Genomic DNA, 72,089 nt, shown 5'->3' with positions numbered 1-72,089 from the left:
GAGGAGGAATCTCCTATTCTGCCATCTTGCTGGCATGACCTAGCCATGAGCATTTTCCTAACTGTATAATTCGAACAAGTCTCTAAGGTTATTCCTTAATATAGCAAACAATAGTCCATTCTATTCTGTATTGAGCAAACTATACCCTCAGCATCATGTTCATATTCTAAATGCTACAATAAAGAATTATTTAAAAACAGAATTCTTTGCATATCAGAATTTCTTGGAGCAAAGAAAGCTAGAACGCTATTTTATCTCAGATGAAAAATACAGGTGAAGCTATGTGACACTATCATGAAGAAAATAAGCGTTAGTGATTAAAGCTTGAAACTTATCTATAATGAGGTTATATTTTAAAATGCATTTATAGAAAAGCTGCCAAACACTTAGATGTATTTTATTCAAGCAATTTTTGTGATATTGGTGGTTTGAATAAAGATTAATTTTTAAGTACATGGTGGCAGTTGTAGTTGCTGTGTAGGGAAAAATGGGTTGAAAAAACAGCTCTGTTGAGATTTGTCAGGACAGACAATTTTGTTTTCTCTTTTGAAGGACTAAATTATTACTACAATATAAATCCAGTTATTTCTCTGGACTTTAACAAATGAGAAATATATATGACCCAGAAATGAGCAGCAATATGAAACTAATTACAAAAATTGAGATTTTTAGATCTTTCTCCTGTGACTTGGTATTAATATCATGTAATATACTTATATTACTATAAAACATTTAAGTAGAGACATATTGGCAGTAAGAGTATAATAGTGTATGTGTGTGTGTGTGTGTGTGTTTTCTTTAATTGATACCTTAGCCGTAGTTACCTAACATATGGTCTGCCCTAATTAGATTATATGCCAGAGGAAGCTCCTAAAGTCATTTTAATTTTTCATTTAAAAAAGTCTTTTTCTAGGGGCACCTGGGTGGCTCAGTCAGTTAAGCAAATGACTTCGTCTCAGGTCATGATCTCACGGTTCGTAAGTTCAAGCCCCACTTTGGCTCTGTGCTGACAGCTCAGAGCCTGGAGCCTACTTTGGATTCTGTGTCTCCCTCTCCCCTCCCCCAGCCCTCGCTCATGCTCTGTCTGTCTCTTTCTCTCTCTTTCTCTCTCTCTCTCTCAAAAAATGAATAAACATAAAAAAAACAAAAACAAAAACAGAGGTCTTGCTCTAACTAAACCCAGACTCAAATCAAGCACAGGAAGCTCATAATCCAGAGTTATGATAAATGTATTCCATACTTCATTCTTTCATCCAGTTGATGGTGAATGGACTGAACTTTGGACAGCCTGCCTATGCCAACATTTGAAATTGAGTATAGTAGTTCTGATGTAAAAGGTCAATAAAATTGAGAAACATTGCTCAAACTACCAAAATTTTTCTAAAAGCCACATTTAGAGGATAGGAATACAAGTGCTTAAAATTTAATCAGAGTAGTTTCTAATTGAATCTGAAAGAAGTCATCATTGTACACAAGTGATCATTGTATTATCAGTACTTTTGCTATTCAAAGGAGAGTCTGCAAAACAGAGAACACTGACATCACCTGGGATTTTGTTAGAACTGCAGAAACAGGTCCTACCCTGAATTGCCTGAATCAGACCCTGCATTTTAACAAGAATCCAGGTGATTTGTTGCACATTAAAATTTGAGAATCACTACTTTAAAATTTATGCGAATTCTATGAGTCTTCTTTTATATTTAATAAATATTTAGTAAGAACTATTTTAAAGTATTGAAAAAGAGCTCATCATCAATGCCTGTTCAAATATAATACTTGGTTTCTTTAGATTAATTTGAATATTCATTTGAGCAGAATATATATTTTCTCTCACTGTTGTATTTTCTTAATATTGGAGTGATGGTAGATGTATGCTTTGAGGACTCATACTCTAATTTACAACTTTTTTGTTTTTGTTTTTGTTTTCATTTTGTGACTGGTTTATTTCACTTAGTATAATGTTCTGAAGGTTCATCCATGTTATGGCAAATGATAAGATTTCTTTTGTTTTTAATGCTGAATAACATTCTTTTGTATGTGCATCCCCATTTTATCTATTCATCTGTTAATGAATATTTGGATGACTTTCACATCCTGGCTATCGTAAATAATGCTTCATGAGTGTGCAAATATCACTTTGAATATATACCCATAAGTGAGATTTCCAGATCATATGGTAACTTTGGGAACTTGCATAGTTTTCCATAGTAGCTATACCACTTTACATTCCCACCACCAGTGCACATGTGTTCCTTTTTATCCACATATTTGCCAACGCTTGTCATTTTGTTTTTAGCTAATGGACAGGTCCAAAAGTTTCCTTATAACTTAGTAGTCTAGAGTTCAGAATCTCTTTCTCTCATAGAAACAACTTATACCCTATGACCCAGCAATTGCACTACTAGGTATTTATCCAAATGATACAAAAATACATTTGAAAGGACACATGCACCCTAATGTTTATAGCAGCACTATCAACAATAGCCAAATTATGGAAAGAACCCAAATATCCATCAACTGATGAATGCATAAAGAAGAGGTGGTATGTGTGTATATGTATGTATATATATATGAATAATATATATGATTAATATATATAATCATAATATATAATGTATAATATGTAATATTAATATAATATAATATATAAGAATATAAGAATATTTTTCAGCAATCAAAAAGAATGAACTGTTGCCATTTGCAATAACATGGATGGAACTAGAGTGTATATACTAAGCAAAATTAGTTAGAGAAAGACAAATACCATATAATTTCACTCAATGTGGAACTTATGAAACAAAACAGATAACCATAGGGGAAGGGAAGGAAAAATAAAATAAGATAAAAACAGACAGGGAGGCAAGCCATAAGAGACTCGTAACTATAGAGAACAGACTAAGGGTTGCTGAAGGGGAGGTGGGTGGGGAATGGGCTAAATGGGTGATGGACATTAAGAAGGGCACTTGTTGGGATGATCACTGGGTGTTACATGTAAGTGATGAATCACTAAATTCTACTCCTAAAACTAACACTACACTATATGTTAAGCAATTTGAATTTAAATAAAATCTTAGAAGAAAAAAAAAGAGAAAAAAAAACTAGGTTTGAATTTTGTCTTTGCTATTAACAAATTGTGTTAATTGGGCCATTTAACCTTTTTTAGACCTGTTTCTTATACATACAAGGTTGTTTTAAAAATCAAGGGATAAATGGGGTGCCTGGGTGGCTCATTCGGTTAAGTGTCCGACTTCATCTCAGGCCATGATCTCATGGTTTGTGAGTTCGATTCCCCCCCACCCCGTCAGGCTCTGTGATGACAGTTCAGAGTCGGGGGCCTGTTTTGGATTCTGTGTGTGTGTGTTTCTCTCTCTGCCCCTCCCTGGCTCACACTTTCTCTCAAAAATAAATAAGCACTAAAAAAAGGAATAAAAGGATAACTATAGCAAAATAAAATCCCTAGGTTTATACTGTAAGTTAAAATAATGCAAATTACATTTACTGAGTGAAATGAAAAACAGAAAAATAAGTCTGCCTATTTAAAATAAAGGACAAAAAAAATCAACAACAACAAAAAACAAGTATTTGCCTAAGTGATAAGATATCAAAATTTTGATATTTAAACATTGAATGATTGTGAGGAATAATGTAACTGTGGGTTTAAATAAAATATCTAAACAAAATCATTATATAATCATTATATAATCAATATATGTTATATATAATCATTATATATATAATGATTATATATATAATCATTATGTATAATCATTATATATAATTATTTTTAGAGAAGACTATATTTGAAATTGTGCAGAAATAAATAGTAAGCAGTGTAGAAAACCTACTTTTGATGTTCAGGTTTATCACCTAAGTCATTTCTATTGATTCATTTCATAACTCATATTTGGATATGTTGATTGAAAGGCCAGACTAGCATGTTCTGAGGACATTTGAGTCTATTAATATCATCTGTTGTAAAGTGCAATGACAACATCAACATATGGGATTATTGAGAATTATAAGTTACTATATGAAAATCATGTAACATGATTCCTGGTAATGTTCAGTGTGTTGGAAATGGTGAATACTATGACATCACTGATACAGTGTAAGTAGCATATTTGTTGACAATAAAATAGAAAATAAATAATAATGTTGAAACTTTCAAAAGGTATTTTCTTTTGCAGAAAGCAGAAATGGGAGGAAACTAAAATAGGTTTTAAAGAGAAAATGGCCACTCATCAATAAGACTGATATGGATAAAACACATACAGTGGAACATAAGGATGTAGGGAGCAAGACAATCATAAAACAGGCTTCTTACCTCCACTGTATCACACAAAGCTGTTTTTGAGAAAAAGACATTAAATAAACTTATTTCTGGGCTGGCCAATAGATGACATGGTTGGACTTGATAAGACTAACAAAATCAGGACCTAGGGAATGTGGAAACAGTGTGACTAAATTCATGTGCACCAGTGAATGGCATAGAAACAAGGAATGCCACTCTTTTGAATAGTATTAATACTTTGGAAGGAATCTTTTAAAATCATTTACTTAGTTTGCACAAATGTGGTTAAACTTATGCATAGGCTTTTAATGACATACATACTTGATACTTAATTTAGACAACAGAATGACTGACACTTAATTGACTAAACCATCCCCAAAATTTATCTGTAAATTATAGATCCCAAATAGAGTAATAACTATGTTCTCTGCTGAAATTGGATAAAAATGTATCAGTAGTTTTATTTATATCACCTAAATTTAATAGCGTTTTCCTATATCTGCTAAAATTCTTCCTATACTTCGTGACTTATCATGTTCTCCAGGCTTTTCATCTACCTTCTATTTGCTCCACTTAGTGTTTTCCACCTCCCCCCCCCCACCCCCGTTATAGTAGCTTCTGTCTGTCTATTCCAGTTAATATTACTAAGTATCTTCTATATCTTCCATTGTTGTGGTCTCTGGATGCCCCTTCATTTTTTTTCTGTCTTTTTTTCCAATTTTTTATTTAAATTCTAGTTAGTTAACATATAGTATAATATTAATTTCAGAAGTAGAATTTAGTGGTTCATCACTTACATATAACACCCAGTGCTCAATGCAACAAGTGCCCTTCTTAATACCCAGCATCCATTTATCCCATCCCTTTATCCACCTCCCCTCCAGTAATACGTTGAATAAAAGTTGTGAGAGTAGAATCCTTTCTTGTTCTTGACCTTAAACGAAAACCTCTGTTTTTCCCCACTGTCTTTCTTTTTTATATGGCCTTTATGATTTTGAGGTGTGTTCCTTCTATCTCTTCTTTGTTGAGGATTTTTATCAAGAATGGATACTGTATTTTGTCAAATATTTTTACTGCATCTACTAAGAGAATCATATGGTTCTTTTCTCTTATTAATGTGGTGAATGACATTGATTGATTTGTGAATATTGAACTACTCTTGCAGTCTGGGAATAAATTTCACATGCTTGTGGTGAATAATTCTTTTAATGTACTATTGGATTGGATATGCTAGTATCTTGTTGAGAATTTTTGAATGTTCATCAGGGATATTGGCTTGTAATTCTCTGTTTTAGTGGGTCTTGGTCTGGTGTTGGAAGCAAGGGTTGGCATCGTAGAGTGAGTTTGGAAGTTTTTCTTCAGTTTCTGTGTTTTGGAATAGTTTGAGAAGGATAGCTATTAACTCTTCCTTAAATGTCTGGTAGAATTTCCCTGTGTAGCCATCTGCCCTGGGCGTTTGCTTATGGGGAGACTTTTGATTACTGATTCAGTTTCTTTGCTGGTTATCAGTCTGTTCAAAGTTTCTATTTCTTCTATTTCAGTTTTGGGAGTGTGTGTGTTTCTAGGAATTTATCAATTTCTTCCAATTTGCCCAATTTGTTGCAATATAATTTTTCATAATATTCTCTTATAATTGTTTGTATTTTTGTGGTGTTGGTTGTGATCTCTCCCCTCTCTCATTTGTGATTTTATTTATTTGGGTCTTTTTTTCTTTTTGATAAGTCTGGCCAGAGGTTTATCAATGATATATAATTCAAAAAAACAGCTCCTGGTTTCATCAATGTGTTCTACTCTTACTTTGTTTCTTTATCATTTATTTCTGCTCTAATCTTTATTATTTCCCTTCTTATGTTGGCTTTAAGTTTCATTTTCTGTTCCTTTTCTAACTCCTTTATGTATAAGGTCAGGTTGTTTATTTGAGACTTTTCTTGCTTTTTGAGGTAGGCCTATGTTGCTATATACTTTTCTCTTAGGACTGTCTTTGCTGCTTCCCAACGGTTCTGGACTGTTGTGTTTTCATCTTCATTTGCTTCTTTTTTTTTTTTTCTTCTTTAATTTCCTGGTTAACCTATTCATTTTTTAGTAGGACTTTCTTTAACCTCCAAGTATTTGTGGTCTTTCAAATTTTTTCTTGCAGTTGACATCGTTTCATAGTGTTATGGCTGGAAATATGCATGGTATGACATCAATCTTTTTGTACTTCTTGAGGCCTGACTTGTGACCTAGTATCTGATCTATTCTAGACAGCATTTCATGTGAATTGAAAAAGAATATGTATTCTGCTGCTTTAGGATGAAATGTTCTGAATATGTCTGTTAAGTCTATCCAGTCCAGTGTGCCATTCAGAGCCATTGTTTTCTTGTTGATTTTCTGCTTAGATGATATGTCCATTGTTGTAAGTGGGATGTTAAAGTCCCTTACTATTATTGTTATTATCAATGAGTTTGTTTATGTTTGTTATTAATTGTTTTATATATTTTGGCATTTCAGGTTTGGGGCATAAATATTTACAGTTCTTGGGGATTGCCTGAAGCATGGCCAGTACACACTTTAGCTGTTTCCCCCACCTAAACACATTAGGCTGTTTCCCCCCGCTTAATTATCCTTTGATAATGCTTCTGTCCTCTTGTTATCAACATGAGTCCTTCCAGAGGTCTTTACTAAAATAATCCAATTTTACTAAAGTATGGCAGTGACCAATTTATAGTTCCATCTCTTTAACTTACCTCTGAGGTGGATTTGAGGCCAAGATCCTTATGTTTTTTACCCAATCTATATATAGTCTAACATGTAGTCTGCATCTAGGCAATGTGTACTGATTATTAAATTAATTAAATATAGTAAATCAATGCATTTAAGTTAAAATTACGTCTAAATCTAAGGACTTTTGAAGTGGGTTCCTTTGAACATCAATTTGGTGAGATAATTAGATATTCAATGAATTAAATTAGGTAATATTTTCTTTCTAATATGAACCTTTGTTCATTACTTCATATCTATGTCTAATACTCAGAGACAATTGAAGTGGAAGTCTGAGTTGATAGATTCTGACCATACTTGAGTTTATGAAAATTCCAAACAAAAAGCATTTTTATCAGAAAAGACAAGGAATTAAAAACAAGTAGAATAAATTTATATCAGTGAAGTAAAAAAAAAATCTCTTTTTTACTGCTAAGAAACAACGTTTCTTAGAGTTTTCTAATTGCTTTCTCAGGATTTTGTATGGTACTCTCTCCAAAAATATAAAGCATTCTAGGAAGCTTTTCAGTGACAAGCCATGATGAAACTTTCCAAATAGGACTTTCTGAAGTTTCATCTAAAATTTATAAGAGGACAAAAATGATGAGCAGTCTGTTCCAATAGGAATGGTATAAGATTGGGTGGAATAATCCCTAATTATCAATAATTTTTGGAGCAGATTCAGATAAATTAAATCTTTTTGTTAATCTCCTTGCTAATGTTGACATATTTCAATTTACTACTGGTGTCAGTAAGTGGGTTTTATCTTGCTCTTAGAATAAATATTATACTATTTTTACCACGAATATCTACAATTTCTTCCTATATGAAAACTTTTGGTACTGAACTTGTATGTCGTAACCAAACCTGATAAACAATCTCTCTTACAGAGGATTAATAATTTTTTTAGTGTTTTGTATTGTTTTGGACATGAATTTAACAAATATGAAGGTATCTTATGGGAAATGATTTGATGACTATAAAGAGTAACCATGGCAAGAAATTTCTTGTCTCCATTCTCACTTAGTTTTTGATAACCAGTTCATTGTTGTCACTTGTAGAGTTAAAATGGAAGACAAATGTTTTAAAATGTATTCCTTTCATTGATATAGATTTCACTTAAATCTTTCTAATTTTCTTCTGATAACAAGTTTAAAATGAAAAGCAGTGTCTCTTAGCTAATGCCTCACTATAAAACTGTTTCAAAATGAATGTCATAATCCTGGATCCAGAAGTCAAAGAAAACAGAAAGCATTGCATTTCTCATTCTTTCTGGAAAGGACATTCTGTTAATCCTGTCATGTGAACAACTACATAGGAAGGTAGGGCTGGAAGTTTCCTACAATGTTTCTCCTTCATGCTTCCTACAGAGGCTCTTAACGTGGTCACAAAAGGGACTGCAAGCAATTCTGCCACCAGCTCCCCAGAGGGCATCACAGGATCTGTAATCATTACATTGTAGTTGATTTTCTGGAATGTGATTGTAGATTATACTCTCCCATAGGACTTTTTTAATTTCAGTCATTTCGACAAAGAAATCTCTGTTTCATTGTTGACTACCAGTATGTTAATTCTGGCAAGACATTAAGAGGTAGGTCTATAAGTTTAGTATTTGAATTTTCAAATAATGTTTTGATATCCACTGAATGGATTACTTTGAAGTTCAGAGCAGGAAAGCTTCTTCTAGTCAATGAGGAGAGCATATGAAGGAGTCAACACTGTTACCTCATGGTCTTTCACTGTGAGTTTGTCCAGAATGATCTTCCCATGAAGCCAGTGGCTCATGTCACAGGGCCACCCCAGAATCTTCCCACAGAGTCTACAACCAGAGCAGAGCTGCCAGAGGAGAACTGCCCTAGCCCCCTTCTCGGACACCAAGACAACAGCACCCTCACACATTGTTCTGCAGAGGTTGCAGTGTGTTGCTGCTGGATGCAGAGAAAAAATGACAGTTTAGACACAGAAAAAGTTAAAAATTAATTTTAAAGGAAAAATTTTATTTATTGCTTGCAAGTTTTATGTTGATTGAGAGAATAAAACAGACAGGCAAAAATACCTAGGAAAAATTATTCCCAACTTATAGAACTAACATAAAATAGAGATACACGTATTCTCTGGATTGGCAATGAGATAAACAACAAATAAGAATGCTCTATAATTAGTATTTCACACATTGAAACATACACACACACACACACACACACACACACACACACACACACACACTATGTTTAAAGGGGCCAGGTGGTTTAGGCAAACATATTCCACATCTTTTTCCCAATGTGGAATAGCAACTAGTTTGCTTAAATACACTTGGATACCTAGAGGAACACATTGGTAAAAGTCAAATAAATAGTGCAGGGTATTCAGAATTCCAGAGGAAAATAAACGTCATTATTGCTATGGAACAATTAGAAACAACTTTAGTAAGGCAGATAACACATGGGATGAGATGAAAGCTTTGGTAGAATCTAGGCAGAGTATGGCAAAAAGGCAGGTTTCACGATATATAGAAGAAGGGGGAAAGTTAAAGGATATTAGGGAAGTATTCAAATGGATATGGATCTCAGATAAAGCTGTGGGCAGTAGGTTATAGAAGAAAGTTGGATTGACATAAGAGACATTAAGTTAAACTTGAATGATATAAAATAAGTTTGGATTTTAATTCATAGGCAAAAAATATTTACTTAGGTTTAAAATATCACAAGATCAAATTTTTCCTTTAGCAGACAGTTCTGGCAGCTAAATATAAATTGGCATACAAAGGCAAGAGTTTAAAGAACAGAAAATGAAAAAAAAAGAACAGAAAATCTTTAAAAATATGGATTAATAACTTAAACATGGAATCAAAATAGCCTGAAACATGGACTGCTACTAGTAAATGTTAGAAACATAGTTGAAATTTGTGATTACTGATTAGGTCTGTGACTAGAAAAAAATCTATTAGAGTAAAGATGTATGGTTTTGTACAAAGAGGTGAAGAAATGTGATTTCTGCCTCAATAACCAAAAGGCTGATAATATCATTAGGTAAAATGTGATACACAAAACACAGCAGGTCTAGGAATCAATATCATCTATTTGAGATTTTTTTCCCTACAGTGATTGATTTAATAAGACAACTTTATGGGAATGTTTATATGCCCCTTGAATATTAAGATTTAAGTACATGATAATGTTTCAAGATATGAAGTGGATAATCATTCATCTATTCATCTATCCCTCCATGTTAATAATGAATGTACATCAATGTAATTCTTTTTTTATTAACACACTCAATATACAATGTCTACCCTGTTGAATGAAAATGTTTCCAGCAGTACTCAAACTGCATAAGATTTTATATCAATAGGTGAATTTGGAAAGGGAGGAAGAGTATAATTTTTCCCATCTTGCATCACTGAGATGACTGTGAAGAATTGTGACTCATTGTGTGGTATGTGTATGTGTATGTGAATATGTGTGTGTGAAAAATGAGAGTAGAAGAAAAAATATAATATTAAAGAATGGGATATTATCTAGAGAGCCATGAAAAATGTCATGCCTTATTTTTTATGTCTAATAAATATTGACCCATTACTCCTACAATAGTAACTCTCAGTCGAGGTTGGATTGCAACTATAACTTGACTAGGGAAAAAAAGGATATTCAAAATCTTGAAATAAAATTTCAAACATCAGTACACATTATACCATAAATAGGAATCAAGATCCCTCTTTTACCTTGCAATCTTCCCAAAGAGATTTTACTCATATTCTTACAACCCAAGCAAAAGATGGCCTCTCTTCACAGACCCTATTACTAGCTAAATAGGTATTGGTACCCTATTTATCGTTACTATCTTTTCCTTCTCAGCACTGTTTCTTTCCAAAATCCCTAAAACACTACATTTCTTTTTTGGAGACTTGGAATGTGTTATGCAATTTTCTTTTTTTACTTAAAAAAAAAATCTACCATCACACTGATAGAGAACCAACCCATGTTTAGGTCTCTCATTTCCATAGTTTCCTTTCTGCTGTTGAGTTTCAATCTATTTCTTTTGCTATTTGCTGAGATTGAGACCTTGTGTTATCCAAATGACTTCTAAAAATCTCCATCCGAATATCACTTTGGCTCTTCAAAGTAAATAAGTTCGAGAGAGAACACAGCATATTAATCTCAGTGAAGCTGCCCCTCAAGTTGTTTTCTATTTCTGTAAAAGCAAACTCTGTCCAAATACACTCACAAGGTAGAAATCCAGGAGTCCATCTTAATTTTCTCCTCCCTGGACTTCCCTTTCATTGTACTTTTCTCTATGAAAACTTAAAATCTAATAGAAGCTCTTAAAGAGCACCTAACTTAATTTCTGTTGTTGATAAATGGATAAGGACAGTCATATTTATGGTAGAAAAATGCAGAAAGACATTATGGTCATAAACTTCTCAATATTATTTTCATCTCCACACTTGCAATTCTTTTCTCTAGAAAATTACTCATTTTTCATAAAGAAGTACAGTGTTTAACTTATTAACTATCATATCCTCTGTAATAGCACAATTATTCTCCAAAACTTCTCCATGTTTTCTCTAAAAATATTTGTTGAATAAATGAGTGAATTAAATCAACATTGAATGAAGTTTCATATTTCTAGTCATTGTTCATTAGCACATATAATTTATACAAATGTAATTATACTTATATAAATGTAGTTATATGTAACTATTTTTTCCTCTAAACTGAAGGTTGATGGAGGATGGGGAAGAGGGGAAAGTGGGTGATGGGCATTGAGGAGGGCACTTGTTGGGATGAGCACTTGGTGTTGTATGTAAGCCAATTTGACAATAAATTATATTAAAAAAATTCTAAGTCAAATGTAAGAGGAGACTATTACAGAAATAAAAATATATATGCACTGTTAACATGTAGTTTATGTATACAGTTATATATAAACATTTGTTTTTTCATGTACGTTATGATTTTATTTTTTATTTTTTTATTAAAAATTTTGTTATGTTTATTTGTTTTTGAGAGAGAGAGAGAGAGACAGAGCATGAGTGGGTGAGGGGCAGAGAGAGAAGGAGACACAGAAACCAAAGCAGGCTCCAGTCTCTGAGCCATCAGCACAAAGCCTGATGTGGGGCTTGAACTCACGAGCAGTGAGATAATGACCTGAACCGAAGTTGAACACTCAATGGACTGAGCCATCCAGGCGCCCCTCATGTATCTTCTGATTTTATGTCCCCACAAAATAACATTAAGTACATATATATGGCTTTCTTACTCATTCTACTATGATGAATATGTCTGCATCATGGAGTTGTTTTAAGTACTACGGAAATGTGTATAAATCACCTCACAAATACTTGGGAAAAGTTTACTCAGTAAGTTCAAGGATGTAGAATTTTTAGTATCTGCTCATTTTACTGAGCTTCTATTAATTCTAATACTTATTTGATTAAATAAGTTTAGACCTTCAGGTAAACAATTGTATCTGTAAAATTGATTACATTGGTGTCCTTCTCAGTGATAACTCATGCGTGTCTTAAAAGTTAGTGTATTGTAAAAGTTTCTCTGGTTTTGCATCATGTATCAATGAGAATGCTTAAATAATTTCACAATTATTCTTTCCCTCCTTCTTGAAACAACATCCTCTCCTGGTTTCCCTAACAATAAAATCTCCAGTTTTACTCCTGATACCTAGTCGTTCTTTCTTATTCTCACTTTATAACTTCTGTTTCTTTGTCTCTGTTCTGAATGGTGGCCCTGGAATGCTCTAACTATTCTTTATGTATATTCCCAGATTTATTATCCTCAATTTTCTTTTCTACTTTTGGCTCTCAGGAAGCTCACATCTGTGCACTGTATCATGTGAGTTCCTCTGCCTTGTCACTTCTGGTTCAGACAATGGTAGAAGAGAGCAATTGTAGTTTTTTTGCTGTTTCTTCCTTGGTTTGGGACCTTGTCTTCAGCAATTGGTTTGTCCTTCCATTACTACATCTCTTGTCATTTGTTTCTTCCTACACAGTTCCTATTCTCACTAGTCTCTGGAAATATTACCGCTTTCTTTTATGCCTTAGCCTAATGGGTTAGTAATGGCTTGAACTGTTGTTAGTCTGGGGGCCTCACCATTCCTTTTAGTATCCTTCACACTGTCCAGATATTTGTTAAGTATTCTTTTCATTGAAGTGATCCTGTTTGAAACATCTTAGGTGACTTTTGTCATCTGCATGGAAATTGAGTGATTAAATCTGAATAAAGTGGGCAGAAGATCTGAATAGACATATCTCCAAAGAAGACATACAGGTGGCCAATGTGTATATGAAAAGATGCTCAACATAACTAATCATTAGGGAAATGCAAATCAAAACCACAATGAGACATCACCTCACATCTGTTGTTAGAGTGGCCATTATAAAAGAAAGTATTGGTGACGATACGGAGATATCAGAATCATTGTGCACTGTTATAATATAAATGTAAGTAATGTAACACATATGGAAAGTAAAATGATGCATCCGCTATTGAAAAAAGTATGGATATTACTCAAAAAATTAAAAATTTATTTTTCTATGATACAGCAAGTCCTTTTCTGGATACTTCTCCAAAAGAATTAAAATCAGTATCTCAAAGAGATATCTGTACTCCCTGGTTAATTGTAGCATTATTCACAATAGCTCAGACGTGGAAGTAACATAAATGTCTACACATAGATGAATGGATAAAGAAAATGTGGTATAAACATAAAATAGAATATTAATCAGCATTAAAAAAAGAAGGAAATCCTGCCATATGCTGCAACATGGAAGAAACTTGAGACCATTATGCTAAGTGAAATAAGCCAGGCGTGGAAGGAAAAATACTGCATGATTCCACTTATACGAGGTGTCTAAAGTAAGCAAACTTATTGAAGCAGAAGGTAGAATGGTAGATGCCAGAGGCTAGAGGGATGGGCCAACAGGAGTTGCTGCTCAAGAAGCAAAATATTTCAGTTATGCAAGATGAATGATCTCTAGCGATCTTTTGTACAAACACTGGGCTTATGCTTTAATAACACTGTACCATATACTTAAAATTTTGGTAAGAGGCTAGATCTCATGTGTTGCTTTGTTTACCACAATAATAAAGAAAATCCAAGGGTAACTACTATGCCAGTACCAGGTAGCAATGTTAAATAAACTTTTGACAACCCCCAAAAAAGAGAATCTTAGGATTTTGAAGCAAAAATATGATCCATTTTCATGATATCTCTTTCCCATAGGAAAAAAACCATCTCCTGGCTTATTACTGAGCTCTGGCTGAGATGAGACACTTGACCATGGGCACCAAGTGACTATGCTACTTGTGATGGCCTATGTTGTGGTAGCAAGAAAAATGTGACTGAACGTTAGCAGCAACATAATACAATTAAATAGATACAGTATATATGAGAACAGGCCAAAGCAGGCCCAGAAAAACAAGTAAATTTTCTCTGCAGGTGGCTTAGACTCTCATGGAGCTTAACGAATATTTTTTAAAAAAATTTGTCAATCCTCACTTTCAGAATCACAAAGGAATTATCCTTTGAAAATAGGGAAAACATTCTCAGGGCTAATTTATGTATGAGTATACATGATATTCTCCCAGCAGCAGGAAGTAGCCATTGTTACAGCTCCACTGAAAGGTGTCTCTGAAAGATAGTGGTGAAAACAAAATTTTCCCCATGTGTAAAATATCAAGCAGTATATCTAGGTAACTGTTTTTATGGGGAAAAGGTGCTTTACAACTCTATAGATTCATAGGCAAAGACTAATGGATTGAGTGGCTTGTCAAAGACAGGAATAATTAGAGAGAAGATTAAAAGCAAGAAGATCTGAGGGTAGAGGTCTGTGAATAAACCTCTTGGAGCTTGCATAGATTATGAGGATACTTATATTCTGTAAAAATTCCCTTCAGAAGTCATGTGCTATAGACAACGGTCTCAATAATAAGGTGAGCAGTCCTGTCCTGTTGGAGTCTTTTTCCAGACAGTCCAGAATTTTATCATGAAGCTCATGCACAAAGCAGTGAAGACTGGGATGAAACTATGTATGAATGCACAGCAAGGAGTTCACCTCACCAAGGCTCATCTGGCTGTGCCAGCTGTTACATGCTCAATCTGTTATTAGCAAATATGTCCCCACCTCCTTCCCAATATGGTAAACTGCCTAGGGTTCTAGCTAGCTAGAAAGTAGAAAAGTTGGTCACCTTCCACTGAAAGGTTGAACCATTTTATTCTTCATAGAAATAGTTATAATTTCAAGATAACAGATATCCCCTTCACCTTATCTGTAGTATTTCTGCCAGATCACAAACTATGCACATGAGGCCTTAGTAAAAATGTTGGTTTTGATATCAACATTGTGTATGACCAGGAAACATATTTACAGCCAAGTAAATGTAGCAAAATCTAATATTCATGGAATTTGCTGATTTTACCAAATTCCCCCTTAGCTAATGAAAGATTTTCAGGGTTTTAGCTGGGAGACAATATCCTATGTATTTTAGTTTCTGTCTCAAAGGATGCAATGTATGCTTCAAATCAGAGTCTCATATAAAAAGTCTTCTGTATTTTAGTTTGAATACATGGGTTCAGATCTCAAGGGGTTGAAAATGGTAATGAGTCCCCTACAAGTATGCGTCACCATTTTCCTTAGACAAGTTTGTTTTCCATTGTTACAACTTGAAGTCAGGCAATTGGAGGTTGCATTTCTCAAAAGAGGAATGATATGGCCATGATTTACTTAGATTATAAACCATGAATGTTTCTTGATTATTCTGAGCTCCTCTGCTTCAGAATTCAGTCAGAGATTGTGTTACTCTCTTGGCTGTAGTCATGGATTCAAAATACCAAAGGTAATTAAGCTGCTGACGTTTATTTGCTGTGGATGAAGTTTTGGATCACCCTATCAGGTAAAGAACCGTAACTAGAGGAGATGCTGTCAGAGGATAAGGGGAACATGTAATGCTTATGAACAAAATAAGTGAAAGTATTAAGTGCAGCCTCTTGAGTATCTCTAAGTTCTGAGAATGTAAGGGCTGTGGAACAGTGCTCTGATAGGACTTGGTTTCTGCTTGTTAGGGATGAGAATTTCCTCATTTGAATAGTTCTACAAACAACCGCTCAGGAAAGTTCATTTTCAGTGGGTATGTATGTATGTATGTATGTATAAATGTATGTATGTGCGTATGTATTATTTTTATTTAATTGTTTGTTTATTATCCAAATACATGTTGCAGTTAGACAGCTAACTAACAGGAATTTTTGCCAGCTGCCTTCTGATGTTCAGGCAAAGGAAGAAACCTGAAGATAACCAGTAGGAGGGGAGAAAGGAGGTGAGCAGTGGCTATTGAACAGAAACAAATCTCTATGTGGTAGGTGGCCAGTCTCTGAAACCAAATGGGTGTCTGAACATGGGTAGTGCTCAACACCATGAATAGCTAGCCAACCTCTCATTGGACCTTAGCCATTTACTGCAATCCAATAGCAGAAAGTGAACTGGGCATAGAACAAACAAAAGCAGCTCTTCAGGGAACATAAATTGTAAAATTAAAAACACATCAACATGAATCAACTACTAAAGTGTTAACATTTAACAAACACATTTTCAGCCTTCACAAAAAATTTCTTAAGAATTTATTTGCATTTCCAGTCATGTACATATTCAAAAAGAAATTCTTATATGTTCATGTATCATATATCATTCAGTTATTTTAAAATTGGAAGTAATTTTCAAAATGCCACATTGAAATGACAACAGATTTCAAAATTTTCAGTAAGCCAATGGATGTTATTTATTGCCTCAACTATACAGCTAATACTGGAATTAAAACTTTAATTAGAACATGTCATTAAGTTTATAAAGGGTAAAGAAAGTGCAGTCTTTAATCTATTTGCTAAATTAATGCAAAGCTGATTCAAATATGATCTTTGCATGATAACTATTTACTATAGCATGCCCTTAGTCATGTAGACCTGCTAATACCATACGTCCTTGGCATAATGCTTAATTAATAAATTTAAATTTGTAGAAGACAAAGACTGAAAAATGACACAATGATCTTATATTGCAAGTAAATATTTGTTTTTGCTAGAAAACTGAACAAATTTGATTATAAAGAGTGATTATAGATTATGTGCATTAGTCATTTTTCAATATACTAAATTGGCATTTAACTTTATCAATTGTACTGTTAATTAAACATTTCATAAAAGTACTAAAGTCTTTTCTATATTTCTTAGTTATTTCTTCCATAAATGATCTCTTCATCTTTAACGTTGCTGACATTCTCTGTCCCTGAGAGCAAATAATGACCCACTTAATCTTTTTTGTTTGAGGGAAGTCCCCAGACCCTTGCATTAGAGTCCACACAAGAGTACTGGTGGATTACAGGCTGGAACATAGGCCATGATTATCTGTGTGTTCAGTGGGAATTTGTAGACTTTCCCTAGAATGATACATTATTACAGTTATCAATATAGGCTCTGACTCCAGTCGCTTTGGGCTAGCAGAAGGGCTTATTTTTATGCAAAAATAAATAATTACTCTTATTATAGCATACTAATCTTTTATGGTGGTTCCTTGATTTGTATATTCTAGGGGAACTTGTGAAGTTTAGTCTTCTATGTTCCTTACATCCATCACATTCAGCTCATACTTTGTGTGTTCCTGAGGATTCAGCATGTTGTCAGCCAGCACGTTCCTAAGGTTAAGCATACTGAAAAATAGTGATATTTTGAATAGGGTATACATAAAAGTATTAGTGTCCCTGTGTCAGGAAAATGAGAAGAAGAGGGTAAAGGCACCTGGGAGAAGACAAAAGAAGACTGGGACGTGTTTACTAGTTAATGATCCTGTTGAATTCTAGGCTTTATCTCTAAGCTAAGGTAGAGGAAAGGGAATTTTGAAAACAGGATGGAGATAATGTGTTTTCATTAAGGTCACTGTGGCTAGAATGAACAGGATTGCCCATTAAGGCCTTTGCCAAACTTAGAAAGATCTATTCCCTCTTTTTCTTCTTTCCTGTTTTACCAAGTTTTTGGCAAGAAAACAAACAACATTTTGTGACCAAGAAGATAGCAGTTGCTGCACAGACCAGCAGGAACCCAATCACATCGAAAGAATGGTACTGGAACCAGGTGAGGTCATGGGCAGCTGGACGCAGGTGCTTGGCTCCTTTGTGACGCATGACAAACTCTATCCAGAAGACTGCTCGATCTAGGGGCTTTACAGGTTGATCATGTTGAATCCTTGATAACCTTGTAGCATTCTCTTTATAACTGGTAGGCAGAAATAGACAAATGACAAATTACATAGAAATTAGAAAAAGGTTTTCTTCTCATTATAGGCAATATGTCATGCATGTTATATGTTAATTAAGCCAAAGGCCATAGATACCTTGAGAAAAAATTCATTCTTTGTGAGACATTAACTTTGTTGATTGTATAGAATCTTAAAAAAGGTGTTAAGAGAGGATGTAGAAGAAATATATTCTTAACAGAATGCGGTGAAATGCAAACATAAGAGATGGAATAAATTTGTTACAAAAGTATAGCCTAATTTTTCCAAGGAGCAATTTTGATCTTGTGTAAAGTATAGTTTCCAAGACCGTTCCAAAACCAAGACTGTGAATAACCCAATATTGTGGGAAAATATCCATAAGAAGTTCCATAAGCATGGTGTCTAATCTCTGGCTAGTTCATGATGATAGACAAGTAACTGATAATTAACATAAGTAAACCATTTCTTCAGTGTCTAAGACCTTGACTCTGATAATTCATCTGCTGCACGCACTTGTGTTTTTGTAATGCGAAACACAGTGTCTATATAGGCAATATCAAGATTGGGTAAAGATAATAGGGTAATTTTGGAAGTATCAAGGACATGAACTTTGAGTTTTTCAGATAAATAGAAATATCTTGTTAGAATTATTGCCCCTAATCAATGTGACATCACTGTAGCAATAGTTATATAGAGTTTTAACAACTCTAATCTCTCAAACAACAATGGGAATAAGTATGTATTTGAAAGGCAAGTAATGTCTTCACTGGACATTTCTTGGCTGGTGAGCCAGAATTAGTATATTTTATTTTGGTTTTGTGTTAGAAATAAAAGTTTCAAATGGAGACATGAAGCTAAAGGAAGGTTGGTGAAATGCAAAGAGATGTCCTGATGTGAGTTGGACATTTGGGATTGGAAAAGGAGGAATGTGATCATCAATCACCAGTGAACATGGTATGCTAGATCCAGTAGCAGGGGGTAATTTACTTGTATTCTTTTTTGGTGTGCAGGGAGAAAGGATAGTCATACTATTTCAATTGGATTGTAATATAGGTAGGGTTAAGTAGAATTTCACATAGCTCATCCTAAAACATTTCAGGCAAACTGTGGTGGCAATAAATGCCTATTTTTCCAAATCATATTTTTGTTCAAGGTTTTCTCCATTTATAGACAGAGATTTAAAATCTGAAATACATATATACTAGATAGATAAACTTGCATTTGTAAAATATACTTTCTTATCAATGTGAAAAGAAAGACCTTTGCTCATACTTAAAATGATGATTTAATATTTTATTATACACTAATGTTATATGACTTATCTCAAAACACTCAATTAATTAAAATTACTATAGTTTATGTATTTAAGTGTAATCTTTTGTGTTCCTTAATTCCTTTATGGATTAAGAAAAATGGAAACTAAATATATCCATATATACACTCTACAGTAAACCCTTTTGTTCCCAGATAATTTCAGAATTAGAATTAGGTTTAGAGTTAATGGTAAGATATTTCAAAAGAAATAATTTTAGGTATTTTACTGGAAAATTCTGATTACTTATGTTTCTATCTTTTGCATCAATAGTTTCCAAATTTACAATAAAATTTACTGGCATTCTATGCAATAAAGTAGAGTTTTAAAACATTACAGAACTGACTTACTCTGATATTTAGTAAAAGGAACCACATTGTCAGCAATTAACAGCCCAGCAAGTCTAATGCATTAGACATCGAGATCATCATTTATGAGAAACAGAAGATCATAGTAAGCCTTGATGAAGCTCTTAACCCTAGATCCAGCTCCTGAATTGATGATACCAAGACTATTTTGAAAATTAAGACTTAAAATGCATTTAATAAAAATCATTTGATTGGAATGTGTGTGGGAGGGGAAAATGAACTACTAGCACTGACTTTTTAAGTTGGATATAAAGCAAACATTGAGTGTTCTCCCGCTTGGGAATCAATACCTTGACCTCTTTGTCTAAAAAATCCTGCAAATAGGGCTTTGAAGAGATGGTTTTACATAGATTAGTTCCACCAAAAAAAAAAAAAAAAAAAGCTGCACAACATTGCCTTTGAGTTTACCTTCTCCTCTACCTCCTGAATTTCAGATTTCAGTAATATAAACAGAATGTGATAACTATCCTTTGAGTTTTGCCTCTGAATAAAATAATGGAGTCTCAGATAATCTGGAAACAAGTTTAAATACAAGACACCTGTACAAATTCAGAACAAACACTGAGAGAGCTAGATGAAAAAATATACAATATTGGGGGGAAACATAAAAATGATGGACTCAGAATGCAGTTAGGCATAATACATAGCTTAAGGAGAGTTGAATTTTAATAAGAATGCAATGGTGATCAACAAAAGATTAAAAAATCAAGTTATAAAACAAAAAACAGTGATAAAGGATAGAAATAGGCAGTTTGAATGGTTAAAATACCTCCTTAAAGGATTAATAATGAAATTAGAAACAGTAATTTTTTAATGGCAAAAAGTAAATTTACTAATTATGGATTGTTTGAGGAAATCTCAATGAGTTAAGAAAAGTAAAAAATATTAGGACACTTAGAAAATAATACAGAAGCAAAACAATCCAAAATATTTTAACATAGAGAACATTGAACTTTGATGTCTCTGAAATAGAGAGAAAAAAAATGGAACAAACATTCTAATAAATAACAAACAAAAAAATTTTCTGAGAAGAAAAAAAAATTAAACATTTTTTATTCTAGATTAACAGTATTGAAAGGACATACCATAACCCAGGAAAAGTGTAGACAATAACTGATAAAGATACATCATTAACTAGGTTTCTGAATTTAGAAAAAAAGATGATTTTTTTTCCAAACTGAAAAAGAAACAACCAAAAATAATCAGACAAGCCTCAAGTTCTTAGAGAAGGAGTTAAAGCCAGAATACCATGAGTAATATTTACACAGTTCTGAAGAAAAGAGAGAGCTAAATATATTATATTCAGAGAGGTGTCATTCTTATATCAAGGCATTCAGCAAATAAGGCTAAACATGTTCTCAGGGAATTCATACAATATATTCAGTTAAGAATGAATCCAAAATATTTTGGAGTAAAAAATCTCTGAATCAATGGCAAATCCAGATTCCCTTAAGATACAGCCAAAAGAGTAAATATGAGGAAAATAAGTGGCATACATACTGACATGTTAAAAAAGAATTTGGAGGTGGGGGAGAGAGAGAGGGAGATCACGAGTGGGGGGACATGCAGGGCCCAACATAGGGCTTGATCCCAGGATTGTGACATCATGACCTGAGTTGAAATCAAGAATCACCTGCTTAACTGACTGAGCCACTCAGGCACGCCAACAAATCAAAATTTTAAGTAATACATATTAGAGATTATTTCTATAGCAGGAGTTCAACTATTGCTAAAATTAAAAATACATAGTTAAAAATAAAGACAAAACTGAGTTCATGTATTAATTCTTAATCTTGGTGAGATCTTTCAGGGAAAAAAAAACATAATGATATATACCTGAAGTTCAATATAGTTTATTGATTTATTGTAATTAATCTTTACGTAAATCAGATAAAATACAAAATTTTGTTTAAAAATCAACACATAGTAATAACCAATATTTATAAAATTATTGCCTACTCTATATTTCTCCTCCCTGTGTATATTCATAAACTGCAGAATGGTATATAGTCAGCGTTAATGATGGGTATTTTTGAATGACAGTGTTAATTACTACTTCCAATTTTGTACTTACTGAATGGTTATACTATTTAAATAAGCATATATATGTGTGTCTATACATATAAGCAGATTATTAAAAAATATCTGGGAGTTTATGTCATCATGGAAATTATTGATTTTGAAATTACATTGATAAAATATTTGAAGTATTAGTCTTTTTTTGCAATTTCAGCAAATTACTACAGTGTATGGGAAATGAAATAATAGAGTGGTTTTTATATTGATAATGTTATGATTGCTATTTGAAAATACATCAGTTAAAAGGCATGAGACAATGGACGTTTTTTCAGGAGTGATGGGCAGTATAAACAATGGTAAGCCTTTAAAAGCAGTAGTACTTACGAAGGTTCATTAATGACTGTTCTCAAGGCATTGAGCAGATCTTCACTTGTCATTGTGTTTATGTTCACCTCCACAGCTGCTCCTTTGGCCTTCATGTGAGCGATATTATCAGGCTGATCAGCAAACATGGGAACTCCCACCATAGGAACCCCATGATAAATAGCTTCATAGATCCCATTGGTTCCACCATGAGTGATAAAAGCTTTTGTTTTGGGATGACCTAGGTCGGAAATTGGGTGAGAAGTGGGTGAGGATTTCATTAAGACAGGTTAACAGAGTTTCAGGAAGAGACAGGGAAAAAACTAAGGGTAAGTCAATGAAGAAAGCAGCATTTTCCACAAAAGCTGAGCACATGGGCTATTTCTATGCACATAGAAAACGATCCCAGGAAAGGAGGAATTAGTTCCCTCTGCATTGTGCAGAAAGATTTACTTGAGGAAGTAACACCTGAACTGAGATTGAAACTTGAAGAATAATGAGAGTCTTAATTGAAGATGCTCTTTTGTGAACCGAAGAAAGCATTGAATCTATAAAATCCACAGCCAATTCTCAAATTATTTCTGCTTTGAAAGTGTAAGTAAAATGTAACATTTTATTATTTTTTCTAGTTAGTTTTTGATTTATTTTTTAAATTTTATTTTAAATTCCGGTATGGTTAACATACAGTGTTCTATTAGTTTCAGGTATACAACACAGTGATTCAATAATTCCATATTTCACCCAGTGCTCATCACTATAACGGCACACCTTAATCCCCAGCATTTGTTTGATCTACCCCTCCCCCCCCCCCCCCGGTAACCATCCATTTGTTCTCTGTAGTTAAGAGTCTGTTTCTTGCATTGTCTCTCTTTTATTTTTCCTATGCTCATTTCTTTTGTTGCTGTTTCTTAAAGTCCTCATATGAGTGAAATTGTACGGCATTTGTCTTTCTCTGACTCAGTTCTCTTAGCATTACACTCTCTAGATCCATCCATGTCTTTGCATATGGCAAGATTTAATTCTTTTTTATGGCTAAATAATATTCCATTGTGTAAATATACCACATCTTCATCCATTCATCCATCAGTTACACTTGGGCTGCTTCCATACCTTGGCTACTGTAAATAATGCTGCTATAGATATAGGGGTGTATGTATCCCTTTTATTATTGTTTTTATATTCTTTGGGTAAATGGCCAGTAGTGTGATTACCGAATCATATGGCAGGTCTATTTTTTTTTTTTTTGAGGAACCTCCATAGTGTTTTCCAGAGTGGCTGCACCAGTTTGCATTTTCACTAACAATGCAAGAGAGTTCCTTTTCCTCCACACCCTTGCCAACACTTGTTGTTTCTTGTGTTTTTCATTTTAGCCTAAAATGTGACATTTTTAATTACATACTTATTAAATTTGTTGTTAAACAGTCACTTTACTTGTCCATTTCCAATTGTACAGCTTTTTTTCTCCTCAGTCTTACCAAGAAGATCATTCTGGGGTATCCAATCATAGAGCCGAGTATTGGCTCCTAATGTGGCTGGTTTCTCTCCTTTGTATCTCCATAAAACCTGTGGAAGACGGTACTTTAATTTTGCAAGTGAAAACACAGAGTGAAGTCATCTTAAGGCTATAGAGTTATTTATAAGTCATGTAGCCCACCACTACTTTATGTGATAGTGAGAAAAGTGGACATAAGGGATAGTTTGCAAACATGGAGATATAGTGGGACTGTTTACATCAACGTTGTCAAAAAGGGCTTGTGCTAATAGTCTATTAAATATAGTTTTATCATTTTTATATTTGTCACTCAAACTATTGAGGTGTGAGATTGTAAGTGAAGAGAGAGAAAAGAAAAGACTAATTTAATCAACCAGAGTGTGGAGGTTCTAAAAAACATTAAAATAAACATGAATACTGTGTAAATTTATTTATGTCATAAGGCCATCCTAACTCTCATGTTTCAAATGCAATGTTTTCCAGAAATATAATTAGCTTTAAAATTGTATTGTCTGGTTTTTGAATGATAGTCTTTCCTTCTTTCCTTCTTCCCTCTCTCCCTCCATCTGCCTCTTTTTCTTTCTCCATTCTTCTGTCTTTCCTTCCTTCCTTCCTTCCTTCCTTCCTTCCTTCCTTCCTTCCTTTCTTCCTTCCTTCCTTCCTTCCTCCTTCCTTCCTTCTTGCCTGCCTGCCAGCCTGCCTTTCTCTCTGCCTTGTTCTCCTTCCTTCTGAAGTTGGAGGGAGGAGGAAACAGAGGTTTGCCTTCTGTAATTATTTAATAAAGTATCTTCTTGGGATGTTAACCTTTTGTTACATACTTTTAGGGGTGAGCTCTGTATGACTAAGTTCAGATTGAATATAAGTAAGTGGCACACTGTTTAAGTTTTTATTTTATTCAACAATTCCATAACTCACTTAGTGCTCATCACAAGTGAATTCCTTAATGCCCATCACCTATTTAACCCATCCCCCCCAAACTCCTCCCTTCTGGTAACCATCAGTTTGTTCTCTATAACTAAGAGTCTGTTTCTTGGTTTGTCTGTCTCTCTTTTCTCCCCCATGCTCATTTGTTTCTTAAATTCCGCATATAAGTGAAATCATATGGCATTTGTCTTTGACTTATTTTGCTAAGCATTATACTCTATAGCTCCACCCATGCCTTTGCAAATGGAAAGATTTCACTTTTTTTTTTTTTTTTTTGGCTGAATAGTATCCTACTGTGTATCTATACCACATCTTCTTTATCCATTCATCAGTTGATGGACGTTTGTGACCTTTCCATAATTTGACTACTGTTGGTGCTGCCATAACATCAGGTGCATGTATCCCTTTGAATCAGTAGTATTGTATTCTTTGGGTCAATCTCTAGCAGTGAAATTGCTGGATCATAGGGTAGTTCTATTTTTAACTATTTGAGGAACCTCTATATTGTTTTCCACAGGGGCTGTACCAGTTTGCATTCCCAACAGTGCAAGAGAGTTCCTTTTTCTCCCCATTCTCAGATGGCAAAATTTTAGCAGAAAAGCTTAGAAATAAAAATTCAAAGGTTTAACAGGCCTCATTAGTGCACTCACGGTTATAGAGTTTTATATAGTTTAACTAATATGCCAATATAATGAATTCTAGGGTATTTAATGAACAGGAGTATATAAAGAGTAGAAATCTCGAACTATAATGACAACACAAAGTTAATTGAGTATCATAAATCAGAAAATACATACTGTTTGATAATAATACTAGGATTTTTAATTGTGTTTAACTGTAGAAATTTCAGTTTAGAAAGATGAAGCTTCTATTTCTAAACCAACTAGATCATGATAAAATCTTAATAAAACCTAGAGATATAAAGTATATCCTTGAGTATGATTCTTGTCTACTTTATGTAGAACCTCTCTCCTTTCCTGGACCTTGGAGTTAACATTCTTGAGAATTTGAGGAGTACTCAGTGCAGGTCCTAAGATTTCAAAAGGTTATTGGGATCTTAACATTTTAATCTCTATTTCATTTAAAATAAATGATAGTATAAAAAGATGTATTTCCATAGCAATGCAAAAGTTTATTAAACAAGTGATCAAATGTGCCCCAATACACCGTTTTAATATTTTGAGAAAATTTTACTTACAGATGGTACTAGTTATGCTCAGTGTTTCAAGTTTGATCTAGAAAGAGAACTGTTAGCCACACTTTCTCTCCAATTGGCAGAGTTGCTATGCACCAGGATCCAATGTTGTACTAACCTTTTGTGGAATCTGGGCCAGGGCTGAGGCAATGAGATTGGCTTTTTCATCTGAGAGGTTTCTGACCATTGACCCCAGAGAAAACACCACAATACCATCTTCACCTGAACTTTGGACAAATTCTTCCATTTCCTACAGAGACAAAATTATTTTCATTGCAAATATGCAGGATCATAGGGGGATAAAAGTTTTCTCATTTATGCATGACATGTGTCAAAATTGTACCATGTCAATTTAGATCCAATAAATTATTAAAAAATCAATCTAACTCTCTCTTAGGCATTCAGGATATTTTTCTCGTGTTTATTCTTTTCCTGACTAATAGGCCTACAAATGAATTTTTTAGAACTTCCATATGTAATTATATGTTTTAAAAGGTAAACTTCTGCTATTGTCCTATCATGATAACATTTATGAGACATTATTTGTCTACCCTCCCACAAGTAGCTGACATGCCCTTAACTTGAGCCTTAGCGTACTGGTAAATATAAATTTCTCAACAAATAAAATTTTCTGGGTCACCACTTACAGTTATGCAGGTTGGGCTCTGCAAAGTCTGGGATTACAGTCTTTTGTATCATAATTTATGTGAATGTCAACTTCTAGAGATCTGTTATGCATGCCCTGTGCAACTATTGTGGCTTCCCTGTAATATTTCTCAATATATTTATTACAATTATCAATTATATTTATTTCTCAATGTATTTATCAATTTAAAGGTAGTAAAATTACTAGGGAAAGGATGATGTCATAAATGAAAGTAGATTGCTATTTTAGCTTAGTTAATGTTAGGAGAATATCTCTGAAGTCCCAGGAATTGGTGTTTTGCCATTTTGATTTACCACCCTAAGGACAGTGATTGAATAAACACACGCACACACACACACACACACACACACACACGTACATGAAGCCTTACACATCTAGCAGCTGGATTTGGATTCTTGATTTGGCTGTTGTTCATTGGTTTTTTTTTTTTCTGTGTATCCAATGACTGGCATAATTTTTTCATCAGAGATATAAGCTATGATTGGTGTCCATATTGTCCAAATGTTTGTATTAGTAATTGGGCTTGGGATGGAATAATTTTTCCTCCTTTACAAAAACATGTCTGAACTATTTTGTGAAATTTGTGTGTGTGTGTGAAAAGTGAGGATGGGAAGATAAATATAATAGTGTGGTATGGGATTTTATCTAGTGAGCAAGGAATATGTCACATCTCTTTCTGTAACTCTGTTTAGATACTGGTTCATTATCTGCTATAATAACACTCAGTAGAGCTTACCTGCAGCTATAACTTGAGTGGTAAGAAAAGCATATTCAGAATCCTTCCATAAGATTTAAACTTAAATGTGTATTTTACCCTAAATAGAAATTGAGAACTCTCCTAAGAGCACTATTTAACCTGCAATTGTCTCAGAGATTATGTTTGTTTATCTGCAACACGAGCAAATGAGTGTCTGCCTCTTCAATTCTTTCATAAAGACAGTTATTGATAAAGAGACTTAAATACAATATTCTTATCATGTTTTTCTCTTATTCTCTTTTACTTCTCAATATTGTCTTCTTCCAACATTTTTGGCTATCAATATTTATTTGTTGGTGACTTTGGAATGTGGTACACAATTTTCCTTTTTACTTCAGAGAAACCAGGCATCATGTTATTAAAGAACAAATTCAGTGACTGGGTTTCTCAGTTCTATGATTATTTTACCTAATCTGTTCCTAGTGCTCTCTGCTGAAACCCAGACCTCGCATTACCTGAATGATTCTTAGAAATGTCCACCTGAAAATTCCTTTGGCTCCTTAAGTGAATAGGTCTAAACTGAATCCATCCTTGTCATCTCAAAAAAGCTTTTCTGTGAATTATTTTCTGTCTTGGTAAAGGTCACTGTTATCCAAGAATTGCTACCTAATTCCATGTCTTCTGTCAACACTTACTTCTTACTGACCAAAGTCTGTGAAATCTATCTGAGAGTTCTCATGAAGGCATCGTTATCGCTCAAGGAATCGTAACTGTCTCACCTCATAACCCCATCACACTTGTTAGGAAGACCAAAGCACTTTCCTGAGGGAATTCCAAGGCTGTAGCTTCCTGTTCCTTCCATACAGTACCCAAACTATAGACACACTGATGTCTTATTTTATTTTAAAGTTTATTTGTTTATTTTGAGACATAGGGAGAGTGCAAGTGGGGAAGGGGCAAAGAGAGAGGGAGAGAGAATCCCAAGCAAGCTCTGCACTGACAGCACAGAGACCGACATGGAGGCTCGATTTCATGAATTGTGAGATCATGAACTGAGCTGAGATCAAGAGTTAGATGCATAACCGACACAGCCAGCCAGGTGCTCAACACACTGATATTTTAACATGCCACTTGAATCACTTCTTTCTTCAGCTGAAATATCAAAGTGAAGTTCAAAAAGGTAATATAATTCATAAAAGACTCCTATGATTTGTAAAATAGATTTGGAGTAGCAAATAGTATATCTCTGTTATTGAGGCAACACGCTTTAAATAAAGAAATAATAGGATTATATCATACGGTACACAAAACATCCTCCACTGTAATAGACATACCTTAGGTAATGGTTTGGCAGGTTTACAGTGCAACCCTCCTACAAACTCAAAATTAGGTAAGTATGGACGAGGAAATTCAAAATCCCAATATGTCCGGATTAGCCAAATTTCTGCTTTCCCCATAACCTCACATAATGTAGTGGGTCTTCCTGGAGAAAATGAAAAAAAGGTAAGTGAAAGTTATTAGCATATATGTTTTTTAGGATAAAATGTACCACTAATTTTCTGACAAACAAGGGAAATCTTTGTCCTCTAGCTATCTATCACATCTAGATGTTAAAAGGAAGGGGAAATTAAGATTATAAGGAGAGAGGGAGAAAGAGAAGGAGGGAAGAAAGAAAGTGGGGTGGGGGTTGGAGGAAGGAAGGAAAGAAGGAAGGAAGGAAGAGAATAAGGGAGGATAGAGGGAGGGAGGGAGGGAGGAAAGGGGATAAGGAAAAGAAAGATGAGAGGCGAGAAGGAGAGAAGGTAAGAATATATTTGGGTAGGAATACTAATATGCAAATGAAGTTTCACAACTACAAATTCAATCTAAAATTTAACCACAACTCCATGTACTGATGAACTTAATACTCATTGTTTCTCTCCAGTTAAATGGCAGATGACAGATTAGCCCCAGCATATCAGCACCAAATTCCCTATCAATGGTTTCCTAACTATCTTCCAGCTTGTTATAGTCTCTGATTTACTCCTATTGTTTAAGAATCCCACCAGTATTTGTTTACTTTATCTTCCTCAATAAAATCCCATTATTTTCCACTACAACTGATTTGCCACTATTTTCTTAGTAGGAATTCCCTGATTCATACCCAATACAACCCCCTTTGGAATGTGAAATATACATGTCACCAATATCACACAGTTATTTTAGTGTTATCTTTGAATTGTATTTTTTGAAAGGGATATTCTACGTATTAATTTTAGAAGATTTGTAGAGAAGAACGAGTGTTTGCAAATGACCAGGTCAACCAGTTTTAGACACAGGAAACATGTTTTGCCCTAAATAAAGAAAAATTCAGATGAGAAATCTCCTTTTTTAAGGATTATAAGCAAACTTGGTGATCATGTGCAACACAGAATGGATAGACTCTCTTTCTATAGTCATTGCTTTGTAGGGCTTGAATTTACATCTGAAGCTATATGGTCAGATGCCTTAATTTAATAATGAAGAGGAATTTCTCAAGGAAACTTAACTTGAAATTGCCAGAGATTGGATGAAAACCCCACCTCACAACCTCCACGTCAATATATTTATGTACTTTAGTTGTCTTATTCCATGTGTGTGACATCCTGTCTTGATTACCAACTCCCTTGGTGAAATTACTGTGTATAATGTATAGATCACATTTTAAGAAATACCCAAATTAAAGTATTGACTAAAATTCTATATTTGAGATAGTGGTGCACAGTTACAAATACAAAGGCAATCAAAAGTAAAGGAAATAAGGGGAGGGACCATGATAGCGGAGCAACATGGAAGTTTTTTGCTCCTCTTGTCCATAAAATGCAGCTAGAAATTCAACTCGTCCCTGAAATGCAACATCAAACCATCTTGCACACCTATAAGATTGATCTGAGGATCAACCCCACAATCTACATAACTTGAGTCACAGAATTTGGCAAGTATGTGGCACAGAGAGGTGAACTGGGAGAGAGAAGCTGCAGAGTGTAGGGAGCTATTTTTGCTTGTGGAGAGAGGACAGAGACAGAGGGGAGAGTACAGGAAAAGCACTCTCCCTGAAAGTAGCTGGAGAGAAAGTGAACGAGTGGAAATACCCATAAGGGACTGAACAAGAAAGGAAGAAAGGAGAAAGGAGAGGCTTTAAACATGATTAGGACTCTATAAACAGGGGAGCACAGATTCTGGAACTCCACAGCTCAATAACTGGTGGAGCTCTGGTGGGAAGGGCCAATCCCCAGGATTGAGGGATCCTCGGACCACATGGGAGAGAGGCAGTTCCCCTGGTGAAAAGACATTTGGTAGAGGTTCTGCGGCCTCCTCACAGGCAAAGGTCTCAGCAGACCCCAGAGAACATCCATGTTTGCTGGTCTTGGAACAAATAAGTTAGAGGGAGGTGAAGCTTCGCGCCAGAGGTATGTTTTGATTTACCATAATCCCTGAAACGCTGCTTCTACATAATCTCATGGACTTTTTCTGGGGTAGGCTGGCACCTGGCCACAGTCTCTGGCATCTGCAGCAGCACAGTCACACAAATGTTCCTGTGGACTGGCTGGTACCTGGCCATTGCTCGGTAAGATACTCCCCCAGATGGTCAGAGCAGGTCAAAGCCACAGGGACCTCAGAAGTGAGGGGTTTAGAAACACATCCTCATCTGAGATAAAATTTTGGAGAGAGTGCCATCTGGTAGGCTGACAGCTTGATCGTGATAGTGTAGAAGTTGGGAGTGTGGGAGTGGACAGTAGCCAGAGACAAAGGAGGTGTGTTTTATTGCCGGTGGGAGAGACCACAGAGTTCTGTTGCCAGAGACTATGTAGCCGGGTGATACCATTTTTACCTTTTCTATGGATGCGCATACACGTGTACATGTGCCACAAGGATCCACACCAATAAGCTAAGCAGTACCATCTAGTGGAGAACAGAGCCGTTACACCAAGTCCGTCCAACTGTTCCAACTGTGCTCTAGAGGAACACCACCAGTCTCTCTGCCTGCTAGTTTATGGACTATAAAGTGCTTCATAGTTTGACTGCTAGGGCAAACTGGATGTTATTTCAATAATATTTATTCTTTTCTCTGATCCATCTATTCAATTTTTTTCTTTTTCTTTTTCTTTTCCTTTCCTTTCTTTTCTTTCCTATTCTTGAATACAGAAAGAGAAAAAGGTTAATTTTATTTTATGCTTTATAAAAAACATTTTTCTTTATTGTTTTCTACTGTATTTTTTATTTTTTTATTCCATTTTACTTTCCTCATTTCATTTTATTCTATTTTATTATATACATATTTAAAATTTTTCATACTTTTTCCAACCTTTTTTCCTTTCCTTTTCTTTTCTTTCTTTCTTTTTTTTTTCTTTTCTCTTCTTTGCCTTTTTTCTCTATTCTACCAAGCTTCTTTCATCTACAAGACCAAAACACACCTAGGATCTAGAATCCTTCATTTGATTTTTAAATTTTTATTTATTTTATTCTTTTTCTTCCTTAAAAATGATGAAGCAAAGGAGTTCACTCCAAAAGAAAGAATAGGAGGAAATGAAAGCCAGGGACTTAATCAAAACACATATGAACAAGATGTCTGAACCAGAATTTAGAATCATAATTAGAATACTAGCTCGGATTGAAAAAAAGTGTAGAATCCCTTTCTGGGAGATAAAGGATTATTTAGTCAGGACGAAATAAAAAACGTTATAACTGAGCTGCGATCTCAAATGGATGCCATGGTGGCAAGGATGGATAAAACAGAACAGTGAATCAGCAGTATAGGACACGAACTTATGGAGAAAAATGAAGCAGAAAAAAAGAGGGAAACTAAAGTAAAAGAGTGTGATATAAAAGCTAGAGAACTCGCTGCCTCATTGAAAAAGGAATAACATTTGAATCATTGGGTTCCCAGAAGGTGAACCGAGAAAAAAAGGGGTACAAGTTTTATATGAGCAAATCACAGTAGAAAACTTTCCTAACCTGGGGGAAGACACAGCATCCAAATCCAGAAAGCACAGAGAACCCCCATTAGATTAGACAAAAAACAACCATCGACAAGGCATATCATAGCGAAATTCACAAAATACACAGAGAAGGAAAGAATCATGAAAGAAGCAAGGGAAAAAAGTCCTTAATCTACAAGGGAAGACAGATCAATATCATTGCAGACTTATCCACAGAAACTTGGCAGGTCGGAAGGGAGGGGCAGAATATATTTAACATGGTGAATCTGAAAAAATGCAGCCAAGAATTCTTTACCTAGCAAGGCTGTCATTCAAAATAGAAGGAGAGATAAAGAGTTTCCCACACAAACAAAAACTAAAGGAGTTTGTCACCACTACACCAGCCCTGCAAGAAATTTTAAGGGGGACTCTCTGAAGGAAGAAACGATGAAACAAAACAAAACAAAAAGTCCCAAAGCATCAAAGACTAATAAGCACCAGAGAACATCACCAGTGACTCCAACTCTATAGGGTACACAATGGCAATAAATTCATATCTTTCAGTACCGACTCTAAATGTCAATGGACTAAATGCTCCAATCAAAAGACATAGGATAACAGAAGGATAAGAAAACAAGATCCATCTATATATTGTTTACAAGAGATCCATTTTAGACCTAAAGACACCTTCAGATTGAAAGTAAGGGGATGGAGAACCATCTATCATGCTAATGGTAGCCAAGAGAAAGCCAAAATTGTCATACTTATATCAGACAATCTAAGTTTTAAAATTAAGATGGTAACAAGAGTTGAAGAAGGGTGTTATATCATAGTTAAGAGGTCTATCCACCCAGAATACCTAAAAATTCTAAACGTTTGTGCCCCCATGTGTAAGCATGCAAATATATAAATCAACTAATCACAAGCATAAAGAAACACATTGACAATAATACCATAATAGTAGGGGACTTCAACACCCACTTACAGATGCAAAGTTCATCTAAGCAGAAAATCAACAAGAAAATAATGGTTTTGAATGACACACTGGACCGGATGGACTTAACAGATATATTCAGAACATTTCATCCTAAAGCAGCAGAATACACATTCTTCTCCAGTGCACATGGAACGTTCTCCAGAATAGATCATATACTAGGGCGCAATCATCCCTCAACAAATACAAAATTGTACCATGTATATTTTCAGACCACAACACTATGAGAGTCCTAATTTACTGAGAATTTTTTAACATGAATTGGGGTTGGATTTTAACAAATACTTTTTCTGCATCTATTGATATCCTCTTGTGTTTTTTTTTGTTTGTTTGTTTGTTTGTTTTGTTTTTTTAGTCTCTTGATGTGATGGGTAACATTAATTGATTTTTGAATGGTGAACTGGTCTTGCATACTTAGAGTAAATCCTACCTGATGATGGTATATAATTTTTTTTATACATTGTTGGATTCACTTTGCTAATATTTTGTTAAGGATTTTGGATCTATGTTTATGAGAAGTATTGGTCTATAGTTTCCTTTGCTGTAATGTTTTTGTCTGGTTTTGATATTTGGCAACACTGGCACCACAGAATGACTTAGGAAGTATTCCCTCTGCTTCTATCCTCTAAAAGTGATTATAGAAAATTAGTATAATGTCATTATTAAATATTTTGTAGAGGGGGCAGCTGGGAGGCTCAGTCAGTTAAGCATCTGACTCTTGGTTTCGGCTCAGGTCATGATCTCATGGTCATGGGACTGAGCCCCATGTTGGGCTCCATGCTGAGCATGGAGCCTGCTTGGAATCCTCTCTCCCTCTTTCTCTGCCTCTTTCTCTGTCTCTCTATCAAAATAAATAAATAAACATTTAAGAAAAAAATAAATATTTAGTAAAATTCACCAACAAACAGCCTGGTGCTTTCTGTCTTGGATGAGTAATTATTAACCCAATTTAATAGATACAGGATTATTTAGATTGTCTACTTGTCCTCGTGTGAGATTTGGCAAATTATGTATTTCAAGGTTTTTCATGGAATTTGTGGGCAAATAATTATTCATAGTGTTCACTTGTTATCCTTTTTAATGTCCATAGCATCTGTAGTGATATCCTTTCTTTTAAGTTTTTTATTTTGTTTAGGTTGGCTAGAGTCTGATCAATTTTATTGATCTTTTCAACATATCACATTTTTATTTCCTTGATTTTTTCTATTGATTTCCTGTTTTCTGTTTCATTGATTTCTGCTTTAATTCTTATTATTTATTTTCTTCTGCTTACTTTGAATTTAATTTACTCTTCTTTTGCTAGTTTTCCAAGGTGGAAATTTAGATTATTGATTTTAGATCTTTCTTTTCCTTTTTTATATTGAGGTATAATTGGCATACATTGTATTAATTTCAGATGTACAACGTGGTGATTTCATATTTGCATATATTGCTAAATGGTCAACACGACACCTAGTTTACATCCACAACCATACGTAGTTACAGAATTTTTTTCTTTTGATGACAACTTTTAAGACCTACTTTGTCAACAACTTTCAAATATGCTATGTAGTATTATTAACTATAGTCGCCATGCTGTACATTACATTTTCACGACTTTTTATTTTACAACTGCAAGTTTGTACCTTTTGTCTCCTTTCACCCATTTTACCCAGCCCCCACCCCTGCTTTGGTAATGACCAATCTGTTCTGTTTATGACCTTGTTATTTTGTTTGTTTGCTTTTTTCACAGGTAACTGAAATTATATTGTATTTGTCTTTCTCTGTCTGGTTTATTTCACTTAACATAAACCAAACTCGGGAACGAGAGTAGAATGCTGGTTAACAGTGCTCGGGGCTGGGGCAAATGGGGATTGTTGGTCAAAAGGTACAAAATTCCAACCACAAGATGAGGAAGTTCTGGGGATCTATTATTCAACATAGTCACTATAGTTAACAATATTGTATTATATACTTGATAGTTGCTAGGAGAGTAGATATTGAATGAATAGTTTAATGATTTGTTAGATCCATTGACATCACTACAATTAAGTCAATGTAAAGAATAATGCAGATCTTAAAATATTCTGTGCCAAATATATATTTGTTAAAAAGAAAAGCAAAATGAATATTTAATAATTGCTTCTATTGGCAAAAAAGAAAAAAAAAGACATATATAAATACTTATGCTTAATGATGCATAGATAATATCTTGCTGTAATGACAGGAATAGTTAATAATACTTATGTAGAAGAAATATGAAGCCAGTTATTATTCACTATATATATTTTTGTTCCGTTTGAATTTTTTAGCCATTTGTATTAGTTATCTTTTATTACGAGATTGAGAATTAAATCATATTTATGGTGCATTCAGAATTTCCTGATAAAGAAAATGAGAGAATGAAAATCAACAAAAGTACACAATGAAACAAACAAACAAAAAAACCTGTCAAAGATGATAGAGTTTAAAAATTACCATAGATCCTAAGGACTACATTTAATGCATAAAATTTATACATACAGAATCTTATAACTTTCCCCTATTTATGCATAATATGACAAATGTCCTAAAATCTTATTGATTAGAACTAGGAAAACATCCTTAGTTTTCAGAATATATTTATGTTTTTATGTCTTGCATTTCTTTTCTGACAATAGAATTGAGCCCAAGATACTGTCTGATTTACTTTAAATCCATAGAGCCCAACACACTGCCTACACCCAGGTAGTGTTTCTGGTGCTTAAATTATTTACTGTGAAATTGGCATAGTATAGATTTAAATCATGTATAAACCTCAGGATTTTTAAAGTGCCTTCCTTTGAATATACGTTTGTGAAAAAAGGTATCTACTGGGAAGTCAGTGTTATGGACTGACTTGTGTTCCTCTAACACTCATGTATTGAAATCTGATTATATTTTGAGTTAAGTCCTTTAAAGATGTAATCAAGCTTAAGTGAGGTCCTAAGAGTGGGCCTTAATCCAATATCACTGGTCTTCTTATAAGAAGAGGAGGAGACACTGGGATTATATATACACAGAGGAAATACCATGAGAGAACATAGCAAAAAAAGTGGTCACATTACAAGCTAGGAGACAGGCCTGAAGAGAAACTGGCCTGACAACACCTTGGTTATGGACTTCTAGCATCCAAACTATGAGAAAACAAATTTCTGTTGTTTCTGCCACTTAGTCTGCGGTATTTAGTTGTGGCAGACCTACAAAACTAATACAATCAGAGAGTTAAATTAGTTAATATTGATGGAATCAAATGAGAGCTATCTGTGTAAAAATAACAAAGCAAAACCATTCCTGATAGAAAAATGCAAACTATTAAAAATAGATGGAATATATATGTAAGTAGTGAAGTTAAAAAAAACATGCTTCTTTCAACACCTAAAGCTATAATTTTTTACAGTTTTCCATTTCATCGTTCAGGTTTCTGTGTAGTACTTACCGAAGAAGTACAAAGCATCCTAGGAAACTTTTCAGTATGACTAGCTACGATGAAACAATTCACTTAAGACTTACTGAAGCTTCATCCCAAATTTACAAAAGGGGTAAGAATGTCAGGGACTCAGATTCAACACAGAGAATACTATAAATTTTGAATGTAATAATCCATGATTCTCAAAATTTGTGGGAAACAATTCAGGCAAAATAAATTACATGCAAAGTTAATCCCATTGTTAATATAGCTCAGTTTTCAGTTTATTACTGGAATAAGGCAAGGAGATTATATTATTCTTACAACAAACGTTACACTTTTTTGACCAATAAAAAGTCAAATCTCCTCCACTACGAAAACTCAGTATACAAGACTTTTTTGTGATACCCTATATTGGACAAAAAATACATCTTCCATTAGGTTGACATTTATTAGTGTGTTTCATATTTTGTTTTGTTTTGATAACAATCTTTAAGTATCAAGGTTTCTTACAAAATGGTTAGATGACTTTAAAGAAAGGGTAACCAAGACTTTTATTGCCTCTCCATCCCAATTGGTTGTTGATAACAATCATTGATATCACTTGTGAAGTTTTATGTGAAAGTGAAACTTTTAAAAATACACTCTTTTCATTTTCCTAGGCTTTTCTTAAACCACCTAAGTTTCCTAACTCCTTTAGAATGAGGAGCACTCTCTTACCTAATGCATCACTGTAAAACTGGTCCCAAAGCTGAGTATCATATTGTTGGATCCAGAAGTCAAAGAAAGTGGAGAACATTAAATTTTTTACCCTTTCCAGAAAGGTCATTCTGTCTGATAGTGCCGCCATAGTAACAGGCACATAGGAAAGTGGAACCGGAAGTTTCCCACAATTTTTTTCCAGCGTGTAACCCATGGAATACCTTAGTGTATACACAAAAGGGACTTCCAGCAACTCAGCAATCAGCTCTCCACAGGGTAACACCGGGTCTATGACCATTACATTGTAGTTGGTTTCCTGGAGTTTCTTCATCATTGACTGGTTGTAGACTACACTCTCACACTGGAGTTTTAAATGTCCAGTTATTTGAAGAAGGAATTGTTGCAGTTTCATTGCTGACTGCCAGAGTGACAATGTTGGCATAACATTAGCAGCTATATCTAAAAAGTCATTTAGCGTTTTCTCAGCAGTCTCTCTGTTTTGTGGCACAGGGACCACCTCAAAGTTCATTGCAGAAGGCTTGCTGTAGTCGATGATGAAACTCTGTGGAGACACCAACACAGTTACCTCGTGGCCCCTTTCTGTGAGTTCCTCTAGTATGATCTTTAGGTTGAGCCAGTGGCTCATGTCACAGGGCCACACCAGGACCTTCCCACAGAGTCCACAGCCAGCGTAGCAGAGCTGCAGCAGCACAATTGCTGAAATCCATTTCTTAGGGACCATGACAGCGGTTCCCTCAGACACTGCTCTGCAGAGGTTAAATGTTTGCAGAGCACAGAGCTGAAGACGCAGTTTAGATACAGATGAAGTTAAAAATTAATTTCTAGAGTTAGGAAATGCTACCGTGTAGAGAACTTTGTCAATAGCGTGCACTGGGCACAGTACTATAGGATATTTGTTAGGAGAATGCATGAAATATTTAAATATTCTGGAGGAAATGGCTGCAGCATTTTAGGAGTTCATTTTAAATATATTAAAATAAAAATGATACTTTTTAATGGACAATTTCTAATTACAATAGAACCCATTTAAGAAAGTCTAGTAAATAATATGGTATATCTTATGGAACATGATGATTGATAATTTGGGAAAACAAAAATGTAGGTCTTGACATAAAGTTGGTTGTATGATAGTATATGGACAAGATGCACACATCACATCACATCACAATAACAATAGGGAGAGTATACTAAATATTATACTAAGGTACAATATTTCCAGGCTCCAGAAGATGCTATCACTCCAATGTGGAAAAAAAATCTCACAAAGCTTCAGGATATGGGTGCCTTTCATTGAGCCCAGTAGCGAACATGACAGAAGATGGGTTCTGAAGGTGAATGGAAGACAAGGAGAAAAAGAATGATGATGTGGAAATGATGGCCATTTAAGTATGCAGTTATCAGTTCAGTATGCATAGAGTCAAGGCTAACACAGAACAGTATAGACAAAGAAAATACTAGTTAAAACAGAGCACTTTGGAGAGTCTTGAGTGCTATACTCTGGGTTCAATTTTAATTTCCACAAAAGAGCTCTACTCAGATTTTCAAATCATGTCCAGAAAATGATCATATGTGTCCTATAATAAAACTCTTCCAGAATCTAAATAGGATTTGAGTGGTAGGGAAAAAACAATCTGTAAGAGGCTAAAAGTAAATATTAGGAAAACAAGATTTGATGAGTGTCAGGGAAAATATAATATTGGTTTGTGAATGGAAATCACAGAATGAGTCTTAAAAAACAAAGAAGTGCTCAGTTTGTAGTTTGACCAACTGGAGTAATGGATAATGACTAGCAAAACCACAAAATGTTAGATAAGTAGTAGCTATGGAAAGGTTTTTGACCTTCAGTGTGTGAGTTAATAATTGGACATGTCTGTGGAAATATTAATTGGGCTGTGAACACTACAATCTCAAGGGAGGGGTAAAATTTAGAAGTGTAGATGTTGTGTGCAATCATCCATCTATACTTTAACCCAATTTCAGCTCTTCTACAAATCCTTTAATATTTCATACCTCCAAAAAACACGTTTTTAGCGCATAGTGTATGCCAGATTCTATATTATGCACAGGGCATAAACAAGAAAGACCACCTCAGGTTCAAAATGAGTTCACAGATTACTGCAGAAAATGTCATTGGAACCAATACTTATTCTATAAATATAATGGAGATGGATCTTAGATGGTCAGAACGAGTTGAGGAAGGCAAGCCCACGAAGGAGGTTGCTTACTAGAAGAAGAGAATAATGCAATAATGCTTTAGCTAAGTCTTTAAGAGTGGTTGGTAGCCACCAGGTTGAAAAGTATCATTTGGAAGTAAAAGAGAATACTAATGTATCTATGTTCTAAGAAGTGTAAATAGTTATATCAATGTTATATTCAGTGACAAAATTATATTCAATTAGATAAATTGACAGGGACATACTGAAATTTCAAGTCCCTTGAGAATTTTTCTGTTGCGCCAAAAAGAAGACCCAAAGTAGAATTGTTTAAAAGATGCAAAGATAAATCTAGCGTCAAATCTCCAGCCAATCCTGCATAATCAGAATTTGTTTATAAGGAAAGGAGGCTTCATGACTGAGATCCATAAATATTAACAGAGACCATAAATATTAACAGAAACAGAGACCATAAATACTAACACAGTGATTTGAATTATTATTTGAAATGAAGTATATAATTATTTTTTTCAGTGTTTAAGATTATGAAAGCAAAGCCTAAAAGCATAAGGAGCAAGAGATTAAAAAGAATAATTGCCGGGACACCTGGGTGATTCAATCGCTTAAGCATCAGACTCTTGATCTGGGCTCTGGTTGTGATCTCATGGTTTGTGAGTTTGAGACCTCCATCCAGCTCTTTGCTGATGGCACTGAGACTGCTTGGGGTTCTGTCTCTCCCTCTCTCTACCCCTCCCCCATTTGTGCTCTCTCTCTAAAATACTCTCTGTCAAAATAAATAAATTAAAAAAAAACCAAAACAAAAAGAATAATTGTGAAAAATTACTAAAGAACCAAAAATAATTTCTAGAAATTACAAATTCAACAAATGAAATTTAAAACTGAATAGATATAGTAAAGAGTAAATTAGATACCCCTGTAGAAATAAAACATAACCCAGAAGAGAAATCTTAAAGATATCTTTAGAATTAAGTTCTGAATAAAAACACATGAAATACGAAATAGGATAGAATGGTTAAGAGACATGGAGATTAAACTAAGATATCTGCATCCAAACGTTGGTTTGACCTACTTGGTGTCTCCTCTCTCAACTCCTTTTCTACTCTTTAAAGCTGGCTCTTCTTCATGCAACCAGACTGCAAAACCAAGCCTTAAATTTTAGTTCTCTCAAACATATCTTCCAGTTTCTTTTAATTTTTTAATAATTTTAGACAAAAAAGTTACAAGTGAAGTATTGAGACTTCTTTATACCCTGCAGTAATTATTACTCTATCACTATTGTGTTGGCCTAATGGTGAATTACCATTTTCATGATTCCTTATGTAGTTACTAACTGGAATTTTACTGTAAAGGATTGCAAAAATATGTGCAAACATATGGTTAGTATAATTTGCATGGTCTCACAGTATCTCCCTACAAGACATGTATTAATTACATAGGAAGAATCCTGGCAGAAACTATCCTATATAAATTATAAAAATTATCATCAATAGTGATAATCGATTTATATTATGTACCTCCAGATATGCCACCCTGTGAAGGACACAGATTGCTTCTGTAGTATTCTTACCGAAAATGTAGAATCCCACTCTAATCGTGAGAATATATCAGAAAACCCAAATTGAAGGATATTATATATATATATATATATATGTGTGTGTGTATATATATATATATATATATGTAAGTGATGAATCATTGAAACCAAGATTACACTGAATGCTAACTAACATGAATTTAAATATATAAATATATAAATATATATATATATAAATATAAATTATATTTATATATGTATAATGCCTCATACTCTTCATAAACAAGAGGCAAAGAAAGACTGTGTGAACTATCACAAGTTGGAAAAAAGTAAGGACCCTGGACAAATAAATGCAAGAGGGGAACCTGCATTATTTACTGGAAAGAAAAAAATTAGAAAGATAATTGACATTTAATAAGAATCCTAGTTTTGATCATTTTATTATGCTTATGTAAAATGTTATTATTAACAACATAAACATTTTTCACTCTTTCTATTTTTAATTTTTTTAATGTTTCTTTTTGAAGGAGAGAGAGATAGTGTGTGAAGAAGGGAGAGGTAGAGAGAGAGGGAGACACAGAATCTGAAACAGGCTCCAGGCTCTGAGCTGTCAGCACCAAGCCTGTGCGGGACTCCAATGCATGAACCATGAGATCATGACCCTGAGCCGAAGTCGGACTCTTAACCCAGTGAGCCACCCAGGCGCCCCATCATTCTTTCTATTTTTAATTGGCATTTAAGAAATAGCCTGTTTATTAATTTATTTATGCATATCAGTATAATGCATATAAATTTATTTTATTTTATATATTTTATCTAGCTATTATCATTATTTAAAATTTTTTTCAATTTATTTTTTGAGAGAGAGCAAGCCAGGGAAGGGCAGAGAGAGAGGGAGAGAGAAAAATCCCAAGCAGTTCTGTGCTGTCAGGGTAGAGCCCGACGCAGGGCTCCAACTCAGGAACTGTGAGTCAGAACCACGAGTCAGATGCTTAACCAACTGAAGACCCCCCCAGGGGCCTCTCAGCTATTGTCATTATTTATTTTTATTATTCAGTTTGTCCCAGATTTTGGAAACTTTTCCATATATTGTTTCCTATTTCCTTTTGATATGACCCCATTCTTTTAAAGCAATTTTCACTTTCTATTACTATAAGATATTTCAGGCTTAGTTACTATTTTCACTGCCTCAACCTTAAAATCAACCATGTCTCCAAGGAACACTGTTTCATTTTAGTAGAGAATGGCCTTTAAAAATCAAGATGAGAATGCTAAATGTGTTCATTGCTACTGACATGTTAGTTTTAATCAGAAAATAAACAAGCAAATATAATTGCACATCCTAATACTATTATAAATCCCTATCTATAGTTGTTTCTATATCTAGCCTTCTCTGTTTATTCCCAAGTCCTTTAAACAGTGAGAAACCTGTCTCCAATACCACTTTATGCTTACTTATTTGATCAGTTTTAGTAGACACATAAAATAGTTTCAGAATTGCTAGTCTATAGACCTGTAAAAAATTTTTTTGCAACCAGAGTAAAATATTTGCCATATAGATTCATTTGTTAAAAGAACAGAGACAGCAGTCAAATTCCTTTGCATGGAGAGAATACTACTCCCATATGATTTTACAGGTATACACTAGCAAAATTACAGGTAATAAATCTTTATTCCAAAGGTTGGTGGGAAGGAAGAGGAAGAAATATTCATTTCATTCATCCCCCCCCACACCAAAAAAACAGTACAGTCTTATAGGAAAATATTGAAATAGAAACATATTCAGAATCTATAATCACTCGTGAATACAAAGGTATTTCTATTTCTATCAACACATGAGCAAAATGTACTACTAGGTATTTATCCAAAGGATACAAAAATGCTGATTTGAAGGGGTACATGCACCCCAATAGCAGCTCTATCAACAACAGCCAAATTATGGAAAAAATTCAAATGCCCATGGACTGATGAATGGATAAGAAAGATGTGGGATGGATACACACACACACACACACACACACACGGGAATATTACTTGGCAATCAAAAAGAATGAAATCTTGCCATTTGCAACAACATGAATTGAACTAGAGTATTATGCTAAGCAAAATAAATCAGTCAGAGAAAGACAGACATCATATGATTTCCCTGATATGTGGAATTTAAGAAACAAAACAGGTGAACATAGGGGAAAGGAAGGAAAAATAAGGTAAAAACAGAGAGGGAGGCAAACCATAAAAGACTTAAATACAGAGAACAAACTGATGGTCGCTGGAGTGGAGATGGATGGGGATGGGCTAAATGGGTGATGGGCATTAGGGAGTGCACTTGAGATGAACACTGGGTGTTATAGGTAAGTGATGAATCATTGAAACCAAGATTACACTGAATGTTAACTAACATGAATTTAAATATATAAATTAAAGAATAATAGTAATCAAATGAAATAAAATATGAGACTGCCCTATAATACCAACTTCTATTTAATATTAAATGGAAAATCTCACTAATCATAAGAAAAATATATTAAATACCTAAGAATTAAAAAGAATGTGACTGCCATATTGAAATTCAAAGAAACCTACAGCCACTGCCAAGTTATAGCTTTGCACAGAGTCAAGATTTAAATTTATATACGTAAATTATTATAAATTATAAAATATATAGATATTTTAATTATGTAATTCATAAATTTATAATTATATATTTAATATATATAATTTTACATATATTAGAAGATGTCATACATATGTATTATTTTTTAAGTCGCACATATGCATGTTTAACTAGATATGATATTACATAGGGTATTCTATATGTAATATTATATAAGACATAATACTTTATGTAGATAGATATGTTCAACTTTAAAAAACAATATGAACATCACTATGAACATAGATACACACACATATATAATACTGATGATTTTGGAATCAGTAAATCATTAGAATAAGAAGTAAACCATAATGGATAATTTATTAAAACAATGCAGTTCATGACTGCAATGTCAATTTCTTTGTAAAATGTTTTCTCTAAACCCCTTAACCTTGAATGTGTATTTATAGCAAGTATTCCAAAAACAGCATGGAAACTATTTTAATTTATTTCCCAGACTTAAACGTGACTTTGAGTAGATATTGAAGATTATCTTCTTTATCCATTCATCAGAGAAGGACAGATATCATGTATTTTCACTCATATGTGGACCTTGAAAAACTTAACCGAAGACCATGGGGGAAGGAAAGGAGAAAAAAAATAGTCACAAACAGAGGAGGGAGGCGAACCATAAGAAACTCTTAAATACAGAGAACAAACTGAGGGTGGACAGGGGTGGGGAAGAGGGGAAAATGGGTGATGGGCATTGAGGGGGGCACTTGTTGGGATGAGCACTGGGTGTTGTATGTAAGCCAATTTGACAATAAATTATATTCATAAAAAGATATTGAGGATAATATAAAAAGAAATTATCTCAAATCCAACCTAATAAGTTGCAACTTTAATGAGACTTTACCCTAGTAGAGTCTTACCTTTCTCTTTGTTTTAAAGAAGATTTACCAATAGTAACAGCTCAATCTACTCATATACATTCTCCTGTATTTTTCTCTTATATTTCTGAGACAGCTGGAGTAGGACCATATACATCAAGACCCTTACAAAGTTTCCTTCTCCCCAAATGTTCTCTGGGTGGTCTTTACTCCCCATGGTTCTCCTCTTCCACCTCCTTCTAGTTATAGTCTCATGCTGACTATGCCAAAGCTATATTTGTCATTTCCCCAGGACCATAAGCTATCATTTTTTCACACCCTTACTATATCATCTCCTACTTTTTATAAGCTTCATTACAGTTATGCAGATTTTATATTTACAATTTCAATTCTGAATTCCTACAAGTCACTCCAAATATGGATCTCCCTCACTCCAAGTAGAAAAATATTATAAACAAGGAATTACAAAATAAGCATCTAAATAAACACCAAGAGGAATGCAAATAAAATGATATAAATATTCAATAACTAAACTGATTAAAAGCATTGATTATAGCTGAGTTGTCAAGGACATATTAAAATTATACACCTCAAATATTTTGTTAGTGGCATGGAATTACTTAGTGAGGACAAAACCATGAATGCAATCTTACAATCCCCTGGAGAAATCACTGGGGAACAGCTACTACAGTGCGTGTGCATGCTGTTTACACACACACACACACACACACACACACACACATTTACATTATACTTCAATTACACATACATATGTGCAAAATTACTACATGGTGGTGTTTGCTAAAGAATCCGTGACTATGTGTCAGAGCTAACAATGTTACCTAAACACTATTAATAATTGGTATCTGCTTTCTGTATTGGATCCCTCACACCCCAGTTATAGACAAACATTAATATAACTTTCTTTACTGTTCCCTTGTGAAAGAATATAGTGTTATTTTCCTATTCTGTAAAAGAAAATGAGTGTTACATGACCAATACCAAATGATTTTTTTTTGGGGGGGGGTGCTTTTCCACTGGTTTATTTTCCTAAAAGCAGGGAAATAAGGCTCGTGTTAATCCTAGAACCATGGGGATTCATATAAGGTCTTTAGTGAAATTAGTTGGGTGGACTTTGGAGATAAAGAGAACTCTGTTTATACACTGTACAAAATGATGTTTATGAATGAGAGTTACTAAATCTTAGCCTTTATTTCATGATCCATAAAAATGGAGTTAATGATATTTTGTTAGTATGTTGTGAAAATTGTAATACTAACAGAAATATTTAGGAAGATGCTTCAGCAGAGGGTTAAATCACTATATATTTTAATACTAAACTGAAGATAATGCCAAAAGAAAGTATGCCATCCACAGATTAACCACCTAGACATCAATATTGAGAAATAGGTCAGAGACACTTCCACATTCCAAAATACGACAGAATTCATAATATTATTTTGAACAAAAGTATCATTAACATAATCATAAAATCAACAAAAATCGACAGACAAGAAAAATATAATGCTTAGTATGAGAAATAAATGAAAGTTAAATGTTGATTTTTATTTAGTTGGCTTAGTTTAGAAAGATGTGGAGTAAATACATAGAAGGATACACAGTGTAGAGTTTAAAAGGTGCAGTAAATATAACCTGAGTTTAAATTTTTTTTAATTTTAAGTTTTTATTAAATTCTAGTTGGTTAACATGCAGTGTAATATCAGTTTCAGGTGTACAATTCAGTGGCTCAACACTTCCATATAACAGCCAGTGCTTACCACAACAAGTACACTCCTTAATCCCCATTACCTATTTCACCCATTCCCCAACTCACCTCTCCTCTGGTAACCACCAGTTGGTTCTCTATAGTTAAGGGTCTGTTTCTTGGTTTGCCCCCTCTTTTTTCTCCCCTTTGTCATTTGTTTTATTTCTTAAATTCCACATGTGAGTGAAATCATATGATATTTGTGCTTGACTGACCTATTTCGCTTAGCATTATGTTTGTTAGCTCCATCCATGTCATTACAAATGGCAAGATTTCATTCTTTTTTATGGATGAGTCATATTCCATTGTATATATATATGGCTGAGTATATATATTCCATTATTTGGCTACTATAGATAATGCTGCTATAAATATCAGGGCGCATAATATCCCTTTGAATTTGTATTTTGTATTCTTTGGGTAAATACCTAGAGTGATTCCTGTTCCTGCCCATCTTCACCAGCATGTGGCTGTAGTTTGTGTTCCAGATTTTGGCCATTCTACGAGGTGTGTAGTAGTATCTAATTATCATTTTAATTTGAATTTCTCTAATGACAAATGATGTGGAGCATCTTTTCCTATGCTTATTTGCCACCTGTATGTCTTTGGCAAGGTGTCTGTTAATGTCTTTGAACCATATTTTCATTGGGTTATATGTTTTCTTAATGTTGAGTTTTAAGAATTCTTTTTATACTTACAATTGTTCTTTATCAGGCATGTCCTTTGCAAATATTTTCTCCCAGTCTATAGCTTGCATTCTCATTCTCTTGACATTGTCTTCCACAGAGCAGAAGTTTTTAATGAAGCCCAGCTTAAAAACTATTTCTTTCATGGATTGTTTCCAAGAGGGAAGACATAGCATAATATTACAAAGTTAAAAAGAATTAAGTTTGTTAGTTTAGTGAGGCACACGTACTAAAGTGTAGTACAAATTTTCCCGTAACTGGAGGAAATTCCTTCCTAATCTCTAAGTGGCATTATTTTATTATAGCATCATTAAATTAACATGTGGATTAAAATATTTTTTTGAACTTCCGTTTGAAATGTTACCTTCATGAAATATAAAACATGGTCAGGTATTGAGCTTCTATTACCTTTGAGGGCTAGAAGAGTGTGATACATCAGAGAGCCAGTATTTCCTTGGATGCCCATTGTCAAAAGTTAATAAAAAGTGTGATTGTCTTTGTGTTTGTATTTTGATAGTATCTACATGGTCTGACATGTCAAGTTTAGTGCACATTTACATTATTAGGGAAATATATAAGCAGTAAAAGGCCTGTAACATGCAGAACAGTTGACCTGATCCAAAAATACTAAATTCTAAAAGTAATTACTATTTTTAATTTGTGTTTTTATATATATTAAAATGTTTATTTTGAGAGAGAGTGCGCAAGTGCAGGGTGGGGGAGGGAGAGAGAGAGGGAGAGAGAGAATCTCAAGCAGGCTCCACACTCAGCGTGGAGCCTGACATAAGGCCCAGTCTCATGAACCATGAGATCATGACCTGAGCTGAAATCAAGAGTTGGATGCTTAACCAACTAAGCCACCCAAGTGCCCCTAAAAGTAATTACTAATTTTTAAATAAAGGAAATTAAGACTACTGCATGAAATAATCAATTGTTACTTTTCATTTTCTTTTTTTCTTCTCTTTTATATAGGTATCTAGTGCATAAAAGACTTTTTTTGAAATTTCAAGTATCCTGTGGCAGTGTTCTAGATTAGTAAGTTGTTGAACTAGTTCTTCATTGTAGTATTGTTAGATTGCATATTATTTTTTCTGGAACATGATCCTTCCTAGAAGGTAAACTTTTTAGTAGTATCTTGGAAGACATTGGGAAAGAGAGTTATTGTATCCATTTAACTTTTCAGAAATATTTAAAAAGTGACAATTTTCTTGAAGAGTAAAAAATGATGTATTTTAAAAATGTATGTATGTAAGAGGAGATGGGAGTTCTATGGCTATAAAAATGTTCTACAGAGGAGGGCATTTATTTATTGCCCAAGATTTCTCTTGAGGAACAGATTTCTCCAAGAGAGAAGCTTCTGCTTTACTAAACACATAATTGGTATAAGTTTATAGTTTGTTATATAAAGAAATCTCTGGGTATAATATCCATAGGCCCAGATGTTAGTCTGTGGCATGTGTTGGAGCAAAGACTATTTTTCAGCATAATAAGACTTATGTCCATGAACTTTGGGCATCTGAATGGATCAATGCTGGTGTCATAAATGGATATGCTAGAGATTATCTGTACCTGGCTATTGCAGGTTAATGAAAGTTAATTGTTAACTTCCATGTGTTTTGCCAAGTTGCTTGTTATATAACAAATAGCTTGAAACTAGTCAAGGTGGAAGGTTTTACACCACAGATATTGGTAAATGCTATGCAAAAGTGTTTTTTTTTCTTTTTTCACCATAGAAAGCCAATTGGTAAACATTTATAGCACATCATCAGATACTGAAGTGCAAAAAAAGTGCATATGTAGAGACAGCAAAGTAGAGTTCTAGGATTTAACAAATGGAGTACCTAAAAGCTAGAAGTATTTTTATTAGTTTTCCATTATTGAATGATTTAGAGTCTTAAAACAACTTTCTATTTAACTTTGACTCTGCTCCCAATTCTGCTTTAGACTAGAGAGCTTTTCTAGGCTGGCTTTGTTCATGTTCATGTGAATCAGACTCATCAGAGGGTGAGCTTATCCTAGAGGTCATCACATGCATGTTTTGCAGTTGTCTCTCTCATATCTTTGTGGGTCAATCTCCCGAGTTGTGTGTCCCTCACCATTCAGCATGCTAAAAGGTTAAATCACAGAACAAAGAGTTCACAGCAATATGGATGGACCTTATGGGTATCATGCTAAGTGAAACAAATTAGACAGTGAAAGACAAATACTGTATGATCTTACTTGTATGTAGAAAATAACAACAACAAACAACAAGTTTATAGATACAGAGAAAAGTTGGTGGCTACTGAAGGCACAGAGTGGGTAAAATAAGTAAGGGGGGTCAAAAGGTACAAACTTCTACTTATAAAATAAATAATGGGGAAGTAATATGTAGCAAACTAACTACAGTTAACAATACTGTGTTGTATACTTGAAACTTGTTAAGAGAGTGAATCTTAAGGCTTAAGATTAAAGGCTTTCCCAGACAAACAAAAACTGAAGGAGTTCATGACCACTAAACCAGCCCTGCAAGAGATCCTAAGGGGGACTCTGTGAGTGGAACACTGTACAGGCTACAAAGGACCAGAGACGTCACCACAAGCATGAAACCTTCAGATAACACAACGACACTAAATCCATATCTTTCAATAATAACGTTGAATGTAAATGGGCTAAATGCTCCAATCAAAAGAGATAGGGTATCAGAATGGATTAAAAAATCCATCTATATGCTGTCTACAAGAGACCCATTGTAGACCTGAGGACACCTTCTAACTGTAAAATTAATTAAAAATTATTTTTATCCTATTTGCAACAGCATCAAAAATAATAAAATACTTAGGAATAAATTTAACCAAGAAAGTAAAAAATTTGTACTCGGAAAACTTTATTATTTTTACATTTAATTACAGTATAGTTAACATACAGTGTTCATCATGAGAAGTGTACTTTTAATTCCCCATCACCTATTTCATCTATCACTCCAGTCCCCACCAACTCTCCTCCAGTAACCATCAGTTTGTTCTTTATAGTTAAGAGTCTCTTTTCTTCTTGGTTTTGTTTTTTAAATTCCACATATAAGTGAAGTCATACAGTATTTGTCCTGCTCTAACTTATTTTGCTTAGCATCATACCCTCTAGATCTGTCCAAATTGTTGCAAATGGCAAGATTTCATTATTTTTCATGGCTGGAGAGTGTTCCATTGTGTATATGTATAGCACATCTTCTTTACCCATTCATCTATTAGTGGATACTTGGGTTGCTTCCATAATTTGGCTGTTATAAATAATGCTGCAATAAACATAGGGATGCATGTATTTTTTTGAATTAGTGTTTTCATATTCTTTGGGTAAATAACTAGTAGTGGAATTACTGGATCATATGGAAGTTCTACTTTTAATTTTTTGAGAAACCTCTATACTGTTTTCCACAGTGGCTGTGACAGTTTGCATCTCATTAACAGTGCATAAGCTTTCCTTTTTGTCTTTATCCTTGCCAACACTTGTTTCTTGCGGTTTTGATTTTAGCCATTCTGACAGGTGTGAAGTGATACCTTACCTCACCTGGTTTTGATTTGCATTTGCCTGATGATGAGTGACGTTGCTTATCTTTTTAATGTGTCTGTTGATCATCTGTATGTCCTCTTTGGAGAAATGTCTGTTCATGTCTTCTGCCTAATTTTAATTGGATTATTTGTTTTGGGGGGGGTTGAGTTAATATGAATTCTTTATAGATTTTGGATACTAACCCTTTATTGGATATATCATTTGCCAATATCTTCTCTCATTCCGTAGGTTGCCTTTTAGGTTTGTTGAGGGTTTCCTTCACTGCACAGAAGCTTTTTATTTTGATGTAGTTGTAATAGTTTTTTTTTTTTTCTTTTGTTTCTCTTCCCTGAGGAGACATTTCTACAAAACTGTTGCTATGATTGATGTCAGAGAAATTGCTACCTGTGCTCTCTTCTAGGATTTTTGTGGTTTCAGGTTTCACATTTAGACCCTTAATTATACATGGAGAACTTTAAAACATTGATGAAAAAATTGAAGAAGACACAAATAAAGGGAAAGGTATCCTATGTTCAGGATTATAAAAGTGAGTATGGTTAAAATATACATACTACTCAAAGCAATCTACAGATACAAGCAAATTCTTATTAAGATTCCAATTCCATTTTTTATAGAAATAGAAAAAGCAATCCTAAAATTTGTATAGAACCATAAAATACCCTGAATAGCCAGAGTAATCCCAAGAAAAAAGGATCAAAGTTGGAGGGATCACACTTCTTGATGTTAAACTGTATTTATAAGGTACAGTAATTAATATGATACTGATATAAAAACAGACACATAGACTAATAGATCAGAATTGAGAACTCAGAAATAAACCCATGCATCTATGGTTAACTAATATTTGACAGGGGAACCACAAATACTCAATAGAGATAAGATAATCTCTTAAGGAAAGGAAGCTGGGACAACTGGATATTCATATGCAAATGACTGAAATTGGATTCCTATCTTACATCACTCACAAAAATGGTAAAGACAAATATAAGACCTAAAACCATAAAACTCCTAGAAGAAAACAGAATCAAAGCTGCTTGATATTGGTCTTGGCAATTGTTTTATGGATAAGACAACCAAAGCACAAACAAACGAAAAAATAAGTAGTACTGCATCAAACTCAAAAGCTTCTTCACAGCAAAAGAAATGAAATGAGGAAGCAACCTATGGAACAGGAGAAAATATTTGCAAACTACATATCTGATAAAGGGTTAATATTCAAAATATGTAAGGGACTCATACAACTCAATCGCAGAAAACCTCAAATAATCCACTTAAAAGTGGGAAGAGGAACTGAAGAGATATTTTTTCAAAGAAAACATAAAAATCACCAACAGATACATGAAAAGGTGTTCAACATCACTAATTATCAATAAATGCAAACCAAAACCACCATGAGGTATCATCTCACACTTGTTAAAATGGTTATTATCAAAAAGACAAGTGATGGGTGTTGGTGAGGATGTGGAGGAAAGGAAACCCTTGTGCACTGTTGGTTAGAATGTAAATTGGTGCAGCCATTGTGGAAAACAGTATGGAGGTTTCTCAAAAACCTGGAGGTATCATATCCAACAATTTCACTTCTGGGTTTATATATAAAGGAAATGAAATTACTGTCTTAAAAAGTTATCTACACTCCCATGTTTACTGCAATGTTCTCATAATAGACAAGATATGGAAACCATCTAAGTGTCAGTACTGACAGTACAGTATGGTACTGACATGTAAAATAGGCTACATTGGCCAAATGGTGCCTAGATTAATACTGGGTTTCTGCTCTCTTGATATGTACTGTGCTTAGAAAGATGGAAACCAACTGGGAAACCAAAAGGTACAGACAAAATGGGGACATGCAGTTGCTGTACCTGTTTAGTTTTACTATAGCATTCAGCCCTCATCCTTCCTAGAGCTGTAGCAAAGGCCAGTCCCCAATTCTACCCACATTAGAGCTATCTACATGCCATACAGCAGATTTCTCAGAGGCTGGGGGGAGATCAAGCTCAGTACAATTTGAAGGTACTCTACAGAACACTTGGCTTGACCAAGATTTATTATAGATTCACTCCTGTATATGAATAGCAATGATTGTCATTTCCCGGATATGCCTGCTCCATTAGGTATTAGAAGCATATTTAAAATTGAATTGATCATGATTTTTATTTGCTTCATCTATAAAATTTAACATCACACTGATAAATAAAACAAGATTTTTAACCAGTGTAGTTAGATATTTCCTTGTCACTGACTTGTTTCCTTCAATATAGATAGTTGGGTATATTCTTTACCATGGTTAAATATGCTATTTTTCTAATTTGCTTTTCCCAGAGACCTAAAGAATAGTCATTTAGAAGTGAACTCCACAGAAATTTGAGGTTATTAAATCTCCTGTGTTCTCCTATGCTTGAGGATAATATGAAGTGCAAGGCACCTGCCCTATTTCAGTATCAGTTTACACTTACCAGGTGTCCTGAATAAGAATGTAATTGCAAACAAAAGACAAATTGGATTATACCACTCCTCCTGATTTGAAATAAAATACCCAAGAGAGTTACTTGCTGTTCAAGTATGTTTAGTAACATGAGAAGTATAAAGGATATAGATAAATAAAATATTTAATTTCTCAGAATCTAGGATTTCTGAAACTATTATCCTGTGAAAACAAGAAGTCAAGAACATTGTGTTTTACAAAGCTTTTCCATGCATTATATAACTTGCTATGGTTCCCTTTGAAAAGGGAGATTTAGTATACTCCAGAGGCCATTTATTCTTCATACACACACACACACACACACACACACACACACACACTACTCTACAAGCACAAAGCCCCATGGTAGTATAATTAGGGTTTCGTCATTGCAGAGTTCTTGTGCAGTTTGCTATAAACAATATTTAACATAAGTATAATTCTTTATAATTGACACAGCATATCCATATATATGGTGTCTAATGGTCATCCTAAAGAGTACAGTGAAATAATTACCCTCTTTTAAAGAGGCGGAAATATTGTGACTCAGAGTTTAAGTCATTTGCCTGACGTTACATAGCAAATGGAACTTGAACCCAGAGCCTCATGACTTTCCAGGAACCATCACCATGTTACTTTTTGTAATCCCCCTTTTTAAGGAATATAGACTGCTATCTCACCAATACCTGCAATAGTTGGTATGTGATACATATATGGTCAGGGGTAATTATTATAGAACACGTTTAAAGTGTCTTGGGAAATAATCATATGAATAACATCTAAATCTAAATCAAAATATGTCTTTGAGGCATAAGAAATTTGGAATCCAGGAAAAGGAAAATATAATTAGGTGACATTATAATGAATATAAGAACACAACATTTTACTTTCAAAATTCTAATTACTGTATGTATCTTCAAAAGTCTATGCAAATCTAATTATCTTGCATATGTTTTATTTATATGTGTGATGTGTTTGATATTTTCTCTCTAGACCAATTCTATGAAGCAATTTAAAAGTTTAAGTGCTGGAAAATTGGATGAAGAATATTCCAAAATCCAATAAAGAAAAAATATATACAAAATCGGTTTGTGAAAGGTAAGATCAAGGTCAAGTTACAGTAAGGATATTCCTGGTTCTATGACTTACCACAGATCTTTCCATCTACTTGTTCTTATCGATGTCTAAAATACTTTTCCTCAGGGGTACATGGGTGGCTCAGTGGGTTAAGCGCCTGACTCTTGATCATGGCTCAGGTCATGCTTTCATGGTTCCTGAGTTCAGGCCCCATATAGGTATCTGTGCTGACAGCATGGAGCCTGCTTGTGATTCTGTCTCTTTCTCTCTGCCGGCCCCCACCCCCTACTCTCTCTCTCTCTCTGTCTTTCTCTCTGTCTCTTCCCCACTGGCACACATGCTCTCTTTCTCAAAATAAATAAATAAACTTAAAAAAACTAAGAAACAATTTGAATAGAATGCTTTTCCCCCAGGGATCCCAATGGCTCTCACCCTCACTGCCCTCAAGTCTTCATTCAAATGTCACCTTTTGAGACCTTCCCTGACCACTGTATTTAAAAGTGTAACCCTCCTCCCAAAACCATTTATTCTTATTTTACTATACAGCATATATCACAGTCTAACATCTTATATAGTATTCATTTATTGTCTGTATCTTCTTATTGGGATGTAAGCTCCATGGGGGTAGAGATTTTGATCTGTTTTGCCAACTGTACCTAGAAAAGTGGCAGGTACTGGGTTGGTGTTCAAGAAATGCTGTTTTTTACACAATGAAAGCATGATAGAAGGAAGGAAGGAGGGGAGGGAGGGAAAGAAGAGAGGAAGGAGAAAGAAAGGAAAATAAAGAGTGAGAGAGAGAGGGAGCCTGAAAGGTATGTAAAAGGACAATATTTTGCATATTATCTTCGTGAAAAAGTAGCATTGATATCATCAACAGTTAATTTCTGCTGTTAATTAATACTCCTGGTGCTGCTGATAAATCTAGAGAAAAAAAAACATTCAGGAGAGAAGAAAATAGAAAAATGAAGGAGGGTTCATAAGGATCAGAAAGAGATCAGAAATATAAACAACCAACCAGAGCTGGCCTTGTTTACATTATTTTATTTGATCCTCCTAAGGGATCTGTGAGGCCATGAAACTTGAGGATTGCCAAAAGATACAGGGAAATTAAGTTGGAGCCATGCTAGTCTAAGCACCCAAAGGAGCCTAAGGATGGAGAGATAGAGAAGGGCAGGGTATAAAGTCAGGTTTCCAATCCCCAATGCTAGGCCTTTTATCAGGGTTGAACCTTTTCTTTAATGTTTATTTATTATTTTTGACAGACAGACAGAATGTGGCCCGGGTAGAGGCAGAGAAAGAGGGAGGCACAGAATCCGATCCAGGCTCCAGGCTCCGAGCTGTCAACACAGAGCCTGATGCGGGGCTCGAACTCACGAACCATGAGATCATGACCTGAGATGAAGTTGGATGCTCAACTGACTGAGACACCCAGGTGCCCCCCAATCCTAGGCCTTTTAAAGTTTTCTGCAGACCTACAAAAGAATGAGCAGTGAAGAAGAGAAAGTAAATCATGTATACTTCAAAATATTGGGCAGGTATTTTTTAGCGGGGTTGCAGTTCATCCTAGTAAAGACACTTTCATTTATATAGGAAGATTGATTTACTCACTGGAAAGCCACTACCTAAATAGGCATGAGATTATTTGCATTGAAACACTACATACATATTAATAACACCATTACATTTTTTACAAACTTATCCAAAAATAATGATCTTGTAGAGAGAATTATATTTATAATAACTATCTGTACTTCAGCCTGGCATGTGCAGTGGAATAGAAACCTTTGCTGTATTACTGTCAAGATAAATAAGGTATCTGGAGTCATTAATAAGACAGTATTTTAGCGACTTACCTAGAACTTTGCTGTAGTATGAATTCCATTCTCCCCAATAGGATTCAAATATGTAGTCTTGCAGAAGATAGGATATAGTATTTTTTACCCTCTCACCAAAGGTCATGTGGTCAGTGAGCTCTGACAAAGCTGCAGGAACATAGGAGGCAGGTGCGGGGATTTTCCCACAGTGTCTCTCCACTGTTGAGGCTGGAGAGAACCTCAGTGTGTACACAAATGGAATTCCTAATTTCAGAGCAACCAGGTCCCCACAGACAGTTACTGGGTCTGCTAACAACACATCAAAACCACCTTCCTGAAGTCTTGCCAGTAACTTGGTGTTGTTTAATACTCCATCACAGATTTGTATATTCATTTGAAAAGCAGCATCTAGAAATTTTCCTAGTTCTTTGTAGAAAGTCCAGAGAGTGAGTGGAGTTGGTCTGTGGTCTATCCACAGCATTATCATGTGTTCAATTAAGGAGTCTATATTGCTGCTCTTATAGGAGATAGGTATCACTTCAAAATTCACAGGAGAATCAGGATTGGAATTGATGAATAGAGTTGCTGATGAAGCCAGTACAGTCACATTGTGATTTCTTTGGATCAGCTCTTCTAGAATGAGCTCAATATTTAACCAATGGCTACCATCCGTTGGCCAAATTAGCACATTTCCATTAAGAACAATTTTAGTCAAAGTCAAAATAAAAACCAGCAGCTGGACAAACTTCTTAGACATGGTGATATCCATTACAAAAACCATCCTACTGTAGATCTTTTAATATAAAAAGACATTTTCAAAGTATATTTAGGCATTTTTTCAAATAAAATAATATTTAATGTGATGGCTACACTCATTCATACATAGGTCAATTGATCTATAGATTAAAAGGAAAAAGATATAATTCAAACCTTTATATGCATTAATATGATTATTCTGACAACAGAAATGATATTTTAAATGATATTTCAAATCCTATTTTAAAGGAAAAGAAGTCAAGTTATAAGCCTGGTATCTGTGTACTCTGTGATAATAACTATAAAATGTGTCTTCAATTTAATAAACCTTTTCCCAAATTAGGTTAAAAAATATTAGTTCTTATTGCTAAAGCCATTTACTCAGAACTTATGGTATCTTCAAATTAGATGTCCTTTATTACAAGGCATATTTTTAGTCTTTACTTTTTACTTATTTATTTTTGAGAAAGAGCAAGAGAGCAAGCAGGGGGAGGGGCAGAGGCAGAGGGAGAGAGAGAATCCCAAGCAGGCTCCACACTGTCAATTCAGAGCCTGATTTGGAGCTTGAACTCACAAACCGTGAGATTATAAACTGAGCCAAAATCAAGAGCCAGACCCTTTACTGACTGAGCCACTCAGGAGCAGCTAATATTTATTTATTTATTTATTTATTTATTTATTTATTTATTTATTTATTTATTTCTTCTTTAGAGAGAGAAAAAGCATGAGTAGGGGAGGGGCAGAAAGAGAGGGAGAAAGGATCCGAAGCAGACCCCATGCTAACAGCAGAGAGTCTGATGTGACGCTTAAATTCATGAACCAAACCCTGAGATCATGACCTGAGCCGAAGTCCAATGCTTCACTGACTGAGCCACGCAGGCCACCCATATCACAAGGCATTTTTACATACATTGTCTAATTCAGTCCTTCATGGAATCCTGTGAGGCACAAATGATTTGCTCCATTTCATTCATAGTGAAATTAATACTGAGTTGCATACCCAAAAGCATATGACAAAATAGGGCAATTTGGGCTATTATCATACCATCATTTGAGAAATTGCTGGAGATCTACAGTATTATGCCTCATCTTTGAAAGTGTTAGAAGCTTTGGGAATGCACAATGACCAGCCTTATGATCACTTCCCATGGCTCATATTTAGGAAAAAAATTAAAAACAACCTTCATTTAGAAGAGGTTTCTTGGACATTTCAAGATGTTTTAGATTAATTGGGTTATAGAGTAAATTACTACACATTTGATAGAGGAGAGTTTTCTTCTCTGATAAAGCATATTTACAATCATCTCCTTGGTGCAGGGAATTTTTCACTTTCTTCCATATGACATCTTCACACCAAATCAGGAGGATAGGGCCTGGCACCAGAAGGAACAACATGCTTCTTCACTTGGAGCTGTGTAGTAGCTTAAAATATGTGGACACTAGCATTCAATAGCCCCATATTTAAAAACTTCTTTTACAAGCACTGTGACCCTGGAAAACTACCTAGTCCCTTTCAGCCTTGGTTTTCTCATGCATAAATGAGAGATAATGATATTCATTTGTTATATTACTTTGTGGATTAGCAATAATACCTGCAAAGTTGTCTTGTAAACTGCTTGGTTCAAAGCAATATTTGGTAATATTCACAGTTTAATAAATTTGCCTAAAGATTGATCAGGAAACCAATGGGTTAACTACAGAATGACCAGCTAGACATAGATAAAATGATATCTATCAGTTGAGATTCTTACTAAATGCCAAACTGAAGGAGGGCAGCTATATCATGGTTCTATTTGAAAAATTAAAATCATTAGAGGTTTCTATTAAAAAGAGAAAATAAGAACAATAAAGTGATTAAAAGGATAGAAAGCAGGAATTGAGAGTGGAAATAAAGTGGTTTGCTTTTTTTTCATGCTCTGTTGCCTCTGAATTGACTAATTACAGGCCTTGAGTAACAAAAAGACCAGAAAGACAGAGAAAGGGAAAGAGAGGAGAGGGAAGTGATGCTTTTAGAATTATTGTGCTTGTATCCTTTTAAGAGTCAGCCTCAATTTCAATATTATGTCTTTAAATTTTTTTTGATGTTTGTTTGTTTATTTATTTATTTATTTATTTATTTATTTATTTATTTATGAGAGAGAGAGATAGAGAGAGAGAGTATGAGCAGGGGAGGGGCAGAAAGAGAGTGGGGGAGAGAGAATCCCAAGAAGGCTTCTACCTGTGAGTGCAAAGCCTGACTTGAGGCTTGAACCTATGAACCATGAGATCATGACCCGAGCCTAAATCAGTTGGACGTTTAACCAACTGAGCCACCCTGACACCCCTGTACTTTTAAAATTTATTAGATTTTGAAACACAACAGCAAAGGAGAGTATGACTAATCCTGGAGACCATTAAAATTGACCTAGTAGAAAGAATTTGAAGTGTCCTCATAAATCTGTGCTATCACAACCTGCCAATAAATAGGAGACAAAACACAGCAATGTACAAGGCATAATCAAAAGTTTATCTATAAAATACTTAGATTTGTCTAATTATGGACATCCAGATAAATAGAATATAATAAGTAATTAAGGATTATTCATTAACAATAGTTATATTAGCACTTAAAGCTTGTCAAAATATATGCCTGAATCAAATACATGTAGGCAGCCCTAAATCACCCTGAATAAAAAACAAGGAGAGTCCAAGGAGTCAATTTGTCAGTGTTAAACAGTGGCCTTTCCAGGACAATAACATAATTATCTAATTATTGAAGAACAATAGCACATAATAGAATTTATTAATAGCTAATATATATGCTTTTTGATATAAAATTATACTTTGATGTTACAGTGTTTAATTTCACAGGTGTTGATAGAGATGTCTGTTATACTTATCCTCTGGTTTCCTGTATGCCTGAAATATATCATAGTTGCAAATTCAAAAATTTAAAAAGATAAAAAATAAATTATGTTTGGGGACAGATGTAGGTATAACCTTAGATTTAAATTTCCATCAATGGGAAAAATAACAACTCTTGCCAAATATGCCTGGTTTCATGACAAAAATGAAGTTCAGTGATTTAAAATTATCACGTTTGTTTGCTAATAGGTAATCTGAATAAAGTTTGGGTAAGAGCATAGTGGATTGTCATTCTGCAGAGAGCATGGGTCCAGTTTGTCCAACTCCATCATTTTATATGTAAGAGAACAGATCAAGAAAGGTTTAAATAATCTCAAAGTCACATTGCTAGTAAGTGGCAGAATAGATGAACACATGAGTATTCCACTTCCCAGCCCAGTATTCTTTCTTTTTTTATTCTACTTTTAATTAATTAATTAATTAATTTGATGTTTATTTATGTTTTAAAGAGATACAGAGCCCGAGTGGGGGATCCAGAAAGAGAGGGAGACACAGAATCAAAAGCAGGCCCCAGGGTCTGAGCTGTCAGCACAGAGACCAATGCAGGGCTCGAACTCATGAACCGTGAGATCATGACCTAAGCCGAAGTCAGATGCTTAACAGACTGAGTCACCCAGGAGACCCTTTATTCTACTTTTTAAAATGTGAGATATATTTTATAACAGCAAAAATTAGAAAAAACATATTTTGTAGTGGTGAATATTTGATAATATGACATCTTAAACATAATTAAAGAGTCCAGAAAATGATATTTTTAAATATGTTTCTGAAACATGAACATATGAGTAGGTATGAGTGAAAACTAAGTCAGCCAGAGAAAGTTTGCACCAATTAGCATATAATCCTTGTGCTTTGAATCAAGTTCTCATTTTCATTCTGCTTATTTTGAAAGGAAGTATTCCAAATGGTGATAAAATAAACAGAAATTTCTCTCAATCTTATTTGATAAAATTTGTGTTTTTAAAGAGAGAAGTGCAGGCCCAAAATGAAGCCATGTTAAGGTTCCACATCAGTAAACAAAGATTTAATATCTAATCTAATTGCAGTTTCAATCCCCAGTTTGAAACCTTTAAGCAGCCAAGCTGGAATATCCAGGTAAACCTCAGGAAGTAATCTGCTGAACTTTCTGTTCCCCTTAGGAAGGCAACTTTGCCTAAAACACTGCATTCTTTGGTAATAATTCTCCCCAACCAGTCCTGTTTCAACCTTTCCTTTTCTATAGCTCTACAGAGCTCCCCTCTTCTTACTAGATGGGATGCTGTCCAATCCCTGAACCATTTAATAAATCCAATTAGATATTCAAATTTACTCAGTTGAATTTGTGTTGTTTAACAGTGTATATAACACTTGTTGGAGAATATCATCCGTATAAAATTAAATTAAGATTCAAATTCTTTAAAATATGTATAATACTATCAGTTTGAATTGAGAATCCTTAAAATAACACTTTTGTATTCAAGTTCTTTCTTACAATTTTTTCCCCCCAATTACATGCCCTGGCTTGAAAGTTTCCTCTTCCTGTGTGTGCTCACTGAGTATTATAATGAATGGGTAGAATTTAATTGTACTAATTCATTTCTCATGGATTTGGAGATGGTCCCAAAGGCCATAAAAGCCTGGAGACCACCCTCCATACTGATATGGAGAACAAAGGCAGAAGAAATTTAGAACAAATTAAATTTCCTTACAACTTACAGCTGAAGTACTTAGGACTAACAGAGTGACCTTCCTCCAGAAACTCAACTGCCCTGATGTTAATACTTTGCAAGAGCAAAAGGCAAACAACTTAACATTATCCTGACCTCCAGGACACTGTAAGTCTCCTTTTACATATAAAAATTACTTTGGAAGATTCCTTTATCTTGAGGCCCTCAAGATCTATGTTAGTAATCAACTTCCAAGCATATGGTCCCTGATATACATCTAAAGGGTCTCATGACTAAGGTTTTACTAGATGGTAATAAATGACCTTTGCCTAACAACAGCTAGTCCCATCAAGGTCCTGGAAACCTTGCTTCTTAAATTCCTTAGAGACTTTTGCTATCCCTAACCCCCTCCCAGCTTGAAAGTATATAATCAGCCACTCCTCACAACCCCAGTGCAGCTCTTTCTGCCCACGGGTCCTGTCCCTGTGCCTTAATAAAACCACCAAAGATGCTCCAAAAATTCATTTCTGAGCATTTGCTCTTAACCCCAACATTTTCCCATCAATACTATTTTAAAAAACTGAGTAATCAACTCCCTAGTGATGTTAGAGTTTTAGCTTCACATTGGAGTTTCCTTTTTTTTTTTTTTTTTTTTTTGAGTACCTTGTTTGGTATTTAGTTAATCCTTTTGAAAGTGTTCAATTAGATTACTTCCCCCCCCTTTGTTTTGTTGTATATAAACTGAGTATCTTTCTAGAACTTTCCTTTTAGCTCAGTGTCTTGCATCAAATGCTTCACGACTTTCTTGATTGTAACCTCAGGCAAGTTATTCAGCCTCCTCATTACAAAGTGGTGGAGAATGATGGTGACTATGTCCTATCGTTATGAGGACTAAATGAAAAAAAAAAAAGCATGTGAATTATTCAGAATGGCATCCATGCTCAATAAGTGTTAGCTATTTATGATAATGTAAGGAGAAAATCTTACTTTAAGAATTACCAATTCAGTGGCGCCTGGGTTGCTCAGTCAGCTAAGCAACCGACTTTAGCTCAGGTCATGATCTCACGGTCCCTGGGTTTGAGCCCCGTGTCGGGCTCTGTGCTGACAGCTCAGAGCCTGGAGCCTGCTTCAGATTCAGTGTCTCCCTCTCTCTCTGCCCCTCCCCCGCTTGTAATCTGTCTTTCAAATAAATAAACATTAAAAAATATTTACATAAAAAAAATAAAAAAAGAATCACCAATTTAACTAGATCTCATCACCTAGACCCACCTCCTCTCTTCCACTCCTCAGGTAATGCTCCCCTGGGGCACCTGAGCTTTGGTGCAGGTTTTCCCCTGTCAGTCATGCTCAGTCTGAGGCCCATCACAAATGATATGAATAACAATGTATTCAGTACCAAAGTTCACAAAGGGTTTACTTTAAGAAGTCCACACATATAGAATTCAAGATTATACCCATAAAAATGATCATCTTCATTCCCTTTCATTGAGTGGGGGTAAAAGAGTGACCATACTCTTGAAACTGCTCATGTCCCATACCAAATTCTATCTTGGATGTCATCTCATGGCTGTCAGCCCACTCGGGGGTCATTATGGAAAAGGGGATACTACCAGAGGTCATTTGATTGGTTCTAACCAATCAAAATTAATTTACATAAAAAAACTGAAGGAGAAAGGAAGGAAGAGAGGAGAGAAGGAAGCAAGAAAAAGGTTGGGAAGAGAGAGAAAAAGAAAAAAAATGTTCTGAACCAACATGTATTACTCTTTAGGGAAAAAACTCCAATACGTTTTTTTTTCTCCTTTAAAATATCTACTGGAAATCAAGCATTTTGGAGATATACACATTCACATTTGTTTCATTTCTAGCACTTTATTTTACATTAATTACCTGTGCTTAGTGTTTAGTTCATGCAAAGATCTGAATATTACAATCATAAATTTTTTTGAAGATTTGTTGTTTTTCCTATTTAATATATTTACAGGAAAGTCTATTGTTATTATAGATGGCATTAGTTCTCAGAGATTATTCACCAAATATTAATGGATAGTAAAACATATGTATTCATATAAATCTAATATATAAAGATTATTCACATAAAAAAAGCTATTTGTTTCTATACTGGCTAAAGGATAAAACTGTGATAGCAATAGGTAATGTTTATAAATATTTTTTACTGGCATTAAAATGCCATATTATTATTTTCTTAATTCTTCCCCCAATTTTGGTGGAGTTTTATTGTTATTAATATGTACACAAAAATAAAATTTTCTTGGTTCAGTTTTATATAAATACATTTGAAATCTGCAGAAGCCTTTTCATACTTTCAGTTAAAGGTTGCTTTTAAAGTTCTTTTAGGATCAGAAACCTATCCTCAGACAATTTGCTCCAGGCAACAGTCACATGGAGACATATGCCTAAAGAAACAGCAAGTTTCCTAGTGATAACATGAGTCAATTAAACTCCACTTAGCAAATTTAATTAAGTAAAATCTGGGATAGCAGATTTCAAAAGCTAAGTCCACCTAAAGGAAGAGGAAAAGTACTCAAGAAAGTTTAACCTAAAAAATATTCTGAATAATTGATGGATTTGCAACTGAAACTTTGAAAGGAAAGAAAAATTGTTCTAGAAGTTTTGGTGTCAGACTTTCATATGAAAACTGTTTTCTCCTACCAGTCACTATATAATTTTATGTTGACTATCGATATTTCCAAGCCTCAATATTCTCACCTGTGATAGTAGTTTTTTCTTCATAAATTTATTGCAAAGGTAAGGAGATATAACATGTGAAGGACTTATCACAGTGTCTAGTGCACAGGAAGAAATCAACAAATGTTAACTGCTATTGCTATTAAGATTTTGAACCATGAGTTTGAACCAAATACCCACAACCTGGGATAAAAGAAGTAATTTAGACATTATAATATCTGATTCCTAATAATTAGCAGAGATTAAGAACTCACTCTGAGCTTATTATTGCATTCCACTACAGAAAAGTAATCTTAGAGAAAGTCCTAATTTTTGCTCAGGTGTGCCAGTTTGAGACTTGAGAGTTCATTGCAATGACTTTGATCAGAGCATTCAAACTAAAGTAGAAGAAATTACACATTGGAAGGAAGTGATTTTTATGTCAGCACTATTTATCATTCTCCCTGTACAAAGGCTTGCACAAAAATAAACTACTCTGTCATGTCAGTACTTTTTACTTCTTACCTGGTCTTTTCAATATGAGTGTTCATGTCCCTCAGCATCAATAAGAAGACTATTGCTTGTAAAGACAAACTTAAATAGTCATTTTAAGTCAAAAGAGTGTAATTTGATTGGAAACATAATATTATCAAAATCGAAGGATAAGAACATTTTTAGAAATCTTTATCACACTTCCATGAACACATTGTTAAGAAAGATTAGTCTCATGTCTTATGACTGGGAAAATTGTGTGGTCTTATTACCAGTATTAATTTACAAGCAAAATACAAAGGAACATGTGATTCTATGACTCCCAGTATAAGGAAGGTTTATCTGGGGAATAATCTCACCAATATGAATAAGAAGCATTACAATTATTTCAAGACTGAGAACAAATAGTTGAAAAAAAAATAAGTAATAAGATAAAAATGTAAACGTATATCATGACCAAGGAGCTCTCTATGTACATTCCTCTATTTCATTAACTGAGATACTGCGCATGTTCAGATGTCCCTGTTTACTATATGCATGAGAAGATTAAAGGGTTTTTGCAGATCTTGACAACTTAATAGCCTCATAAAATTGCCATTTCTTTATCCTCTTTCTTCATTTTTAAGATCCTGTTTTAGCCCTACAATATTGATCATTCACTTCTATCTTCATAGGATAGTTTATAATCAACATAGTAGCTATGCTTATTCTCTCTGAATAACAGTACAACTCAAGTCTTCATTTACATCCCAGGAGATAAAACATCTACTTTTGAATTTGGGGAAAACTATTTAACATACCCAGAGGAGATGATGAGCCAATTAACAATCCTTTTAACAATCCTCATCAATGAACCCACACATTTATGGTCAATTAATTTATGACAAAGAAGCCAAGAAAATGTAATGGGGGAAAAGATAGCCTATTCAATAAGTGATGTTGGGAAAACTGGACCGGCAGAAGAATGAAACTGGATCATTTTCTTACACCATACACAAAAACTAACTGAAAATTGTTGAAGACTTGATGATAAGACCTGAAAGCATAAAACTCCTAGAATAAAACTTAAGTGGTAAGCAGATTGACCTCAGTCTTGGTGATGATTTGACTCCAAAAGCAAAAGTAACAAAAGAAAACAAAAACAAAAACAAATGTAACTACATCAAACTAAAAAGTTTCTACACAGCAAAGGAAACCACCAGAAAATGAAGAAACAACTTACCTAATGGGAAAAATATTTGCAAATCATACATCTGATAAGAGGTCACTATCTGAAATATATAAAAACTCATATAACTCAAGAGCAAACAAAACAAAACCACCTGATTAAAAAAAAAAAACAGCCAGAGGATATGAATAGATATTTTTCCAAAGAAAATATACTAATGGCCAACAGGTACAAAAAAAGTGGTCAACATCACCAATTATGAGGGAAATGGAAATCAAAACTACAATGAGATATTACCTGACACCTATCAGAATGGTAATTATCAAAAAGATAAGGCATAACAACTGTTGGCAAGGATATGGGGAAAAAGGGAACCCTTGGGTACTGTTGATGGGAATGTAAATTGGTACAGTCACTATGGAAAACAGTATAGATATTCCTCAAAAAATTAAAAATAGAACTACTATGTCATCCAATAATTCTACTTCTGGGTTATACCTAAAGGAAACAAAATCACTCTTTCGAAGAGATATCTGCACCCCCCATGTTCATTTCGGCATTATTTACACTAGCCAAGACATGGAAACCACCTAGGTGTCCATCAATGGGTGAATGAATAAAAAAGCTGTGGCATATGTATCTAGAATTGAATATTATTCAGCCATAAAAAGAAGGGAATCCTGTTATTTATGACAATGTGAATGGACTTTGAGGGCATATGCTAAGTGAAATAAGTCAGAGAAAGACAAATATTGTATGATTTCATTTATACATGGAATATGAAAAAAAAAAAACACCGCATCTCGTTGTTACAGAGGACAAATTGGTGGTTGCCAGAGGTGGAGAGTTGGAGGGTGGTGAAATGGGTGAAGAGGGTCAAAAGGAACAAACTTCCAGTTACAAAGTAAATTAAGTCCTAGAGATGTAATAATATATAGCATGGTAACTATAGTTAATACTGTATTGTATATTTGAAAGTTGCTAGAAGAGTAGATCTTAAAATTTCTTACCACAGGAAAAAATTATTTATGTATGGTGACAAGTGTTAACTAGACTTAATGTGCTGATCATTTTGTGTATATATATATATATATATATACACACACAATATATCTCTCTCTCTAAATATATATATAATATACAATATATAATAATGTAATATTAAGATAATATATAATATATAATATAATATTTTATATTAATATAAATTAATATAATATATTATATTATGTATAATATAATAATTTATTATTATATATAATATATTATCTATATAGTATATAATATATATTATCTCTCTATATAATATCTCTCTCTAAATAAATATAAATATAAATAATATAAATATAAATATAAATATAAATATAAATATAAATATAAATATAAATATAAATATAAATATAAATATATATTTAGAGAGAGAGAATCATTAGATTGTACACCTGAAACCAATATGTTATATGTCAATTAAACCTCCATTAAAAAAAGAAACCATCTTAATCTCTTCCTCACGCCTCTTAACATGTCTTACCAATTAGCCATTAGCTTTTACTAATTTCACAGCTAACACAGCTAACACAAATTGAATGGTTCTAGCTCATAGACACTTTTGTAAAATCCTTGTATTGTTGACTAATTTAGTCCTTGCAGTAGCCCTGTTAGAGATGGGATAAATAGATGCAGGTGTAAAGAGAATTAATTACTTCTTCATGGTCGCACACTCGTAACCAAAAATTGTTTATCAAGAGCCTTCTTTCCTAATTGCCTTACTACACAGTTTCATCTACATTATTCTTCTCCACCCATAAGCTACTTCATTCATACATGCTCTTACCACATCTTTCCTGGAGTCACGCAGAAGCCTGTAGCCTAAGACCATCTCACTCTGGGTCCACATCTATCTAGATATTTTATATAAGATGCAATCTATACATCCCTTTTAACAGTTCCCAGTTGTTCAATAGATAAAAAACCAAATGATTAGCATAACATACAAGAGGCTCTGAAAATATTTATTGGATTAATTCATTTTTGCAATCCTGATATCTCCATGGTTCTTTCACATGCATCTTACACTTTGACCTTCATAAATAATGAATCATCAGTAATACCCAGCACACGTGCTATTTTAAGACTCACAACATTGGGCACAGTTTCCTTCCCCACACTTATTTTGCAGGGAAATTCATATTCACTGTTTAAATTTTTCTTTGTATATCACCTCAACTCTAGTTTCTCAGAATGTCACTCTCTTCTGTCACATACTGTTCGTCTCCTTTATGCCCTCTCTGTTCTTTATACATATTTCCATTACCTAATCGTTCATATTATAAACATTCTCTTTCTTGTATGACGTCTCTGCTTGACTTAAATTCTTGAAGCCAGGAACTCCATCTTAATCTATGTTGTAACCTCCCTACCTAAGGGCGTACCTAGTAAACAGTGAGAGATATATGAACAATGATCAGAGATTATCTGTATGCATGTATGTTTTTAAACACACACACACACACACACACACACACACACATTCTATGTTAATAATGGACTTGTAGGAAACAATCTCTTCCAGTTTTCCCTACACACCACTGAAGTTTCTAGGCAATATGTGTTTTCAGTGCAATATCTAACTGAGAATTCAGTCCTATTTTTAAACTAAAATATTTGTTGCTATATGTTACCCATAAAAGAATTTAGTTGGTATCTTTGAGTCCATAAATTAGAAAACCCATGATAGTTACAAAGCGTATTGTTACTTATCTTCCTTCCTGCTCTCAAGTGATACCAATAGTAATCAATAGGTAGGATTGAAAAATAATAGCCACAGGGAAGTAAAGAGGTGATACAAAGCTCTGTTCTAATTCAGATAATAATAAAAAAATATTACATACCCAAAGCTTTACTATAGTAGGAATCCCATGATTTCCAAAGAGTGTTAAACATGTAGTCCTGTAGACTGTAGGAGATGAAATTTCTTATTCTGTCAGTGAAAGACATCTGGTCCGTGAGTTCTGATAAAGTGGCAGGAACATAGGAAGGAGGGTATGGTACCTTCCCACAATGCTTTTCCACTGTTGAGGCTGGAGAAAACCTGAGGGAGTACATAAATGGAATTCCCAGCTTTAAAGCTACTATATCACCACAAGGAAATACTGGATCTGATATCAGGACCTCAAATTTGCTTTTCTTCAGCTTTTCCATCAGCTTTTGGTTTTTAAGAACACCATCACAGATTTCTCTAGATATCATGTGGAAGTCCTTGATGACTTTGGCTATATCTTGATAGAATCTCCAAATGGTTGAAGGAGATGGCCTCTTTTCCATCCATGTCAAAACAAAGTTCTTGATCAGTCCTTCTATTCTTTCTTTGCCAAAGGCCACCTTATATATTTCAAATGTCAGAGATGGGGTCGAGGTTGGCGTGATGAAAAGTGCACCAGAGGCAACTAAAACAGTCACATTATGCTCTTTTTCAATCAACTCATCTATAATTATCTTAATGTTCAGCCAATGACTACCTTCCATTGGCCAAATCAGAACATTCCCACCAAGAGTGATTCCTAGGAGACTAATCTGGAGACACAACAGCAGAATGTTCTTGTTTAACATGATGTGGCTTGATGTAGAAGATTTGATGAGATATGACAAATGAATTTCTCTGTTTTTCAAGCAAAAAAGAAAGAAAAATTATTTCAGTTTTGATTCAAAATGATACCCTTAAGAGCCTTCTCTCTACCAAATGGTTTTCCTCATGGTAGCACCATATTTTATGATAATTATAGGCTTGGGGTAACATGTGTCTTACCTCTCAACCTGTTGCTTTAGCTTGGGTTATGATTCCTGCTCTCTGATCATTTTCTTAAACTCGATCCTTTAACTTTTTCATTGCATCTCATAATTGTGAAATTCTTACTGTTAAATTGCTTGAAGCTGTTGTGTACATCAACTCTACCCTCAGGCCTGGCTGCTGAAGCCTCAGTTTGGGGCAGAACTTATTCAGAAATGTAGAGAGGCTAAGGCTATCAGTTTTCCAATATTTAACACATTCAATATAGTATCGATAGCAACAATGAAACATTATTATAGTAGTTACTGGTTGTTAATAGATAAGATTATTACAAAGGGAATACTTAGAAAAAATGTGAAGTACAAGGAGATAGAGTAATTATAATGTTTATTGTACTTTGATAATATGTTTAGGAAAATATTTTATGTTAATACTGAGAAAAAATTATAAGTAAATGAATGAACTGTGTACAAGTATACATGCAAAAGATGATGGGTAACATTACTAGTCAATAGGAGTTCTTTGAAGAGGAATGCTAACTCAAGCATGCTTTTATGGAAAGTGCTGCTTGAAAGCTAGTTGGCTGGTCTGAGTAATAAATAATTTACATCAACATTCAATCTTTCATAATTGCTAGCATTAATTAAGCACTCACCGTGTGTCAGACATTGTGTAAAGTGTTTTACATATGTTAATCTCATTTATTTCTCACTAAAAAAAGATTCAATGAAGTTGATCCTATATTCTCCCATCAGAGAAGGAAGAACCATTGCTCAGAGAAGTTTAGTAATTTGCCAAGTTCACATACTAGAATAAGAAAAGAACTGGTAGTAGCAGCCATCAGGCTCTTTGGCTTCCAGAGTCTATTGTATAAACCACTAAGATAGATTGCCCTATCAGCATGTATCATGTCCCCTTATCAAGTATAAGCAACCTACCCATGTAAACCACAAAGTGCCCAAAACATGCTGACACAATATAAATTTGTGTCACAAATTCACACATTATGAATTTGTGCAGCCCACACTGGATAATGTAGGACAAATCATCTGAAGAAAATCACCTCTATGAAAAGTGTACATGTATGTGTATGCATATATCTGTGAATAAGTAGAAATGACTTATTTTTGTTTTAATAAATCTATTGAAATTAGAAATCCTATGTTTCTTAGTGATGTCTTTGCTGAACTCCCCTATAACCACAGATAATCTATAGTGAGACATTTGCTGCTTCTTTAAAGCAGTTACTAACTTTTCCAAAGTACTATTCGGAGTTTGGCAGACTCATCGTACAGTTCTTGGGAGTAGATTTCAATTCAAGACTCTGTATACTAAGATTTTATGGTATGCACAAAATTTTTGCCTGCTGGTGTCAACCTCATCCATAGTTAATTGCCAGGATACTTTAAAATAGTTGTCGTGATTCACTAGAATGAACAATCGGTCACAATTCACTGATATTTTACTCATGTTATTCACTATCAGGGAATCAGATTCAGCTCTAAACAATTAAACTGTAGCTTTTATTAACTTTATTTGTGTTTATTGTGTGGCTACTAGACAGAGAACTCCCTGCTAAGTGAAAGGCAGATGAATAAAGGAGATAATCTCATATCCATTTTATGCTCTCTGTGAAGGTAATCGCAGATGTAACTATAATAAAAATAGGCATAGTATATTAGGGTCAGCATGATATCATGAGAAGAATTTAGGTTTTAGAATCAGGCCAAAGAATTTTGGCCTGTTTAACATTTATGAGACTCAGTTTTCTCCTCTGTAAGGTAGAAATGAAAGGCAATTTAAGAGACTTTTATATTAAGTAATATAAGATAAATGAAATGTTTATTAATATATAATAAATGAATAACTATTCAATAAATACTATAAATTATGTAATGATATGAGCATCATATAAGATAAAGTTATATGTTTAAATAAATAAAATAATATCGATTAAGCTACAACTATAGTGCCTGGAATAAAAGACACATTTAAAATCTATTATCTCTCTCATTTAATTCCTTCTCCTTCTCCTAACTTTAGAGAAAGCGACGAATACCTTCAGATGAAATGACACAGGTAAAATGTGTCAGAGCTCTGTACAGTTTGCTTTCTGTTTTTTGGGAATTAGAGGTAGGGGTAAAGAGAGGGAAGTTTTTATTAGAAATGTGGTATTTGAGGCTCATCTTGGAGCTTGAAGTGTCTGCACATGAGTGATAGGCAATGACCAGTATTATGTCAGAAATTAACTTTTTGATTTTTTAAAAAGTATCTTACTAATGGGACAGTATTAAGAAAACTTCTCAAATTATTGAAGTTAAATTTTAGATTTGTGTTCTTAAATTTAATAGAAAACTAAGTGAAGAAATTATATTAACCATAAATATTTAAAGAGGTTGTAAAATAAGTTTTTTTCAAAAACTAAAAATGTGATTTTAATTATTCTGACCTTAAGATCCCTGAAAAGCTAGTCTCTTTTCAGAAAAATTATAGGAAACTATAGCTAAACATATGACTAATATATTTATGAAATCAGATGAGTTGAAAGGAAAGCTAAAGTAATTTAAAAGAAGCTACTGTATACAAATAGTTTTATCATAGAGAGGATAATAAAAGATGTGCTTCAATTAATTGCACAAAAAGAGAGCACACATAGTATTTACATTACCCCAATTGATTATTGCTTTTACAACAGAATTTTCT

At 34.2% G+C, this 72,089-nt stretch overlaps 1 protein-coding gene across 5 annotated transcripts; it reads right to left on the bottom strand.

Annotated features, from left to right (window-relative positions):
* Positions 1 to 16,646: 16,646 nt before the first annotated feature.
* On the bottom strand, positions 16,647 to 69,208 carry LOC106977026 (UDP-glucuronosyltransferase 2A1). 5 transcript variants are annotated; one of them, XM_053217276.1, is made up of 7 exons: positions 68,493 to 69,208; positions 55,988 to 56,619; positions 28,677 to 28,825; positions 26,097 to 26,228; positions 23,843 to 23,930; positions 22,389 to 22,608; positions 16,647 to 18,304 (listed from the first exon to the last, which is right to left on the bottom strand). In XM_053217276.1, the coding sequence occupies exons 1-7, from the start codon at positions 69,206 to 69,208 to the stop codon at positions 18,025 to 18,027; spliced, it is 2,217 nt and encodes a 738-aa protein (XP_053073251.1). In that variant the 3' UTR covers positions 16,647 to 18,024. The 5 variants fall into 5 exon arrangements, with proteins under 5 accessions (XP_053073251.1, XP_014929986.1, XP_014929983.1 ...); XM_015074500.3 differs by lacking the exon at positions 55,988 to 56,619 and having other exon boundaries at positions 68,491 to 69,208; XM_015074497.3 differs by lacking the exon at positions 26,097 to 26,228.
* Between the last annotated feature and the right edge of the window lie 2,881 nt (positions 69,209 to 72,089).

Source organism: Acinonyx jubatus, chromosome B1 (assembly GCF_027475565.1).
Source record: "Acinonyx jubatus isolate Ajub_Pintada_27869175 chromosome B1, VMU_Ajub_asm_v1.0, whole genome shotgun sequence".
Taxonomy (NCBI): Eukaryota; Metazoa; Chordata; class Mammalia; order Carnivora; family Felidae; genus Acinonyx; species Acinonyx jubatus.
The sequence above is the reverse complement of the archived record's forward strand: the minus strand, read 5'-3'. Positions and strand labels throughout refer to the sequence as shown.

Bases quoted from the DNA above. Each gene is read 5' to 3' on its own strand.
- LOC106977026 (XM_053217276.1), bottom strand. From the start codon at position 69,208: ATGTTAAACAAGAACATTCTGCTGTTGTGTCTCCAGATTAGTCTCCTA. The intron at 22,609-23,842 runs GTAAGACTGAGG...TTTCCGACCTAG, and splicing joins ACCCCAGAATGATCTTCTTG to GTCATCCCAAAACAAAAGCT. The intron at 18,305-22,388 runs GTAAGTACTACT...TCTGCCTACCAG, and splicing joins ACAGTCATTAATGAACCTTC to TTATAAAGAGAATGCTACAA.